The sequence below is a fragment of the Bubalus kerabau genome, chromosome 9 (assembly GCF_029407905.1).
Source record: "Bubalus kerabau isolate K-KA32 ecotype Philippines breed swamp buffalo chromosome 9, PCC_UOA_SB_1v2, whole genome shotgun sequence".
Classification (NCBI taxonomy): Eukaryota; Metazoa; Chordata; class Mammalia; order Artiodactyla; family Bovidae; genus Bubalus; species Bubalus kerabau.
Window position 1 is genome coordinate 24,445,137 of NC_073632.1, and position 72,089 is coordinate 24,517,225.

Genomic DNA, 72,089 nt, shown 5'->3' on the forward strand with positions numbered 1-72,089 from the left:
ACATAAACAATCAATGAGGTCATGTCTTCCCAAGGTCTTGATATAATATATGATATAATATAATAAGATGCATTCAACAGGTCATTGTTCGATGCACGATACTGGATGCTTGGGGCTGGTGCACTGGGACGACCCAGAGGGATGGAATGGGGAGGGAGGAGGGAGGAGGGTTCAGGATGGGGAACATATGTATACCTGTGGTGGATTCATTTTGATATTTGGCAAAACTAATACAATTATGTAAAGTTTAAAAATAAAAAAAATGATAAGAAAAAAACAAAAAAAAAAACAGGTCATTGAAATAGAATAGAGAGCAGAAAAAATAATTCTTGTACTGTAACAAGTTAAAATTCACTAAACTTTTATCACAAATCAGTAAAGAAATAACTAGACAAATAGTAACTTATTACAAAAATATAATCAAATATTTACTCCTGTAACTTACCAAAATAAATTTCAAATCTTTTGACATAAATGTGTAAAGATTTATTTAGAATTTTTTTAAATGTATGTAAACATGCATCAGCTTTCAGGATAGGGAAAGGAAACATCAGCACGATTGCCATGGAGTAAATTGCTAATTAATTTATAAATTCAGTGCAATTCAATTCAATTGACTGGAAGAAGTTGTTTTTGTTTGTCTTTTGAGAACTTGACAAAATGATCCTATATATATCTATATATGTATGGAAAAATAAAGGTCTTTGAAGATCTACAGCAATTTTGAAAATGAAGATCTAAAGTCTGGGGAAAGATACTTTCCCTTCTAGACATTATAAAGCAAAAATGATTAAAGCAGTGTTGCATTAACAAATAGGCTCGTAAATGGACCTGATAAACAAGATAGACAAAATTAGAAAAGTATAGGATTGCATCAAAAATAATTATAGAAAATAATTGACTATATAGTTAATGGTGTCAAAAAATTTAACTTGCAATCCAAAGAAAAATAACATTGAATTTCTACATCTCACAGTACATAGAAATAAACTTTAAATGCATTACAGTTCTAAATTGAACATAATAGTATAAAAAAATGTGAGAAAATATCTTTGTGAACTTTGGGTAGAGGAGGATTTCTTAAGAATCTCAAAGCATAAGATATAATGGGATAGACAGGTGAACTTTGCTTAATCAGTTTGAAGTTGTCTGTTCCATGAATATTTCACACAACATGAGCAAAGATGTAACATGAGAAAAGATATTTGCAATGTCAAAAAAGAGAAAATCATATAAAATCTGTTATATAGGAGTTTCTGTAAACCAGAAAGAAAATTAAGAAGTTCAGTGGAAAAATCAAACTAAGAATAAAAATAGAGAATTCATGGAATAGACCTCTCCCATTCAGAATACAAAACTAGGAAAGAAAAATGCTTAAATTCACTAATAAGTAGAAGATATATTCAATACAAATCAAATGACAATAAAACACTGCTTAATACCAAACTGTGAAAAAAGATGTTGGTGAGGATGTGAGGGGAACAGAGAAGACATATAGTATTTGTGAGAGTGTAACTGGGTGGCAATTCTCAAGGCAACTGAAAGTATAGAGAATAAATTTTGTACCTGTTCTTACAGTTTTTCCCTCCTTGGAACATTGTTGCTTTCAAATAGGGATAAAATCCAGGGGAAATTTGCTTCCAGCCTCTAGCCCCTGGTGGGATTCCTACTAGCTAGGATTCCTGAGTTTCGTCCAGGATACCCAGGTTCAGTTCCTGGGCAGGGAACTAAGATCTCTCTTCAGGATGGCTTACTGCTGTCTGTCTGAGATAGAAGCAGCCAATAAGAGATTATTTTAAAGCCAATTACTACAGTGGGCAACTGAAGCTTAACCCCACTGACAGACTCTGAAAAACTGCAGAACACACACCTCAAAATAATCTCAGTCAAGGGTGAGGGAGCAAAAACGTTTAACCACCCACGTCCAGTGCTGCCCAGGGGATGCTAATTTCCAGGCACTCTGGCCTGCAATGCACTTTAGCAGCATGAATTCCTGTAGCACAAGGGCAAGCCCCACTAGTGAGAATGCAAGTGCTGCTGCTGCTGCTGCTGTGTCGCTTCAGTCGTGTCCGACTCTGTGCGACCCCATAGACGGCGGCCACCAGGCCTCCCGTCCCTAGGATTCTCCAGGCAAGAACACTGGAGTGGGTATAGCAACACAAAAAAAGTAACACCCTGTGAGGGGATGGGTAGAACATCAAGAGAATCTGCTACAGTGATCATTGAATGTGATTTAATACTACACTGTCATTATATTTACACACAACAACTGATTTCAAAGTCAGCTGAATGAAAGAAAAATATTGAATTTTTAAATCAAAACAGACATATAAATTAAAATATAGTGTATTTTCTGACTACACAAACACCAAAAAATTATTAAGGAAGAAAAAAAATGTGTCTTATACAAGTTGATGACAACGTATCATAAGCTGAGGGGTATAATCAACATATTTCTCAAGTTATGAAAAAGTAAAATCATCTGTTTATAAAAATATCAGTGACAAAATGGGAAAATACCACAAATGTAGTAGAGATTTTATATATTTTATTTATCTAAAAAATAGGAACATTAAAACGGGAATAACTCAACAGAAAATTGAGTCAAAGACATGAAATGTAACATATGAAATTATGAATAGACTTACCAAAGAGAGCCAGCATGAAAACTTTGATTACTCAAATTAGTAATATTTTAAAAGTCAATACTCACTATTTCCAGGAATATGATCATGCTTTGATAAAAATCGTAGCAATATTTTTTATCTGTCTCATAAGGAAAAACAAACATATAAAAATAAACAAATGGGACCTAATTAAACATAAAAGCTTTTGCAGATAAAAAAAAAAAACATTAATAAAATGAAAAGACAACTTAATAAAAGGGGGGAAATATTTGCAAATGATATGACAAATAAGGATTGAATATTCCAAATATATAAACACATTCTACAACCCAATATTAAAAATAAAAAGACCTGAATTGACATTTTTCAAAAAAGTCATACAGATGACCAGCAGGTACATGAAAAGATGCATAATATCACTATTCAGTTCAGTTCAGTTCAGTCGCTCAGTCATGTCCGACTCTTTGCGACCCCATGAATTGCAGTTCGCCAGGCCTCCCTGTTCATCACCAACTCCGGAGTTCACCCAAACTCATGTCCATTGAGTTGATAATGCCATCCAGCCATCTCATCCTCTGTCATCCACTTTTCCTCCTGCTCCCAATCCCTCCCAGCATCAGAGTCTTTTCTAATGAAGAGTCAACTCTTCGCATGAGGTTGCCAAAGTACTGGAGTTTCAGCTTTAGCCTCAGTCCTTCCAAAGAATACCCAGGACTGATGTCCTTTAGAATGGACTGATTGGATCTCCTTGCAGTCCAAGGGACTTTCAAAAGTCTTCTCCAACACCACAGTTCAAAGGCATCAATTCTTCAGCACTCAGCTTTCTTCACAGTCCAACTCTCACATCCATACATGACTACTGGAAAAACCATAGCCTTGACTAGACGTACCCTTTTTGGCAAAGTAATGTCTCTGCTTTTGAATATGCTATCTAGGTTGGTCATAACTTTTCTTCCAAGGAGTAAGCATTTTTAAATTTCATGGCTGCAATCACCATCTGCAGTGATTTTGGAGCCCAAAAAGATAAAGTCTGACACTGTTTCCACTGCCCCATCTATTTCCCATGAAGTGATGGGACCAGATGCCATGATCTTAGTTTTCTGAATGTTGAGCTTTAAGCCAACTTTTTCACTCTCCTCTTTCACTTTCATCAAGAGGCTTTTGAGTTCCTCTTCACTTTCTGCCATAAGGGTGGTGTCATCTGCATATCTGAGGTTATTGATATCACTATTAAAGAAACACAAATCAAAACCATAATGAGATATCACCTAATACCTATCAGTATAGCTGAAAATAGAAATATAGAAAACAAAATTTGGCAATGATGTGGAGAAAAGAGAAGTATTGTACAATGTGATGGGAATGAAAGTTAATGCAGCAAGGAGGGGAAACAATGTGGAGGTTTCCTCAAAAAACTAAAACTAGAACTACCATATGTTTCAGTAATTCCACTCTGAGATAAAGGAAATAAAGAAACATTAATTCCAACATATACATGTTCCCCAAGGACGAGCAAATTAAATTTAAATGACCATTATGTCTACCACTGTGGGCAAGATCCCTTAGAATAAATGGGGCAGCCCTCATAATAAACAACAGTCTGAAATGCAGTACTTGGCTGCAATCTCAAAAAATGACAGAATGATCTCTGTTCATTTCCAAGGCAACCATTCAATATCACAGTTATTCAAGTCTTTGCCCCAACTACTAATACCAAAGAAGCTGAAGTTAAATGGTTCTATGAAGACTTACAAAACATTCTAGAGCTAACATCAAAAAATAAATGTCCTTCTCATCATAGGGGACTGGAGTAAAAAATGAAGCAGAGCAAAGGCTAACAGCATTTTGCCAAGAGAATGCACTGGTCATAGCAAACACCCACTTCCAACAACACAAGACATGACAGTACACAAGGACATCACCAGATGGTCAATAGTGAAATCAAATTAATTATATTCTTTGCAGCCAAAGATGGAGAAGCTCTATACAGTCAGCAAAAACAAGAGTGGGAGGTGACTGTGGCTCAGATTATGAACTACTTATTGCCAAATTCAGACTGAAATTGAAGAAAGTAGGGAAAACCACTAGACCATCCAAGTATGACCTAAATCAAATCCCTTATGATTATACAGTGGAAGTGACAAATAGATTCAAAGGATTAGATCTGATAGGCAAAGTGCCTGAAGAACTATGGATGGAGGTTTGTGACACTGCACAGGAGCTGGTAATCAAAACCATCCCCAAGAAAAAGAAATGCAAAAATGCAAAATGGTTGTCAGAAGAGGCCTTACCAATAGTTGAGAAAAGAAGAGAGGGGAAAGGTAAAGGAGAAAAGGAAAGATATACCCATATGAGACCAGAGTTCCAAAGAATAGCAAGGAGAGATTTAAAAAACCTTCCTCAGTGATCAATGCAAAGAAATAGAGGAAAACAATAGAATGGGAAAGACTAGAGATCTTTTCAAGAAAATTAGAGATAACAAGAGAACATTTCATGCAAAGATGGGCACAATAAAGGATGGAAACAGTATGTACCTAAGATAAGCAAAAGGTATTAAGAAGAGGTGGCAAGAATATACAGAAAACTATACAAGAAAAGATCTTAATGATCCTGATAACCATGATAGTGTGATCACTCACCTACAGCTAGTCATCCTGGAGTGTGAAGTCAAGTGGCCCTTTGTTCATCACTATGAACAAAGCTAATGAAGGTGATGGAATTCTAGTTGAGCTATTTAAAATCCTAAAAGATGATGCTTTTAAAGTGTTGTACACAATATGCCAGCATATTTGGAAAACACAGTGGTGGCCACAGGACTGGCAAGAGTCTGTTTTCATTCCAATCCCAAAGAAAGGCAATGCCAAAGAATGTTCAAACTACCACACAATTGCACTCATTTCACATGCTAGCAAAGTAATGCTGAAAATTCTCCAAGCTAGGCTTCAACATTAAGTGAATCAAGAACTTTTAAATGTTCCTGTCAGATTTAGAAAAATCCAACAGCAGAAAAACCAGAGATCAAAATACCAATATCTGTCGGATAATAGAAAAGGCAAGAAAATTCCAGATAATCAGCTACCTCTTGTTCATTGACTATGCTAAAACCTTTGACTGTGTGGGTCACAACAAACTGTGGAAAATTCTCCAAGAGATGGGAATATGAGAGTACTTTCCCTGCTTCTTGAAAAACCTGTATGCAGGTCAAGAAGCAACAGTTAGAACCGGACATGGAACAACAGACAGTTCCAAATTGGGAAAGGAGTACATCAAGGCTGTATATTGTCACCCTGCTTATTTAACTTATATGCAGAATACATCATGAGAAACTCTGGGCTGGAGGACGCACAGGCTGGAATCAAGATTGCCAGGAGAAATAACAATAACCTCAGATATGCAGATGACTCTACCCTCATGGCAGAGAATGAAGAGGAACTAAAGAGTCTCTTGATGAAGGTGAAAGAGGATAGTGAAAAAGCTGGCTTAAAGTTCAACATTCAGAAAACTATGATCATGGCATCCTGTCCCATCATTTCATGGCAAATAGATGGGAAAGCAGTGGAAACAGTGACAACTTTATTTTCTTGGGCTCGAAAACCACTACAGACAGTGACTGCAGCCATGAAATTAGAAGACGATCACTCCTTGGGAGAAAAGCTATGGCACATCTAGCCAGCATATTAAAAAGCAGAGGCATTACTTTGCAGACAAAGATTTGTATAGTCAAAGCTGTGGTTTTTCCAGTAGTCATGCATGGATGTGAATGCTGGACCATAAAGAAGCCTGAGTTGGGAAGAATTGATGCTTTTGAACTGCAGTGTTGGAGAAGACTCTTTGAGAGTTCCTTGGACTGCAAGGAGATCAAACCAGTCAATCATAAAGGAAATCAATCCTGAATATTCACTGGACATCCTGATGCTGCAGCTGAAGCTCCAGTACTTTGGCCACCTGTTGCAAAGAGCTGACTCATTAAAAAAGACCATGATACTGGGAAAGATTGAAGGCAGAAGGAGAAGGGAATGACAGAGGATGAGATGGTTGGATGCATCACTGACTCAATGGACATGAGTTTGAGCAATCTCTGGGAAATGGTGAAGGACAGGGAGGCATGGCATGCAGCAGTCCATGGAGTTGCAAAGAGTTGGACATGACTGAACGACTGAACAACAGCAAATGATCATATCAGCACTATTTACAACAGCCATGATATGGAAGCAACCCAAGTGTCCATCAGCGACTGAATGAGTTAAGAACGTGGTTTTATATATACAATGGAATATCACTCGGTCATAAAATAGAATTAAATTCTGCCATTTGCAACAATGTGAGTCAACCTGGACAGTATTATACTTAACAAAATTAGTCAGAGAAATACAAACACTCCAAGTTATCACTTTTACATGGAATCTAAAGAAATAACACAAATGACTGTATAACAAAATAGAAAGAAACTCATAAGCATAGAGAAGAAACTAGAGGTTACCAGTGGGAAGAAGGAAGCAGGATTGGTATTAAAAGATAGAAACTACTATCTATAAAATAGATAAGCAGCAAGAATATATTGCATAGCACAAAGAAATATAGCCATTATCTTGTAAAAACTTTAAATTCAATATGGACTCACTCTACTGTAATCCTGAAACTAATATTGCACTTCAATAAAAAAAAGAATACTACTCACTATTTCCAAGAATATGATCACAAAGGTCCTTCCACAAATTCTGAAAATAATAATTTGATATTACATTTCTGGAAAATAACTAAAAAATATTTATCAGGAGTCTTAAAAATTCACTGATCATTTAACTCCATATTTTAATTTTAGGAATTTAATACAAGGATAAAAATCAAGGCAAGGCAATTTTGTAAGATATTATCACTGTTATTTTTAATAGAGGAAAAGGAACATGAGAATTTAATTGAATACAAAGCCATGAGAAGATGGTGGAAAATATTTTTGTGTGTATAGATGTAGCCAGTTCTACAGAATCTATGGTGTAAGAGCAGAGTTGGTCAAAGACCTGGTCTTACCCAACCCCCGTCTGCCATCTTGTATGGAAATAATTTTGGCAATGGTTCACTGAACAGCTGTTTTATAGATTTTCTACTAAATGTCAAATTCTACCTTAGTTGTGGTGATTAAAAAAAATGATCAAGAGGAATATCATTCTTGTTTGCAGGAAACTTAACTCTCTTTGTCTGTGAGAGGAGAAAGGTTATGCAACAACTGGATAAAAATGTAAACATCATATTGTATGTTTATTGTTCCCATGAGGAAAATAACAGCTGATATGATAAAAAAAGAGCATGAGGCTAAGGGTAGGACACTGTTTAGACCCAAGAGTGCCCCCTCATCCCTTCCCTGAAATATCTGTGAGAGGAGAACCTGATGACAAGCGATTGTTCTTTACATTTTTTCAAAGCAGCTGTGGTCAAATTAATATTTATGCTTCCAGCATAAAATAATTTTCATAGTATACCTTCAAAACATTCTATTTAATATTTATATGCAGTGTGAATCTTATAAAGCATCTTTAGAAAGTCATTTGGGAACAACTGTTTTGTTTTCTAAAACATTTCACTGAGTTTGAGGTCTAAGTAAATGAGTAAAATCTTTAATTCTGTCAGTTATTAGTTTTCTGACCTTTTGCAAACGGTAAAAATCTTTGCCTTCTTTTTTTTTTAATTTAAGAAATGAGGATAGAATATGATATGTATCTTTGATAAGCCTAGTAATTCTCATCTAAAGATGAGCATGTACTAATCTTAGAAATCTGAGAAACAATTATGTTACATAGCGAAGGGGAACTAAGAGTACAGAATGGAATTAAGGTCGTTAATAAACAGACTTTAAAATGGGGAGGTCATCCAGATATGAACAGTGTTCACAGGGTCCCTAGTAAGTGGAAGAGGGAGATGGAGGAGAGAAGGAGACGTGACAATGGAAGTAAGGCTGGAGTTATGCAATGGGAAGACTCAACCTGCTATTGTTGGTTTTGAAAATAGCAGCATGCGTGACCCAAGGACTGATAGCAGGTTCTAGAGCCTGAAAAAGGTAAGAAGACAGTCCTTCTTAGAGCTTCCGGAAAGAGACCAGCCTTTCAACACCTTGATTTTAGCTCGTTGAAACCTTCATCAGTCTTCTGGCCTTCTGAAATGTAATATAATCTATTTATGTTATTTTGAGCCATTACATTTATGGTAATCTGCTAAAGCAGACATAGAAAACTATACACTATTTTATACCACATGATTTTTGTGAGGGGCAAATTAGATAACTTATTGTAATATATTGGAAATTACTTTGGAAATAATGTTGAATATGTAATAATTATACTAAAGCAAAGATAAGTTGGAAATATGTATCATACAGCATTTAAGAATAGTGGAGGAATGAAATATGCCATAATCCCCATTTATCTATGTTATTTCCTAAGCTGGACTCCATGAAACTTTCAATCTATAATACTGCAATAGCCAACACTGTATGTAAACCCACTTCTGCCTTCAATAGCCATCATGTCTAAGGAGAGCAATCCATTCTACCAATGGAAATTTGGTTTAAGCAATAAGAAGTAAGGTCAAATCAATAATAATAAAAAAAATACCACACAGTTTAGTAATAGAGTAAGAAAGTGATTTGTTAATTAGCCTTTGGATATAGTTCCTGTCAGCATAGGGTAAATAGTACTTCTACAGCCACGAGGCTACAGATAAAGCCAACATTGTTGCTGGGATAAGAGAGAGATGGGAAGAACCTGAGAACTCAGCTTATTGCTAAGCAAAAGAATGAATCAACCAACTTCAGGTAATGTCATATAGCAAATGTCTTTACTATTAAAGTCAGGTTCACTAAAGCATCTACCAAGGCCAGCTGGTTTTTGTGTCTGTTCACAAAGTTACTTTTCACAGATTTCCTTTGACATTAAATCTTATATTCATCAACCATAGCTGGCATCACACTTAGCCAATGTTTACTGGATTTACTATACTTGTAGGTATGAGGCAAGTGTGGCATATGATTTTGAGAAACTGAACAGGATGGCTCTTAATGTCTGCTGGCAGACTTAATTTTGTTTATTGGATGCTTTCATTGGTGGACTGGGCAGTATTAAAATGCTGTATCAACTAAGAAGCTTTTCAAGACAAATTTGAGAAAGGATGCATATGGACATAACAGTAAAACATTTATTGTAGTGTTTCAAAGAACATTCTGGAGGGATAGAAAATATGCCCTCCTTTTTTATGTATCACATGGATTGGCAATCCTGTGCATTTTTTAAAGTGTTAGTCTCTCTGTTGTGCCCAACTCTTTGTGATGCCATGGATTGTAAGCCTACAAGGTTCCTTTGTCCATGGGATTCTCCAGGCAAGAATACTGAAATGGGTAGCCATTCCCTCCTCCAGGGGATCTCCCAACCAGGGGTTGAACCTGGGTCTTCTATACTGCAGGCGGACGCTTTACCATATGAACCACCAGAAATCCAATTATATCACTATGCTTTTTATGTCCAAAGCAAATTCAGTATGGCTCTTTCCCATTTAGATCCACATATCATAACCAACAACCATGCCAATGCTAGCCACTGGAGACAGCTAAGTGAAATCAGGTCCAAAGGAAACAGGAAAAAATAAAACACTTAGCAAGAAATTAAATGCATGATGAGTAAAAAATAATGTGAATTTCAAACTAAAAAATAAAATTTCTTTCAAAAGAAATCTGATATAGTCTTTGACCTTAACTAAAGATACAAATCTAGAGGCAGTAAAAGAAGGATGATGTAAAAGCTTGGAGTTCTGTCCTTGTTCAGCTATGAGACATTGGACAATGTTTTCATCACCTCTGGGTCTTGATTTCTTTATGTAAATGAAATATAATATGTTCTTTTGGCAACCCACTCCAGTGTTCTTGCCTGGAGAATCCCAGGGACGGGGGAGCCTGGTGAGCTGCTGTCTATGGGGTCACACAGAGTCGGACATGACTGAAGTGACTTAGCATAGCATAGCATACTCAAGACCTCTTTGTCTGTGTCTCTCTGTGGTCAAACTCCAAGCAGGTGAACTTCAATGGCTGACTGCAGAGCATCTGTGTGTGTGAGCTCCAGACCTGGCAACCACACCAGCAGGATGTGTGGCTGGCCAAGCTGTGATCAAGGCTCTGCTCGACAGGCATTGATTTGAGCAGAGAGGTCTGGTTTGGGTACTTTAGTTTGGATTTCTCATATTCCACGTCTGTGATTCACAATATTCCACTAGATGCAGAGGAATGTGACACTTCATTCTCTAGAGTAAGTCAAATTCAACACAATAAGAAGCATTATTTCCAAATATGTCTCTCCTTCATCCCTAGAGCTATAAAGCCAACCAGCACTCAGAGAAATTGGTTAGTTTTCTTCCCATTTACCTTTATAAAAAGTTTCATCAGAGGGACAGCTTCCTCACATTAACAATTACCTTTAAGAGGAGATTCACAATTGTGGAAATAAATATTATTAAGCTATTACTATTATTAAGCCTTAAGAAAAAGAAGATCCTGTCATTTGCAACAACATGGATAAATCCGGAAGACAATATGCTAAGTCAAATAAACCAGACACAGAAAGAAAAAAAAAAAACAAAAACTGTACAACTTCATATACATGTAGAATCAAAAAAAGCTGACTACATATAAGAAGAGAGTAGGTGGCTGTCAGGGGAAGGGAGAAGATGTAGGTCAAAGGGTACAAAGTAGGAATAATTATCTAGGGTAAGAGTAGGGATCTAATGTAGAGTATGATGCCGATACTTAATACTACTTTACCAAATCTTGGTAACTTGCTAAGAGAGATTTCAGGTTCACTCATCCCATAAAAATGGTGACTATATAACAAGATGTGTTAATTTGTTTGACTGTAGAAATCATTCAGGATTTCCCTGATGACATTCAGTTCAGTTCAATTTAGTCACTCAGTCGTGTCCAACTCTTTGCGACCCCACAGATTGTAGCACGCCAGGCCTCCCTACCCATCACCAACTCCCGGAGTTTACCCAAACTCATGTCCATTGAGTCGGTGATGCCATCCAACCATCTCATCCTCTGTCATCCCCTTCTCCTTCTGCCTTCAATCTTTCCCAGCATCAAGGTCTTTTCATGAGTCAGTTCTTCACATCAGGTGACCAAACTATTGGAGTTTCAACTTCAACATCAGTCCTTCCAATAAACACTCAGGACTGATTTCTTTTAGGATGGAATGGTTGGATATCTTTGCAGTCCAAGGGACTCTCAAGAGTCTTCTCCAACACCACAGCTGAAAAGCATCAGTTCTTTGGCACTCAGCTTTCTTTATAGTCCAACTCTTATATCCATACATGACTACTGGAAAAACCATAGCCTTGACTAAACAGACCTTTAAAAAGTAAAGTAATGTCTTTACTTTGGCAAAGTAATGTCTCTGCTTTTTAATATGATGGCACTAGTGATAAAGAATCTACCAATAGAGGAGATGTGGATTTGATCCCTGAGTTGGGAAGATCTTCTGGAGAAGGAAATGGCAACCGACTCCAGTTTTCGTGCCTGAAGAATCCCATGGACAGAGGAGCCTGGTGGGCTACATTCCATGAGGTCACAAAAGAGTTGGGCACAAATACTAAACAACAGTAATCATTCAACTGTGCCTATGTATATCAAATCATCATGTTTTATAGCTTAAGCATATATAATTTTTTATTTAAGTGATAAATGCTTAAATTTTTTAAAAAATTATTATTTTATTTATTTTTTTTACTTTACAATATTGTATTGGTTTTGCCATACATCAACATGCATCCACCACGGGTGTACACGTGTTCCCCATCCTGAACCCCCCTCCCACCTCCCTCCCCATACCATCCCTCTGGGTCATCCCAGTGCACCAGCCCCAAGCTTCTTGTATCCTGCATCGAACCTGGACTGGCGATTTGTTTCTTATATGATATTATACATGTTTTAATGCCATTCTCCTAAATCATCCCCCTCCTCCCTCTCCCACAAAGTCCAAAAGACCGTTCTATACATCTGTGTCTCTTTTGCTGTTTCGCATACAGGGTTGTCGTTACCATCTTTCTAAATTCCATATATATGCATTAGTATGCTGTATTGGTGTCTTTCTTTCTGGCTTACTTCACTCTGTATAATAGGCTCCAGTTTCATCCACCTTGTTAGAACTGATTCAAATGTATTCTTTTTAATGGCTGAGTAATACTCCATTGTGTATATGTACCACTGCTTTCTTATCCATTCATCTGCTGATGGACATCTAGGTTGCTTCCATGTCCTGGTTATTACAAACAGTGCTGCGATGAACATTGGGGCACATGTGTCTCTTTCAATTCTGGTTTCCTCGGTGTGTATGCCCAGCAGTGGGATTGCTGGGTCATATGGCAGTTCTATTTCCAGTTTTTTAAGGAATCTCCACACTGTTCTCCATAGTGGCTGTACTAGTTTGCATTCCCACCAACAGTGTAAGAGGGTTCCTTTTTCTCCACACCCTCTCCAGCATTTATTGCTTATAGACTTTTGGATCACAGCCATTCTGACTGGCGTGAAATGGTACCTCATTGTGGTTTTGATTTGCATTTCTCTGATAATGAGTGATGTTGAGCATCTTTTCATGTGTTTGTTAGCCATCTGTATGTCCTCTTTGGAGAAATGTCTATTTAGTTCTTTGGCCCATTTTTTGATTGGGTCATTTATTTTTCTGGAGTTGAGCTGCAGGAGTTGCTTGTATAGTTTTGAGATTAGTTGTTTGTCAGTTGCTTCATTTGCTATTATTTTCTCCCATTCTGAAGGCTGTCTTTTCACCTTGCTTATAGTTTCCTTTGTTGTGCAGAAGCTTTTAATTTGAATTAGATCCCATTTGTTTACTTTTGCTTTTATTTCCAATATTCTGGGAGGTGGGTCTTAGAGGATCCTGCTGTGATGTATGCGGAGAGTGTTTGCCTATGTTCTCCTCTAAAAGTTTTATAAGTTCTGGTCTTATGTTTAGATCTTTAATCCATTTGGAGTTTATTTTTGTGTATGGTGTTAGAAAGTGTTCTAGTTTCATTCTTTGACAAGTGGTTGTTTTACAAGCACCACTTGTTAAAGTGATTGTCTTTAATCCATTGTATATTCTTGCCTCTTTGTCAAAGATAAGGTGTCCATAGGTGTGTGGGTTTATCTCTGGGCTTTCTATTTTGTTCCGTTGATCTATATTTCTGTCTCTGTGCCAGTACCATACTGTCTTGATGACTGTGGCTTTGCAGTACAGCCTGAAGTCAGGCAGGTTGATTCCTCCAGTTCCATTCTTCTTTCTCAAGATAGCTTTGGCTATTCGAGGTTTTTTGTATTTCCATACAAATTGTGAAATTATTTGTTCTAGCTCTGTGAAAAATACCGTTGGTAGCTTGATAGGGATTTCATTGAATCTATAGATTGCTTTGGGTAGTATACTCATTTTCACTGTATTGATTCTTCTGATCCATGAACAAGAACACATAGGAAGAGTCAGGACATTGGAACATCCAGGACCAGTGACGCTTCACACCACTTCCTGTATGTCAAGGTTAGATCCTAACATATGCCCTGAAGCTGCCCTGATGTAAACAGAAGAGAAGAAGGACTGTGTCACAACCTCGTGACTGTTCTAAGTCCTGCTTTCTCAGCTGCATTCAAATGGTTTTATATGTTTAAGTTATGGCTGAATGCTTTCCAAGAATTCAAGATGGCTCTTTTTGGTTATTCTCCTTTTCAGTTTATATTAAAGTCGGATGATATAACTTCTTGAGCTCAGACTGCCTGAGAATAAATACTGCTCCACCACTTATTAGATAAGGAACTTCAGGTAAATGGATTCACCTCTCAATTTTCCTATCTGTAAAAATATAAAAATAAAGTTAGGTGATTTCCTGAATTCTTACAAGGATATAGTCCACATAGAGTGCTAGGCTTAAGCCCTGGCACATGTAAATATCTCTCAATAAATGTTAACTTGTACTATGATATGTCTAGGTGGAATGTACATGATAACATTTCAGTATGAGAATAAAGCATTTTCATGTATGTGCATGAAAGACAAAATATGTGACATCACCATGAGGGAAAGAACCAGAATCATGGAATTTCAGCAGCATAAAACCTTAGTTTTCAAGTTGGTGAGTATTTTAAGTAGGAGAGACTAAAGTGGTATTTTACACCAGATTTTGCATAATTTTAGGGTGAAAAAATGTAATGTCCATGCATCCAATTTGAGGTCTGCTATCTAAAGTGTTTTATAAGGACTTCACTGGTGGTCCAGTGGTTAAGATGCCACATTTCCAGTGCAAGGGTCCCCACTTCCCATCTATGGTTGGGTAACTCAGATCTGGCATGCTGGGTGGTCAAGAAATAAATAACATTAAAAAAAATAAAGATTAAAAGAAAGTACTTTATAAATAATCTGTCTCAAAAAGACTACAATATTAGACACAAGAATTACAGCTTTCAGGAAACTCTTAGTGACTTAGACTAGACTTGTGCTTCAAAAGGGAGGATGCCATAGTTTATTATAATTTGCTTCTTCTGACTTTTTCTCTTTATCTTCATCAACATTACATAGTTTCTTACAGCTGCATCTGTATAGATTTTGGCTGACTTACACTGCCATAGTCCATCTCTAATACTGTTTTTCTCTAAGAGCTATTCCACTTGTGAAATCAACAATACTTGATACCTCATATCAGCAGCATTAGGGCTTCCCCAGTGGCTCAGTGGTAAAGAATCCAGCTGCAGTACAGGAGACCCAGGTTCAATCCCTGGGTGGGGAAGAAACCCTGAAGGAGGGCACGGCAACCCACTCCAGTATTCTTGCCTGAAGAATCTTGTGGACAGAGGAGCATGGGGGGGGCTACAGTCCATGCGGTCGCAAAGTGTCGGACATGACTGAAGTGACTGAGCACGCATGCATGAATCAGCAGCATAAAGAAGGCGAAAGCCAAAGAATGGATGCTTTCTAATTCTAGTGCTGGCAAAGACTCTTAGAGAAGCCCCTTGGAATGCAAGGAGATCAAACCAGTCAACCCTAAAGGAAATCAACTCTGAATATTCATTGGAAAAACTGTTGCTGAAGTTGAAGCTTTGATACTTTGCCCACCTGATGAGAAGAGCCCATTTAGTGGAAAAGATCCGGATGCTGGGAAAGACTGAAGGCAGGAGGAGAAAGGGACGGGTGGCAGAGGATCAGATGGTTAGATAGCATCACTGACTTAATGGACATGAATTGAGTAAACTCCAGGAGACAGTGGAGGACAGAGGAGCCTGGCTTGCTGCAGCCCAAAGGATTGCAATGAGTCGTATGCAACAACAATCAGCAGCATATCTTGATTAAATTTCTGTTAATTAATACCATTGCCATAAAACTTTTATGAGTTCTGGCACCTGGCACCTCTAGGGTAATGCTAGAGGTTGGGTACCCAGGAAGAGTGGTGTAGTCCCTGCACTGGAGAACTCACTCACATCTAATGAAAAAGAAGCATTAAACAAGTAGCATCAATGTCACAGAAGTGCTAAAGAGAATGGAGAGTATGTAGCTTGGACACTCTGAGTGGAGGAGAAAGTTGTAAAGGATACCACAAAGGCAGTCACCAAGGGCCACCAAAAAAAGAAAGTTTGGAACAGATCACATGGGAAAAGAAGATATTTTCACCAGATACTGGACTCAATGTTTACTTCCCTTTCCATGGTCCTGAGTTAGGCAAAGGGGTTTAGCTCCCAAGAGATTCTGCTCCAGGAACATTAGGGAGGCCTCTCCTAGTCAAAACAGTTCCTGACTCAGTTCAGACTCAGGTCACAAATTCTTTAGAGTGAAATCTCACAGACTATTTCCTTAGAGATTTTTGAACTAACTCTCCTAATAGGCAAATATGTTTATGCAAGGACATTTGCTACCCCTGCTTGAGCTTCTGTGTGTTAACTCTGGAGTCACACTGTCCAGTTTTCCACTGCCTGGTTTAAGGACTTTGAGCAAGTCATTTAACTAGTCTCTGTCTCAGTCTGTAAAATGCATCTGTAAAATGCTAAAAAGAATGGGTGTCACTTGGGACTCGGTGAGGATCAAAGTTAGTACTCTTAAGGCAGAGTCTCTGCCTGCAGTAACTTCCCACTGGTTGTTTTAATAGTCGTCCTTATAATTTCATGTCATTGATTATATTCTTTGATGAGAGGAAAACAGAGAAAGAGGAAAGCAAACTTGTTTTGCAGTGTTGCTTGCTGCCAGTCTAGGAAGAGCCTTTTTTCCCCCATAAAAGATACTGATAAAAGACAACAATTATGACAGTCATTTTAAAATTTGTATTGTTCTATTATATATTTAAGCAAAATGGGAAATGTTCTATTACCTACTAATTCATCATGAGTCTGGGGACAAATGACTTGGAGCATCTCTGGCAAATGAACACTAACACATGACAATTTCTTTGAGTCACTGGATAAGAATGTCTATAAATTATAATTACTACATTTCTAGATTTGTTTGTCTTTGTTTTACCTCAGCATATTTATTCCATTGGCTGATCAGCTGATGTCAAAATAACGAACCTGGGTCACCTGCATTGCAGGAGGGTATTTGCCACTCTGCCACCTGGGAAGCCCAAAGTAACTTCACTTGTGGTCTGAGCTCTTTGTGGACCAGAGAACTCACAGAGAGGAGCCCTCCCTCCATCTCTGGATCTCCAGTCCTACACTGCCCTAGTCATATGGATTTAGTAAAGTCTCTGGGCTTTTCATGGAGAATCTCTCAGTATTTCAACCTAATGGTAGCCCTTTCTTTCAAGCTAAGCTATTCTCAGACATAAGTGTTAACTGACAAATATCTTTTTTTGAATAGGTCAGCCTGAGGCTGCCAAGACCTCTAGAGCTACTGTATCCTGGAAAGGCATGACATTTTGTGGTTCACTACAGCCAAATAGAATTCTCAGCAGTAGAGACCACAAACTTAGTTCTTGACACAAAAATTAGCACTTTACACTCTCTGAGCTGATTGCCAAGCACTTGAGCAATTTTGTAAAATAATTTAGAAAGAGATGTGCTGGCTAATATAATGAAAATAACCTTAGTCATCACTTTCTTTGTATTTCTAGAAACACATAATTAAAGCTGTAACTATGTTATGTATAATGTGTGTGTATTATTAAAACCAAACTGATTTAAACAAACAACAGAAATTGTCTTTCAAGGTCAATATTTTCCCTTTCCTTTGCAATTCTACACTAATTCCATTGCTTAAAGTAGTTTTGAAGCTTCTATTTATGAAATATTTTATATCTGTTTTCTAGCTACATTTATAAAAATTTTATTTAAAATACATGGCTAAATACTCACTTATGTTTTCTTCATTTAACTATTCATTTATTCTATCACTTAAAAAGTCTTGATATAGGCTTTTACATACCAGGCCCAAATTTACACTGAAATTAGAGAAACCAAGATGTAGATATTCCTATTCTTATAGACTGCTGGGCTACTAAAAGTACTGAAAGGGCCTATCTTTAAAACAAATCCCACTCAGAAGACAATGTGCCACTACTGAGTATACTCAGAAAAATTTATCTCTGGAACTGATGCTGATTTCATAAATTCCAAAAATCCAAGGAGAAGCCTATTTAGGAATATCTAAACATTGTACAGGAGTCAGGGATCAAGACCATCCCCATGGAAAAGAAATGCAAAAAAGCAAAACGGCTGTCTGGGGAGGCCTTACAAATAGCTGTGAAAAGAAGAGAAGCGAAAAGCAAAGGAGAAAAGGAAAGATATAAACATCTGAATGCAGAGTTCCAAAGAATAGCAAGAAAAGATAAGAAAGCCTTCCTCAGCGATCAATGCAAAGAAATAGAGGAAAACAACAGAATGGGAAAGACTAGAGATCTCTTCAAGAAAATCAGAGATACCAAAGGAATATTTCATGCAAAGATGGACTCGATAAAGGACAGATATTGTATGGACCTAACACAAGCAGAAGATATTAAGAAGAGGTGGCAAGAATACACAGAAAAACTGTACAAAAAAGATCTTCACCACCCAGATAATCATGATGGTGTGATCACTGACCTAGAGCCAGACATCCTGGAATGTGAAGTAAAGTGGGCCTTAGAAAGCATCACTACGAACAAAGCTAGTGGAGGTGATGGAATTCCAGTTGAGCTATTCCAAATCCTGAAAGATGATGCTGTGAAAGTGCTGCACTCAATATGTCAGCATATTTGGAAAACTCAGCAGTGGCCACAAGACTGGAAAAGGTCAGTTTTCTTTCCAATCCTAAAGAAAGGCAATGCCAAAGAATGCTCAAACTACTGCACAATTGCACTCATCTCACATGCTAGTAAAGTAATGCTCAAAATTCTCCAAGCCAGGCTTCAGCAATATGTGAATCGTGAACTTCCTGATGTTCAAGCTGGTTTTAGAAAAGGCAGAGGAACCAGAGATCAAATTGCCAACATCAGCTGTATCATGGAAAAAGCAAGAGAGTTCCAGAAAAGCATCTATTTCTGCTTTATTGACTATGCCAAAGCCTTTGACTGTGTGGATCACAATAAACTGTGGAAAATACTGAAAGAGATGGGAATATCAGACCACCTAACTTGCCAATTGAGAAACCTCTATGCAGGTCAGGAATCAACAGTTAGAACTGGACATGGAACAACAGACTGGTTCCAAATAGGAAAATGAGTATGCCAAGGCTGTATATTGTCACCCTGCTTATTTAACTTATATGCAGAGTACATCATGAGAAATGCTGGACTGGAAGAAACACAAGCTGGAATCAAGATTGCTGGGAGAAATATCAATAACCTCAGATATGCAGATGACACCACCCTTATGGCAGAAAGTGAAGAGGAACTAAAAAGCTTCATGATGAAAGTGAAAGTGGAAAGTGAAAATGTTGGCTTAAAGCTCAACATTCAGAAAATGAAGATCATGGTATCCGGTCCCACCACTTCATGGGAAATAGATGGGGAAACAGTAGAAATAGTGCCAGACTTTATTTTTCTGGGCTCCAAAATCACTGCAGATGGTGACTTCAGCCATGAAATTAAAAGACACTTATCCTTGGAAGGAAAGTTATGACCAACCTAGATAGAATATTCAAAAGCAGAGACATTACTTTGCCAACAAAGGTCCGTCTAGTCAAGGCTATGGTTTTTCCTATGGTCATGTATGGATGTGACAGTTGGACTGTGAAGAAGGCTGAGCGCCAAAGAATTGATGCTTTTGAACTGTGGTGTTGGAGAAGACTCTTGAGAGTCCCTTGGACTGCAAGGAGATCCAACCAGTCCATTCTGAAGGACATCAGCCCTAGGATTTCTTTGGAAGGAATGATGCTAAAGCTGAAACTCCAATACTTTGGCCACCTCATGCAAAGAGTTGAATCATTGGAAAAGACTCTGATGCTGGGAGGGATTGGGTGCAGGAGGAGAAGGGGATGACAGAGGATGAGATGGCTGGATGGCATCACCAACTCGATGAACATGAGTCTCAGTGAACTCCGGGAGTTGGTGATGGACAGGGAGGCCTGGGGTGCTGCGATTCATGGGGTCACAAAGAGTTGGACATGACTGAGCGACTGATCTGATCTGATCTGATCTGAAACATTATACTCTCTCAGGATGACAATTGGGAAGTTAGTAAGTAAAGTTCGGAACTTTGCTCAAAACAACTATGATTTCTTTATTAGCAGTACTTCACCTTTACACATGCATCACACATATAGCACTTAAACCCAGGGATCTTTACACAACCTCTGAGATATAGAGCAAATCATCACATTTTCTTCATTTATTTGGTAACAAAAGATAATGACTTAACCCCAAAGGATGAAACAAGTCAATGGTGAAACCAAAAATACAGCCTAAATATAGACCTGCAAAATACGTCTGGATCTTAGGGCAGAATCCCATATACCTGTGCACAAAATTATACTTGCATTCATCAAGGATTTAGAGACCACAAGTTAACAGTTATTCCTCTTATAAAGATGTCAGACTATTTGGATAAATCAAAAATATCCTCATGAATTTCTTATATGATGTCATATATAGGTAATCTTCAGTCATCTTTAACATCTCAAAAAACAGAAACAGACTAGTGTTTACTGAAAAATTACTGTTGCTTATGACATGTAGTTAAGGGCCAACAATGGTAGGTTAGAGTAATTGCTAACCTTCAGGAAAGGATTCAAATTACACATTCTAGATAAGAGTATATACTTAGAACATTCACTGAATGACAGTTTCTCATGTTTGAATGTGCTAGTGAATCCTGGAACACAGAGAATGAAAAGGTGGCTCTCATTAAGATACAGATTCTTATTCTGTGAGTGATCCGTTGACTCTAAGCTCTCTACCCTCTCTTTAGGATTCTGTTTACCATATTGTTCTATAGACCAATATATTGGCCTATAATATAGAAACTAAAATAATTAAATGTATTCCAAAGTAAGTCCAGTATATTCAGAAACAGCTGCTCAGCTAATAGAAATAAGACTTCATATGTATCAGGATCATTGGAACCCAGAAGCGCTTAGTATTGGCTTCTGATTCAGCCTGTTAAACTGAAAAAATTCAAGCATGAGCCAGGAATACTTTGTATTAGCCATAAAGACTGTAAGTTCATAAGAGACATGAGTATGAATGATTCCATGACAAAATGTACTCATAACACATTCAGTAGATTTATTGCTTGTACCTTGCTGTACCAGGCCAGCAGGCCAGCCAAATCCTCTCAAAACCCCCAAGAGCAGTCATAGAAATATAAAGAAATCCACAACTCCAGGATAAAAGAATAGGCTTAGTTTCTCAAAAGAACTAAACAGGATTATCATCCCAGTGAGGTGGTTATCAGATCAGATCAGTCACTCAGTCGTGTCCGACTCTTTGCGACCCCATGAATCGCAGCACGCCAGGCCTCCCTGTCCATCACCAACTCCCGGAGTTCACTGAGACTCATGTCCATCGAGTTGGTGATGCCATCCAGCCATCTCATCCTCTGTCGTCCCCTTCTCCTCCTGCCCCCAATCCCTCCCAGCATCACAGTCTTTTCCAATGAATCAACTCTTTGCATGAGGTGGCCAAAGTACTGGAGTTTCAGCTTCAGCATCATTCCTTCCAAAGAAATCCCAGGGCTGATCTCCTTCACAATGGACTAGTTGGATCTCCTTGCAGTCCAAGGGACTCTCAAGAGTCTTCTCCAACACCACAGTTCAATTCAAAAGCATCAATTCTTCAGTGCTCAGCTTTCTTTACAGTCCAACTGTCACATTCATACATGACCACTGGAAAAACCATACTCACAGAAAACTAGTCAATCTAATCACACTAGGACCACAGCCTTGTCTAACTCAGTGAAACTAAGCCATGCCCGTGGGACCACCCAAGATGGGAGGGTCATGGTAGACAGGTCTGACAGAATGTGGTCCACTGGAGAAGGGAATGGCAAACCACTTCAGTACTCTTGCCTTGAGAACTCCATGAACAGTATGAAAAGGCAAAATGATAGGATACTGAAAGAGGAACTCCCCAGGTCAGTAGGGGCCCAATATGCTACTGGAGATCAGTGGAGAAATAACTCCAGAAAGCATGAAGGGATGGAGCCAAAGCAAAAACAATACCCAGTTATGGATGTGATTGGTGATAGAAGCAAGGTCCGATGCTGTAAAGAACAATATTGCATAGGAACCTGGAATGTCAGGTCCATGAATCAAGGCAAATTGGAAGTGGTCAAACAAGCGATGGCAAGAGTAAACATTGACATTCTAGGAATCAACAAACTAAAATGGACTAGAATGGGTGAATTTAACTCAGATGACCATTATACCTACTACTATATCTAAGGGCAGGTATCCCTTAGAAGAAATGGAATAGCCATCATGGTCAACAAAAGAGTCTGAAATGCAGTACTTGGATGCAATCTCAAAAACAACAGAATGATCTCTGTTCATTTCCAAGGCAAACCATTCAATATCACAGTAATCCAAGTCTATGCCCTAACCAGTAACCCTGAAGAAGCTGAAGTTGAACAGTACTATGAAGATCTACAAGACCTTTTAGAACTAATACCCAAAAAAGAGGTATAATGAAAATTATAGGGGACTGGAATGCAAAAGTAGGAAGTCAAGAAATACCTGGGGTGACAGGCAAATTTGGCCTTGGAATACAGAATGAAGCAGGGCAAAGGCTAATAGAGTTTTGCCAAGAAAATGCACTGGTCATAGCAAACACCCTCTTCCAACAACACAAGAGAAGACTCTACACATGGACATAACCAGATGGTCAACACCTAAATCAGATTGACTATATTCTTTGCAGCCAAAGATGGAGAAACTCTATACAGTCAACAAAAACCAGACCAGGAGCTGACTGTGGCTCAGACCATGAACTCTTTATTGCCAAATTCACTCAGTAGAAATCTGCAAAATATAACGTCAAGAAAGCCAATTAAAATGTTTCCCTAGAGAACCAGATGACTTGTTTTGGAGTTTGTATATCTTAGGTTGGATCAGAATTCACTTAATACACCTTGTCAGTCTGTGAGGATGTCCTCTGCACTGCTTACGAAACACTGGGCCTGGTACCTGGAAAATAGTAAAGATTCACTATCTAAGCTTTGAAAAGTCATTGTGAATCATCCTAATTCAAGGAATGAGTGTATGGTAACTGTATGTTGGTGATCTTAGGGAGGAAAGTACCTTCTTATAGAGTACTTTGGTATAAGTACTCTTGTACCAAAAGTCCACTGAATCTGTTGGTGATGGTGACCAGGTTGGAAAGAGTGCCAATGTGAAAATAAATACTCTATTAGAAAAGATGGCAGAAAGGCTAGAAATGAGTAAACATGCAATAAGCTAGAGGAAGAAGGCATTTCACATTGGAATTTTTGAAAGAATTGCACTGGCAGCCCAAATAGTTGTTCGGGTTCCCAAACCATTTTGAAATATGGGATTGCCTACTTCATAAAATGATCCATTTCATTGCTGAACATTGTTAATTCTTACAAAGATTTTCCTTATAGTAGTCAAAATATGTCTCTTGGTACTCTTTAGTACTAGCTCTGCTTGTTAGCATAGCTGAAAGCCAGCAAGTCTTTTACATAACAGGCATCAATATTTGAAGACAGTTCTCTGAAACTTTCTCTCCTCTCACTGACTCACTGACTGCTGGAACTCTCTACCAAAGAACATAGTGTCTGAATCTTTCTCTTCCTTGGGATTTATATTTCACTTTGTCTGTCTGTTTTCCAAAGTCTAGTGCTATCCCCAGACTGGATAGAATATTGAACCTCTTTCAATATTCTTAGCTGAACATGAGATTGATATCTTTTTCCCAAGACATATATCTATAATAATAGAACTTCCTTGTGTTCATCCCAATTTAGTCCATCATTCAAAAACGTGTGTTTTGAAAGTAAGGATGGAAGAATGTTTTAATTTACTATTGTTATGTAAGTCTGGAAACCTTTAGGTGAACTGGATTAATTTGGTGAAAATTAGAAGTTTACTTGCTACTCAGATTCTTAATTTACAGAGAATAATTTACATGCAATCCAGGTCTTCAGTATATTTCTTCAAAATAGATAAATGGGAGACTAATATTGAATACAGATTCCTCTGAAATTTCAAAAATGAGAATTTTAGTAAAAAGCTTTGGGAAAAGAATTGTTAAGAAGATTTTCACTAGTTAGTCTTAGGAGTAGAAAACAGCAAGAATCTTTTTGAATCATTAAAATCTCTCTGAGTAACAACATAAGGAAGTAGTATAAAAATGTCCAAAGATATTGAGCACAAAATTACAATTTGTCTTAAAATTTTATCAAGGTTATAATACCCCAAAGAATTAAGACTTTCTTGAGTTACTACAAATAATAGTGAAAGTGATCTATAAGACTTTGCTTATTTACTACGTATTTCAAACATCCCATGATTGTGGAATATTAGGCTTTTATTTAGCTGTATTCAGGTCCTTCTTCTTTGACCTGCATGGAGTGGGAGATCCATCGAAAGTTCTTACACCTACCAATCAATTTCCCCAAGGTCTTTTTTGTGAGTTATATCAGTGGTTACTGTCATTCTTTAGGTGTTATAATTTGATTATGAATCCATTTAAACTCAAAAGTCACAGCTTTTTCCTTTGCACAGTGAGGAAACTCAATTAATCTGTGACACCAGTGAATATGTATTGCTTCCTTTATATTTATTCTTTTGAGTCAGGGCATCTTTCTCATTACAGAGATTTGGAATGACAATGCATTATAATAATCGAATTTGTACAGCTGTCACGTTTTCAAGTGCTTAGGAGTTAGAATTCAAGCACAAACAGGGTTATACCAGAAAAGAATATTAGTGGTTAAAACCTGGCAAATGAAAATGAATAATTTTTCAAACTCAGATGAAGCATTAACGTTGCAAACAGCATTACAAGGATTTTTAGCATACATCAGTGATAAACCTGAAGGGACTAAGGCCATACACCATCCTAAACAAAGGTAACCCTCCCCATTCTCAAAGATTTTAGAGAATTGGAACTATGACAGTCCATAGGGTCGCAAAGAGTTGGATGCAACTGAAGCAACTTAGTATGCACAAAACTATGAGCTGTTATATTCTGATATTCCTGCATTGAACATAAAACCCGAAGCAAAGTCATGGAGGCTTAAGGATCCTTTGGGATGCTAGAAAACAGATTTTTCCATTAGGCCAACTCTTAAAATAAAAGCCACAAACTAGGGTCCCCTGTTCAAACTAGTGGTCCCCTTGCTCACATGAGTGTGTCTTTTGATGAGTTGCATTGGGATTCCAAAAAATTAATTACTTGCAAACAATAAAACGTTGTAGTATTTTGCTTATAAATATCAGGATTCTTTAAAAAACAAAAAACTCTCAAACCTTAGAATATGATTTCACATACAACTATGTCCTGGAGCAGAGTAGGAGCTAAGTACTTTAGAGATGAAGCATTCAGTTGGCCATCCAATATTCTTTATTTCTTTGTCTTACTTCCCTTTCACTGTTAGGTAGGGTGAGAAGGGAAATAGCAGAGTCAGTTATAGACTACAATGACTGTATCTACAATGGGAAGATATTGGTCCAAAGTTTAGGGACAACAGTTTTAGACGACAGAACTTTTGCATACACTGAATTTGGAGCTATAGAAAACCTGTGTGTGTGACCTAGAGCAATATACTTCCAATATGATTCATCTTGCTGCAAATGTTTCTCATTTATCTGTATCTCTCCAGTTCTACTTGGGAGAATAGAGTGAGCCAGCTTACAGAATCTCCTATAGGAGGAGGAAGAATCCCAGTGACTTTGTAAAGCCAGCAGAGCACCCCAAGTGTGGCTGAAGGCTGTGGCCATAGCACAGGGATTTTGAATTATTGTGAAATGGGAGCTCAGATTGTAAAGGAGTGGTCACAGGGTAAGACAAATGGGAAATGATGTAGCAGGTGTATTGTAGCAAGCTCAAAGACCAAGACAGAAGAGAATGAAGGAATTATGAGTTGAGCTGTTCAAGAATTTGGCTGCAAAAGAAAAGCATGCTTTGGTGGCAATTCAGGAGATGCTTGGGTTAGGTTCCAGATGCCCATCTTAATGCTGAGGGAATCTGCCAGTTGAACAGCTGCACTAACAGACTGAAGCTAGACCATTCTCTCGGGTAGGCAGGAGGAAGGGTAGACAGTACAGGGAATAAACCGTCTATCTCTCATTCACAGTTGCACTTTCAATCCAATATTGAATCAATACAAAAATCAATACAAAAAAGGTCAACATGTTAAAAAGCAATTATAACTTTTTTTTGGAATGGTAAAAAAAATCCTAGCTTGTTTGTTTTTTCAAAAGAGAATAAAAGAGCACATTTTATTTGGGGAATCATTTTACTTCTGAGATTTGAAAAGATGAAAATTACCTTATGGACATGTTTTACATTTAAGTGAAATATTTTGCCTATTTGGTTGAATTATAGTAAAGGAGGAAAACAGAATGAAATCTGAAAAAAATCTTTGCTATAGCTGATAATATCAGTTATTTAAATAATTATATATTATGAATGAAGCACAAGGCATGAATTATGTTATTCCTTTCCTGCAGCAAATTTGCATGGTAGATGTTGTAGTTCTGTTTTGCAGCTAAGCTTAGAGAAAGCATTCACCTACCTTGTGAGTGGTGAAGTCACGTAATCGAAGATGGTCTGATAATACCACACTATATACATACAGAAGGAGGATGATAAGAAAGGTAGAGCTGAGACATTGATTTGTTTCAAAAGTTATTTTTATCTTTCATGGTTTTGTTAATAATAATACTGCATAGGCATGTGCTTGAATATTTTGTAAGAAAAGTGAATATATATCTATCTTCACAGGTAATTCCATGCTTTAGTTATTTGTTAAATAGTAAGTACAAATGATCCTTTTGTAAAAATATCCTAATGAGTAGCCTATAGTGGTATTGTTTTAATAATTTTGAAATTAGAATCTATAAGAAATGAGACTTTTTCTAAACTTATATCATGTATTTTTTTTTCTTGCCTAACTAAGCCATCTAAGACCTCCAATAAAATTATGCATAGAAGTAGTTGAAGTATGCATCTTTGCTCCATTTCTGATTTCAGAACTATTTTTTAGCATTTTGTTATTGTGGTGATCCAAGGACGAAAGAGCAGATAGCACCAAGGAGGATCTTGGAATACAAAAACTGAAAAAGCAGACCTTTATCATCCTTCTCTCCCCCATGCTGTAATTATTAATGAATTTCAGGTCCTCCTGAGTAGTATAACCTGTCTCCCCTCATATCCCACACAGGTAGAAGTTATTTGCCTTACTCTTCCCTCATCCGGTATATGTGCCTCATCTAATCAGCAAATGACCCACAAGAAGTGGTACACCACTTCTTGTACCCTGGGTATAAAAGTGGACTAAGAACCCCTGTTCAACGTCAGTTCTCCCTGGAGCTCACCCGCTATTCTAACAGCATCTCTCATTCTCAGTTCAGTCACTCAGTCATATCTGATTCTTTGAGACCCCATGGACTGCAGCACACCAGGCCTCCGTGTCCATCACCAATTCTAGGAGTTTACTTAAACTCATCTCCATTGAGTCGGTGATGCCATCCAACCATCTCATCCTCTGTTGTCCACTTCTCCTGCCTTAAATCTTTCCCAGCATCAGGGTCTTTTCAAATGAGTCAGTTCCTCGCAACAGGTGGCCAAAGTATTGGAGTTTCAGCTTCACCATCAGTCCTTTCAATGAATATTCAGGACTGATCTCCTTTAGGATGGACTGGTTGGATCTCCTTGCAGTCCAAGGAACTCCCAAGAGTCTTCTCCAACACCACAGTTTAAAAGCATCAATTCTTCTGTGCTCAGCTTTCTTTATAGTCCAACTCTCACATTCATACATGACTACTGGAAAAACCATAGCCTTGACTAGACAGACCTTTGTTGGCTGCATGGCACTGGAGCAGCTGTGAGGAGATACCCCACGTCCCCCAATCTGCTGCTGCTGCTAAGTCGCTTCAGTCGTGCCCATCTCTGTGCGACCCCATAGACAGCAGCCCACCAGGCTCCTCTGTCCCTGGGATTCTCCCAATCTAATAAACTTTATTTCCCTCTCATTCTGTCTCATGTCTGGAAATTCTTTTCCAACCCGCACCTGGACCATGACAATTATTAAATGTGATGTTTCCATAGGTCTTTGTAGACACCTTTAATTAGAGTAATGTTGTTCACCTTTCATAAAATAGTGCTATAGATATTTCATAAACTATTTGCTATGTTCCTCAAATACTTTTACTGAATTTAATTAATAGATTAGAAACTTTTATTGACACTAATCTAATAAAATTAGTTTATGGATTACTGTTTTACTCAGCTAATATATTACTAAACTTTCACTAATAAAACTAGCTAAGTTAATGATAATAAATTATATATTTTATATATTGATGCATTCAGTTGACTAAAATTTTGTTTAGGGGATTTACATCTATACCCATAAGCAATATGGTCCTGTGGTTTTCCTTTAGAAACTTGTTTGTTGAGTTTTAATATCAAAATTATATAAGTCTGTATTAATGAGGGTCCTATAGAGAAGATTCCCTCGTGGTTCAGAGGATAAAGTGTCTACCTGCAATGCAGGAGACCTGGGTTCAATCCCTGGGTTGGGAAGGTCCCCTGGAGAAGGAAATGGCAACCCACTTCAGTATTCTTGCCTGGAGAATCCTGTGGACAGAGGAGCCTGGCAGGCTACAGTCCATGGGTTTGCAGTCAGATATGACTGAGCGACTTCACACACACACATATAGAGAAGTAGAACCAATAGAAGCTGTGTGTGTGTGTGTGTGTGTGTGTGTGTGTATAGAGAGAGAGAGTTGGCCTAAAAGTTATTCAGATTTTTCCATTAAAATGTTATGGAAAAAATATATATGGTCTTCCATGATAACTTAGTGGTAAAGATTCTGTCTGCAATGCATGAGATGCAGTTTTGATTCTTGGTTTGGGAAGATCCTCTGGAGAAGAAAATGGAAACCTACTTCAGTATTCGTGCCTGGAAAATCCCATGAACAGAGGAGCCTGAAGGGCTATAGTCCACGGGGTCACAAAAGAGTTGTGACTAAAGGACAACAACAAATGTGTGTGTGTGTGTATACGTGTGTGTATATATGTATAAAAAGAGAGATTTATTATAACAAATTGGTTCACATGATCATGGAGGCCAAGAATTGTCGCAATTTGCCTCCACAAGTTGGAGACTTAAGAATGTCAGTGATGTTTTTCAAAGTCTAGAGAGCTGAAGAGCCTAATGTAGATTCCAGTTCAAATCTGAGATCCTGGGAATCAGGACACTGAAGGCAGAAGATCATGTCCCAGTTCACACAGTCAAGCAGAGCTTTAATTCAACTTTCTTGAACTTCTTTATTTTATCCAGACCCTCCGTGGATTGGCTGGTGCCCATTCATATGGAAAGTGGTCCTTTGCTTTAGTCAGTTCACCAATTCAAATGCTAATCTCATCCAGAAACATCCTCACAGACACACACAGATATAATGTTTAAACAGATATCTATCTGACCATCCTGTGACTCAACCAAGCTGACACATAAAATAACCATCACAAAATTGAAAAACAAACAAACAAAAAAAATGAGTTAATGAATATTCTCTCCTTTTAAAATAGTTTTGTGAAAGTAGAATCTTGGGGTAAATCATTTGCCAGGATGGACTGTTCTAATATTTGGTGAATATCACCAGTAGCACCTCTCTTTGCAGCATATGTTTTACTAATTCAACTTATTCAATTATTATAAGACAATGGTTTGTCATTTAACAGCAGTTTTACTAGTTGTATATGTTAGTTGTAACTAGTTTGTTTTTCTTTTTTCTTTTTTTAAATTTTATTTTATTTTTAAACTTTACAATATTGTATTGGTTCTGCCATACACCGAAATGAATCCGCCACAGGCATACATGTGTTCCCCATCCTGAACCCTCCTCCCTCCTCCCTCCCTATACCATCCCCCTGGGTCGTTCCAGTGCACCAGCCCCAAGCATCCAGTATCGTGCATTGAACCTGGACTGGCGACTCGTTTCATATATGATATTATACATATTTCAATGCCATTCTCCCAAATCATCCCACCCTCTCCCTCTCCCACAGAGTCCAAAAGACTGTTCTATACATCAGTGTCTCTTTTGCTGTCTCGTATACAGGGTTATTGTTACCATCTTTCAGTTTTTCTAACTACACAAAAATATTGACACAAAGACACACAGTCCCTTATTACATGTTTAATGTTTGCAGCATCTGTATTCATGTCTCATTTTTAATGTATTCTAGTTCAAGTCTTTTTTTTAAAGTTTCTCTTGGTATGTAAGAAGATGGATCACTCATTAATATTTGTAAAGAATCACTATAATCTTTTCAATTCTCACTGTTGTACATTTGTTTTATATTTAATATATCCAGTTGAAAATCCAATTGTTCTTGGAGCATTTTTTTAAAAGATTTCTACTGCCTAATGAACTGCCTTAGAATCTTTGTTAAATATGTAGTGGAAAACTAACACTTTAACAATATTGAAGCGTCCAGTCCATGAAACCTGCACATCTCCTTTTATTATGACTTTTTAAATTTTTTTTAAAAATCAATGTTTTATAATTTTCAACATAGAGATGTCTCATGTTGATTATATTCAACATAGAGATCTCTCAATCTTTTGTTAGATTGTATTAGTATATTTCACTTAATGCAGTGTTATTTTAAATATCTTTTAAAATGTCTAGATTGTAATTGCTTATTGCTAGGATGCTTGTATAATTGATTTTTATTAGCTTTTATTTATTAAGCTTCTTACTTATAACAGATTTTGGGGGATTTTCTACTTAGACAGCCATCTCATGTCCTCTGCAAAAAAAATACACAATAATTTTTATTCATTTCTAATGTCTACCCTTTATTTGTCTTTCTTACTTTGGTGTGCTAAAAGTCCTGGTGTGATGTTGAATAGGAGTAGTGAGAGAGGTCACCCTTGTCTTATTCTTGATTTGAGGGAAAAAATTTCATTTTATTAATATTATATTTTATTCCTGTAGGGTTTTTATAGACATCTTGTATCAGATTAAACATCTTGTATCCCCTGACTTCTTTCCCAGGCCTCACCTGTAAAGTCTTTTGTAGGGGAGACAGAAGAAGATATAGGAGAAGCTTCTTATTCTCTTGCAAGACTGCTATTCCCCTCTCTCACATATGAATCACAAGTGCACTTCTTAGGGATTTTTTTCTTTTTTTTTTAATCTCTCTCTGAGTGTTCTGTAAAGTTCAGGTAGACAAAGTCTGCAGAAGAAAACAGACTCCCCAACACCTTTGCTTGCCTAAGAGTTTTACTTTGTCCCCTCAACCTTAATGAACTATTTCAGTTTATTTATCCATATGGTTGTGCGGTTGCATCTACTCCAGGTGAGTGCATATATTCAAATCTTTCCTATCCCTGATGTCACTGTCACTTCTGCATTTTGATTGGTTTGGTTACTTTATGACCTCAGCTATCCAACAATTTTTAATAAAGTCATGATTTTGAAGTTAGTCTGATTCTCTTTAAATTGTAAGCATGAAAACAACGCTCCTTCCAGCTTTCTACATCCATGGACAGAAGAAAGATTACAACACAAATTTATAATCTAGTATTTTTGACTCTTCTCAGAAGGAAAGAACGTTCAGTTACTGGGCCCAGTATAGCCCACTGACCCTATTGGTTTGTATATGATCTCATGGTGTGGTGCAGCATCTTCACAACAAGAAAATCTCTCCTTTTGCTAATTTTGATCACTTTGTTGCTGTTGTTGTTTAGTCACTAAGTTGTGTCCAACTCTTTGCAACCCCATGGAGGGTAGCCCAGCAGGCTCCTTTGTCCATGGGATTTCCCAGGTAAGAATACTGGAGTGGGTTGCCATTTCCTTCTCTAGGGGATCTTCCCAACCCAGGGATTGAACTTGTGTCTCCTTCATTGGCAGGCAGATTCTTTACCACTGCACTTCTCGGGAAGCACAAACTTAACATATCACTCTGATGGGTCCCCATAGAAAAAGGATGGGAATTGAGATTAGAGAGGTAATCCAGGAAAGAAGAAAATGTCAACCTGCATTTATGGATATCATGTAATCAAAAAGAAAATTACATGAACTTATTTACAAAACAGAAGTAGAGGTGTGGATGTGGAAAACAAACTTATGGTTACCAGGGGCTTAGGCTTATGGTTACCAAGGGGTGAGGCAGGGGGGAGGGATAAATTGAGAGACAGAGATTGACATACATACACTGCTGCTGCTGCTGCCTAGTCACTTCAGTCTTGTCCGACTCTGTGAGATGCTATGGATGGCAGCCTGCCAATTCTCCAGGCAAGAGTACTGGAGTGGGTTGCTATGCCCTCCTACAGGGGATCTTCCCAACCCAGGGATTGAACCCAGGTTTCCTGCACTGCAGGCAGATTCTTTACCACTGAGCCACTAGGAAAGCCCGTACACACTATTGTATATAAAATAGATAACTAATAGGAGCCTACTGTATGGCATAGGAAATGCCACTCAATGCTCTATAATGGCCTATTTAAGAAAATAATAAAAGTGGGTATGTGTAAGTGTATAACTAATTCACTTTCCTGTATGCCTGAAACCAACACAACATTGTAAATCAACTATACTCCAATACAGTTTTTTAAAAAAGCAAATTGCAGTCATTTCTAAACTGTTGATTCATTCTTAAAGTATGATTCCTAGAACAGCAGCAGAGATATCACTGAGAACTTGTTAAAAATGCACTTCAGACCTGCTGAATCAGGGACTATGATCATGGGACCAGGTATTCTGAAGTTTAACATGTCTTTCAGCTGATTCTGATGAATACACAATAATTTGAGAACCACTAGCCTAAATGATACCCTACAATCCATAATATATTTGACTATTTAACAAAATAACACAGCTCATGAGGAAAGCATATTAATCAAATTAAGAGCATGTTCTCAACAGCTTTGCAATCATGTAGAAACCTTAATCAGTTTGTGCTCATAGGCTCAAGAAACCCACACGTAGATATCAACCAAATCTGAGCATAAGGAATGAAGTCAGTTCCATTTCATGGGGCTCTATTTTACCTCTCTGTGTAGAGTTTAGAACTTTTTTGGGTAAACAACAACATCGTACTCTATAGCACAGAGAACTACATTCATCATCCTATGATAAATCATAATGGAAAAGAATATGAAAAGCTATATATATATATTATATATAATATATATATGTATAACTAAGTCACTTTGTTATATAGCAGAAATTAACATAGCATGGTAAATCAACTATGTCAATAAAAATTTTAAAAAGAAGTAGTTTTAGCAAGCAAAACAAAAAAACACTTTCTCTTGCTCTGACATCTTAAACCTATCTGTCCTTTATTAACATAGGACGTTCCTTTGTGAGTTCCTGACTTCCTTCCTGTTCTGACCTGATATTCACTCCTGTCAACAAGGTCTGTAGGTTCTGGCCTTTGGATTCTGGCAGAACATCAAAACTGTTGATGCTCAATAGCTTAGCAAGGGAGTTTTCACAGTTTGTAAAAAGCAGCAAGATTACTTCTTCAAATGAAAACTTGTAGGAATTTCTACCTATGAAACTAATATATGCGGAGCCTTTTCAAACATTTCAATCTTTGAAACTGATGGATTTAGAGCCACTTTTAGAGAATGCAGCAGCAGAGTGGCCACAGAGGGGTACCACTGAGTATTTTTTCTGTTCGTTGTGTTTCTCTCAGATGTGCCCTGCAGAAGTTTGGACTGTATGAAAGCTACTGATGACATGATCACTCTGAACTGGAAGAGCTTGGAAAACAGAAAATCAAAATACTTGGATCAAGCCCATTATTTTCAGTCATTAAGATGTATTTTCCTTTGAAACTCATCAGTTAAATGACATTTTAAACATTAGATTAAGTGTGTTTTAAAAGGGGTGCTTAATTTATTGGGTCACAATCAATGAATACATAACCATTTTGAAGAGATCCTCCAGGTGTTCTCTTTTCTACAGGGATGAAGGTAGGGAAGCTCTGGTTCACCTGTTTCATGAGAACTTTTGCAATCATGATATCTACATACTCATATCAGATGTTCTTCATGCTTATGATCTCCATGTACTACATGAAAGAGAACTACTAGTGAATTCCTGGGGTGCATCAACCTAAGGGAAATGAACAACAGTTTTAAATTTTCACTTGTATAATTTTCCAAAGTATCATTTGGGAAAGATAATGATAGCAGAACAAGCCTTAAAAGCTAACAAAAAAACAATGAATATGGCTAGGAAAATATGATGATATTAATCATAATAAATCTATAGTCCTTTGTTTAAATATTCAGTGGGAAAAGTGCACACAGTCTTCTTTCAAGCATTTTGATGAAAGCTATTGTTTTCTTTAGTGAAGCTAAAGAGTATTTATTATAGAGAAGCTTCCTTTTGCTTTCAGTCTCCAAAAGCACTGAGTAGAAAATATGCATTTAAAAGTCATAACAAAGGGTGAATTATCAAAACGACAGACTGGCTAGCTACTGAAATTTAACTGTACTTTCAGGTATTTTAAAATAAATTCTTAATCAGTTTACTTTGATTCACAAAAGTACTCATGTCTATCTACCTCTCCCACATTGTCTGGGGGAAAATAACAGAGAAAACCTTACTAACTGTCTTTCTTCCATTGATGTAAACAAAAGCGCATTTAATAGTTTTGCCTACCTAAATAATTATATCCATAGATCACATTCTGCTTAAAATTATCAAAAAATTAAATCACTAGATGAAACTTCCCTTAGTATTGTTTGAGTCGCCATGTCCAAACATAATGGCTCAGATAGGTATTCAGAAATCTCTATTTTAGGAGAGAGTTTATATAATGCAAAACATTTATCATCTTACTTGACTCGTGTATAACAACAGAGGGATATATTTTCTAAATGCTTAAATAATAATGAAAGAGAACTTCTTATAGCATCTCTGCCAGGCGCATGACATCTTTGTCTTAGAGTAAGGAAACAGAAGTAAAATACAAAGAAAGATCAAAGACTTTGTAAGATTCAAAAAGAAATACTTTTCCAGGCCTCCACTCAAGTGCGTCATCTGCATTCACTGAAAAAATATTGGGTTGGCCAAAAGTTCTGTTCGGGTTTTTCTGTAACACCTTATGGAAAATGTAGGAATATGAACACACTTGGTAAGGACACTGAATCAAGAATTCTTATTGCCCTTTGGAAACTGATGAATTAACTTTTTCAATCTCAGAATGGGGTTTGTTTTCTCCAGAAAACTCTACATTTATGGCATTTTCCAATTTAAGTCATGCCAGTGTCTAACCTGATAGATACGCGAAGAAAGGCATCAAAGAGTGACTTGTTGAAATCCAGGGAAGCCCTATGTCAGCAAGGAGAGTTAAAATGCTAAAGCTGACTTCTCACCAGCTATTTTACACGTGGTGGTGTATATATGTCAATGCTACTTTCTCCTTTCGTCCCGTCCTCTCCTTACCTCACTGTATCCACAAGTCCATTCTCTGTATCTGTGTCTCCATTGCTTCCCTGCGGATAGATTCATGAATACCTTATGGCTGATTTGCAGTCCACAGCAGAAACCATCCCAACAATGTAAAGCAATTCTCTTCCACTTAAAAAATAAATTAAAAAAAAGAAGCTACATATTATTCCATCTATGAAAAAAGCATGCAATGAACATTTCAATGAAAATAAACTTATTTCTTCTCTTTCAAGAAAGAAGAGTGGGGTCAAAAGTGCTATCAATGGATACTTTTGTAATTAGCATTTCACTTAAAATTTGCTCCACACATTTTCTTGTGAACAGGACTGATGTGGTCAATCAAAATACAACAAAATATTTTTTTTGTCAGAAAATGAACATGAGACAAAAGCAAATATGGAAAGTCTGCACTGACTGTTTTTTTAGTACATCTTTCAACCCCTGATTTTACATGGAATCTTGATTTTATTTTCATACTCAATTTCTTCTCCCATCAACTTTACTCATTCCTTGTCATTTTTATTTCATTCACGTGAACAACTCTCAGATTTACATCTATGTGGAGAATATGAGGAGTACACAAAACCTTGAGCAGTAAACCCAAGCCTGGATCAGCTAAATAAGTCCTGAGGCAACAGGGATACTTCTGATTGAAGACAAGAAACAGCAACATGACAGGAAAAGGATGCATAAATTGAGAGATCTTCAGTTCATGTGTGATTAGATTTACATTTATCACATAGTATTGCAAAAATCTATAAATTGATTTTCCATGGGGGGAAAAAAAACAGGTCCCACATACCATAGGTATATGGACATCCATCATCTTATTTGTCTAGTAACAATGAAAGTAAAAGTGAAAGTCACTCAGTTGTGTCTGACTCTCTGTGACCCCGTGGACTATACAGTCCATGGAATTCTCCAGGCCAGAATACTGGAGTGGGTAGCCTATCCCTTCTCCAGAGGATTTTTCTGAGCCAGGAATCAAACCGGGGTCTCCTGCATTGCAGGCACATTCTCTACCAACTGAGCTATGAGGGTAGCCCAAACTATTATAACAATAGAGAACATTGATTGAATTCTTGCTTTATGCCATCTACCAAATGGGAACAGCTATCCAAATCATAAAGGTGGCAGAATGAGAAGTGAAAAGTTGAGTACCTGAAGAAGAAAATCTGTTTTAAGAACCAGGATCGTGATCAAGCCTAGGCAGGAAACCTTTCTATAATTAACAAAAGATGCCCAAGAGAGGACCGGTGGATTATTAAGATGATGCAGGCTTTTATGGGTGGTGTTACAAGACACTGACACGTGGCTCAAAAACTGTCAATACTAGCATATGATTAAAAGTAAGAGGAAAGCTGAGAGGAGAATAAAAATCAGCAGTTATAAGAACTCTATAGGTATTTCCTTAAATACTGACTTTAAAATATAAGGAAATAATATTATGCTCCTCATTCTACAGATGAGAGCCTCAAGCTAACTATGTGATGGCCAGAACTGGAATTCAAATTTGGCTGGGCTTCTCTCCAAAGCTAGTGTTTGACTTTTCGAATGATCTGCCTCTGGACGCCAACCAGAGCAGAGATGCTGCTTCAGCCAGTCCTGGATAATGTCCTCAGCCCAGTCCTGGCACAGATGGACTGTGGTAAATATTCAAAACTACACTGTAGTCACACATGTCACATTAGAATGGCAGAAGATCATGTTTCTAGTTGCTACAGGCCAGGTGGTTCAGTTGTAAAGAATCCGCCTGCAAATGCAGGAGACACAGGAGATGCAGGTTCGATCCCTGGGTCAGGAAGTTTCCCTGAAGGAGGAACTGGCTATCCACTCCAGTATTCTTGCCTGGAAAGTCCCGTGGATAGAGAAGCCTGGTGGGCTACAGTCATGGGATCGCAGAGTTGGACATGACTTAGTGACTGAGCACATGTGCATGCACTGACTGACTTGTTGGATTTATCCAAAAGATACAACTGCAGGGAGAAAATTCTGGAACCAGGTTTTCTGAATTGATGAAAAGTTAAGTAAAAAAGTTCAAGCTAATAGTCATCAAAATGCAAACTCCTAATTGGAGATGACATTAATTAGGATTCAAGTTAGAGAGAAGTCTACTGTGAATAGTATCATTCCAGGCTGCTCAGGCTACAAACCTTGCAATTATCCTTATCCATTCCTTTTCTCTAAAACCCTTTATTCAACCTCTGAGGAAATCATTTTGGCTTTATCTTCAAAATACATCCACTCTATAGGTAACCTTTTTGCCTTATTGGTGATTTCTTTTGCTTTACAAAAGGTTTTTAGTTTGCTTAAGTCCCATTTGTTTATTTTTGCTTTTATTTCCCTTGTTTGAGGAGACAGATGCAAAAAAAAAAAAAAAAAAAATGCTGCTGAGACTGGTGCCTAAGAGCTTACTGACTATTTTTTCCTTCTAAGACTTTGTGGTTTGTGGTCTTACATTTAAGCTTTAATACATTTTTAATTTATTTTTATATCTGGTGTGAAAAAAATGTTCTAGTTTCATTATTTTATGTGTGGTAGTCCAGTTTTTACAACACCACTTATTGAAGAGACTGTCTTTTCCCCATTTATATATCCTTGCCTCTTTGTTGTGGATTAATTGACCATATGTGTGTGAGTTTATTTCTCATCTCTCTATTCTGTTCCATTGTTCTATGTGATTGCTTTTGTGCCAGTAAATACCTTAAAAAATGAAAACATTAATTTGAAAAGATATGTACATCCCAATGTTTGTAGCAGCATTATTTTAAATAGCCAAGATATGGAAGCATCTAAGGGCCCCATCCATAAATTAAAGGCTAAAGATATAATATATATATACCATCTATATCTATATCTATATGGAATAATGCATGCTAAGTAGCTTCAGTCGTGTCCAACTCTCTGTGACCCCATGGATTGTAGCCCTCCAGCCTCCTCTGTCCATGGGATTCTCCAGTCAAGAATACTGGAGTAGTTTGCCATGCCCTTCTCCAGGGGATGTTCCCAACCCAGGGATCAAACCCACATCTCCTGTGGCTCCTGCATTGTAAGTAGATTCTTTACCACTAAGCTACTAAGGGAAGCCCCACAATGGAATATTACTCAGCCATAAGAAGAATGAAATCTTGGTACTTGTGACAACATGGATAGATCTGGAGGGTATTATTCTTAGTGAAATAAGTCAGACAGAGAAAGACAAATACTGTGTATCTTCGCTTATATATGGAATCTAAAAAACAAAACAAGTAAAATACAAACAGGCTCATAGACACAGAGAACAAACTAGTGGTTTCCAGAAGAGAGAGTGTGGGGAAAGAGACCAAATAAGTAAAGGGGGTTAAAAGGTACAAACTACCAGTTATAAAGTAAATAAGTCACAAGAATATAATGCATAGCACAAGTATACTCAATATTTTATAATAACTTTATATGGTGAAGTATGTGCATGTGTGTGTATTAGTTGCTTAGTAGTGTCCAACTCTTTGCAACCCCATAGCCTGTAGCCCACCAGGCCCCTCCATCCATGGAATTTTTCAGGCAAGACTACTGTAGCAGGTTGCAATTTCCTTCTCCAAAATATATGTGTATATATACATATATGTATACATATATATCTTCAAATCTGACCATTTCTCACCATCTTAACAGCTCCTGTTTTAAGCCACATGACTTCTTACCTGGATGAATGCGGTAACCTGTTAACTGATCGCCCAGCTTCCATTTTGCATGCTACTTTCTATTCTTCACACAATGTCCAATTGATTCTTCTAAATCTCAGTTGCTCCTCAGTTCAAAACTATTGGCATTTCATCTCACTCAGAATAAGTCAAATCCTTATAATGGCTCATAGGGTCTGACATGATCTCCACTCTCACCTCCTTTACTCTCCATTCTCATTTCTAGTTACTCTCTTTTTTGCTCCCTCTTTTCCAGCCACACTGGTCTTTGCCATTCCTAATACCTGAGCCATTCTCCACTTTAGGGACTTGGGAAGAGGTGTTTCTTTTGCCTGAAATTCTCCCCATAGATAGCACATGGTTACCTCCTTTACCTTATTCTTAATTTTTTTTAATTAATATTTTTCTTAATATTCTTTACCTTATTCTTAATATTCAAATGTCACCTTTTTCAGTAAGATCTACCATAATTACCCTATATACAGTCGCAACATCCCTTCATTACAAAGCTACTTGGGTGCTTTTGAATTATTATCTTGAGTCTCTGTAATAATGTTTTCCATAGTGATCCAAGATAAATCATATACTTCAGGAATTTTAAAGAGGGATTTTAACCAGATCAACTTAACTATACTTCTTGACTATGCTTTTTGGCACTAACAGGTAAACATCCTCTTTGAAAAATGACACCCAGTGTAGAACTCTTCTTTATACTGCCATTGGGAAGCCAGTGATCCCATTTCTTATGGAATCCCATCATTCACCAAATTTATTTTTTTCCAGAGCATTCTTGTGAATAAATGCAAAATAAGATTGTCATAACTGAATATATTAATTCATCAGTATAATAGCAGTTGATAACTTAGCTTTCAAAATAGCCTCTCAGAAACAGAGAAAAATATATTTTAATTCTTAGAAATTCTATAGGCGCTAAAAATACATCACTGCTTTATGATTTTTTTCAATCATCTTGATTGAGAGAAGATATATATATGTATAGTAAAGAGGCCAAAATATTTTATGATAATGGAAATGAAATAAACCCATTTTGGTTGTTTATAGGAGTTCTGGAAGCTTGTAAGGCAATGCTAGGGTAAAAAGATAAAGTATTTACAAAAATGAAGAAGATCAAGTAGCTTTTATTTGACTGAACTATATTTTCATTTTGTATAACAAGAGATGAGTCTTTATTGATGGGTGCTTTCTCAACAGACCTCAGCACTGTAAGATGGTTTCACTGATTTTAGTTTTGTGATTATGTGAATAGCTCTTTAAATATTGGTTTCCTTCCTCATTGACTTAAATTTAGATTTCCCTAGATTTGAAGCTAAAAGGGAAAAAAAAAAATCTTGTGCACTAAATATGTTTATCCAGTCCTTGAAGCTTCAGCAATGCTTTTATAGTAAAGTGTAGCACAGCAGACTACACACAACCAGAAAAGTACTTTGTTGAATGATCCATAAGTGGTCACTTCTATCCTAGAGAAATCAGAATGATCAACTATACACTCATGAATGCACTAGTACATTTCAATCAAGTCAGTGAACTTGGTATTGATCACTCTCAGCCTCCCATCCCTCATCACAGCTTTTGTCTCCAAACAGGGGGCTTGGCTGAGGGTCTCAGGGATGAGGCTCTTCCCAGGCATCCCATCTCCCTTAGAAATCCACCCAGATGGCCCCATCAGGGCTTTTCTCTGGATACATCTTTCTCTTTTAACCTAGTTCTTATCCTTAGTTTCACCCCAATGACTTGATTTCAGATAGTCCTGTACTTGAGTGCCTTCACCTAAAACAGACTGCAGTTACTCCTTACATGAGACCTTCTGACTAAAAAATACTCCCATCTATTGTCAAGAATTTTTTTGGCAACTCAGGATCTCTTCCAGGTGGCACTAGTGCTAAAGAACCAACCTGCCAATACAGGAGACTTAAGAGATGGGGGTCCCATCCCTGGGTCTGGATGATCCCCTGAAGAAGGGCATGGCAACCCACTCCAGTATTCTTGCCTGCGGAATCCCATGAACAGATGAGCTAGGTGGGCTAGATTTCAAAGGGTCTCAAATAGTCAGATACGATTGAAGTGACTTATTACTCATGCACCAGAAGGAATTTTTCAGAGGCCCAGGGTCTCAGCTTTCCTCAACTGGAAGGTGAGATTACCTGGATCTCTTAGACCACTCTTTTTAAGATTCCCCAAATGTGGGCGTCAGAGCAAAGGAAAAAGGATTTCTTGTCAGAATTGTCTCACTTTATTTGTGACATTAACTGATTCTATTTCACTTTAGAATTTTAGAATCAGTCTCTTTAGTGGTGATTTGGCAGAAACTTTCAATTCTTACTCATCAGTGATCCTTAACTTACTCTTGCTATTTTTAAGTCACAGACTCCCTGTACATTGTTTTTGTTGTTGTTTGGTGGCTAAATCATGCCCAACTCTTTGCAGCCCCATGAACTGTAGCCCATCAGGCTCCTCTGTTCGTGGGATTTCCCAGGCAAGAATACCATTGTGGGTTACCATTTCCTTCTCCAGCAGATCTTCCCTAGCCATGGATCAAACCCATGTCTCCAGCACTGGCAGACAGATTCTTCACTGCTGAGCCATCAGGGAAGCTGAGCATTGTTTAACAAAGTATTTTTCAAGTAGTATCAATAGACTTTTATTCAATGTTATATTAGTATAGTTTCCACAGATAAATATGCTTGAGAAATGTTGGATTTAACCAAATTAATACATTTACTTCAGATTATAGAGTTTTGTTTGTTTTGCTAATGTTTCAAAAATTTACACACAATGATGTTTATAGAGCAATTACCAAAGTTATTTGAACTAATAAGTATTTTTCAATTCATATAAGAAATAAATTGAAAATACTCTTAGAAGATTTACTCATGCAAATATCCATCCTCATGTTGTTTTCAAGTTTATTTTTCTGGAAATCCCTCCTAAAATGATCTGATTTAAAAAAACGAAATCAGAGTTTTGTGCAAAGTTACTTTACAAAGCCAGCAATGGTATGGTAATTGATAGCTCATCGGTAAAGAATTATCCTACCAATGCAGGAGATGCAAGTTTGATCTCTGGGTCGACAAGATCTCTAGGAGGAGGAAATGTAATCCACTCCAGTATTCTTGCCTGGGAAATCCCATGGACAAAGGAGACTGGTGGGCTATAGTTCATGGGGTCTTAAAGAGATGGACATGACAGAAACTAAACAACAGCAGTACAACGGAATATTACTCAACCATAGAATATGATGATATTCTGTCATTTGAAGCAAGATGGGTGGACCTAAAATTAGTATGCTTAGTAAACTATGTCAGACAGAGAAGCCAATACTCTACAATATCACTTATATGCGGAATCTAAAAAAAAGGGGAAAAAAAAGGAAAATATATATAGCAGAAAAGGAACAGATTCACAGAGCGGGGGAAAAAAGAAGTAGTCGTCACTAGTTGAGGGGTGGAGGAAAGGCAAAATTGGAATATATAAATAAGAGATACAAACTATTAAGTATAAAATAGATAAGCAGCAAGGATATATTATACAGCATGAGAAATTATAGCTAGTTTTATGTAGCAATTTTTAATGGAGTATAATCTGCAAAAATACTGAATCATTGGGCTGCTGCTGCTGCTGCTGCTAAGTCACTTCAGTCGTGTCCAACTCTGTGTGACCCCACGGATGGCAGCCCACCAGGCTCCCCTGTCCCTGGGATTCTCCAGGCAAGAACACTGGAATGGGTTGCCATTTCCTTCTTCAATGCATGCAAGTGAAAAGTGAAAGTGAAGATGCTCAGTCATGAAATTGATATAATATCATAAATCAACTATACTTCAATAAAAAACTTTTGAAAGAATATATGTGCATATAAAGTTAAGCACAAAATACTGCTGTAACTCCATCATTTATAACCCATCTTTATTTTTTAGATTCAGGTACAAAATTCTCAAAAAAGCTTTTAATAACTTAACTTTTTGAGTTCATAAAAAATTCCAAAATCATTTTGCTGAACACTGTATTCACAAAGAACTTCTGTAGTTTTGTTTCCCCTATCAACAAAGCAGCTGAGGATCTAGAATTTTGTAACATTGATGCATGTTAGAATAGTGATACATTTGTATATTTTCCTAGTGTAGAATCACAGACAACTATATCAAAGTGTTGACAGTGAGTATTTGAAACGTTTTGTCTAATGAGAATAAGGGAAGAATCAGGAATACAGAGAAGTGAGACACGTGGAGAGAGAGTGTGTTGCCATTGCTCAAATCTCCATGAAAAAGAAACAAATGACTTAATTAAAGATTCAGTTCTGTCCACACTGTATTCTACTGCCGCCTCCAAAGTCCACCTGAAACTTGAATGCTAACACAGGATTCTCATGAAAATGCCTGCATCTGGTAGACAGTAGAGTTAGAAAGAACCATGGTTACTTATTTAACAAGTTATTATTTGATAATTTTAGTCGTTGCAAATGAATAATACTTCTCAAATCTCAAAGAATCAGGAAAGCAATAGTGAGAATAGAATCCAGTCTAACTTCCTATGCACTATCCTTTTTTAGCAACTACTAAAGACTGACATTTTTATCTCCATTTATATTTCTAAATTAAATATGGCATGCAAACACATACAAGATGGATTTGATGGTACATTCTGAGAACTAGAGAGAGCTATGATATTGATGACTATTAGCTTGTCTTCTTCTTCTTCTCCACTTCAGTTCAGTTCAGTAGCTCAGTCATGTCCGACTCTTTGCATGCCCATGAACTGCAGCACGCCAGGCCTCCCTGTCCATCACCAACTCCTGGAGTTTACCCAAACTCATGTCCATTGAGTCAGTGATGCCATCCAGCCATCTCATCCTCTGTCATCCCCTTCTCCTCTTGCCCTCAATCTTTCCCAGCATCAGGGTCTTTTCCAATGAGTCAGCTCTTCGCATTAGGTGGCCAAAGTATTGGAGTTTCAGCTTCAACATCAGTCGTTCAAATGAACACCCAGGACTGATCTCCTTTAAGATGGACTGGTTGGATCTCCTTGCAGTCCAAGGGACTCTCAAGAGTCTTCTCCAACACCACAGTTCAAAAGCATCAATTATTCTGCGCTCAGCTTTCTTTGTAGTCCAACTCCTCACATCCATAAATGACTACTGGAAAAACCATAGCCTTGACTAGACAGACCTTTGTTGACCATCCCCAAGAAAAAGAAATGCAAAAAAAGAAAATTGCTATCTGAGGAGGTTTACAAATAGCTGTGAGAAGAAGAGAAGCCAAAAGCAAAGGAGAAAAGGAAAGATCTACCTAATTGAATGCAGAGTTCCAAAGACTAGCAAGGGGAGATAAGAAAGCCTTCCTCAGCAATCAATGCAAAGAAATAGAGGAAAACGATAGAATGAAAAAGATTAGAGATCGCTTCAAGAAAATTAGAGATACCAAGGAAACATTTTATGCAAAGAAGTGCTCAGTAAAGGACAGAAATGGTATGGACCTAACAGAAGCAGAAGATATTAAAAACAGGTGGCAAGAATCCACAGAAGAAGTGTAAAAAAAAGATCTTCACGACCCAGATAATCACGATGGTGTGATCACTCACTTAGAGCCAGACATCCTGGAATGTGAAGTCAACTGGGCCTTAGAAAGCATCACTATGAACAAAGTTAGTGGAGGTGATGGAATTCCAGTTGAGCTATTTAAAATCCTGAAAGATGATGCTGTGAAAGTGCTGCACTCAACATGCCAGGAAATTTGGAAAACTCAGCAGTGGCCACAGGACTAGAAAAGGGCAGTTTTCATTCCAATTCCAAAGAAAGGCAATGCCAAAGAATGCTCAAACTACCACACAATTGCACTCATCTCACACACTAGTAAAGTAATGCTCAAAATTCTCCAAGCCAGGCTTTAGCTGTACGTGAACCCAGAACTTCCAGATGTTCAAGCTGATTTTAGAAAAGGCAGAGGAACCAGAGATCAAATTGCCAACATCCGTTGGGTAATCATAAAAGCAAGAGAGTTCCAGAAAAACATCCATTTCTGCTTTATTGACTATGCCAAATCCTTTGACTATGTGGATCACAATAAACTGTGGAAAATTCTGAAAGAGATCGGAATACCAGACCACCTGACCTGCCTCCTGAGAAACCTGTATGCAGGTCAGGAAGCAAGAGTTAGAACTGGACATGGAACAACAGACTGGTTCCAAATAGGAAAAGGAGTACATCAAGGCTGTATATTCTCACCCTGCTTATTTAACTTTTATGCAGAGTACATCATGAGAAACGCTGGGCTGAATGAAGCAAGAGCTGGAATCAAGATTGCTGGGAGAAATATCAGTAATCTCAGATATGCATATGACACCAACCTTATGGAAAAAGTGAAGAAGAACTAAAGGGCCTCTTGATGAAAATAAAAGAGGAGAGTGAAAACATTGGCTTAAAGCTCAACATTCAGAAAACTAAGATCATGGCATCCCATCCCATCACTTCATGGGAAATAGTTGGGGAAACAGTGGAAACAGTGGCTGACTTTATTTTTGGGGGCTTCAAAATCACTGCAAGATGGTGATTGCAGCCATGAAATTAAAAGACGCTTCCTCCTTGGAAGGAAAGTTATGACCAACCTTGACAGCATATTAAAAAGCAGAGATATTACTTTGTCATCATTACTTTGTCTAGTCAAGGCTATGGTTTAATAATTTAATTATTAAATAATTCAATTATTTCACTTTAAAGTCTACAGTGACAATTTACAGTGAGCTAGGAAATACAAAAAGTTATCAAAGTGTCTTTAAACATAGTCAATGGATAGAACATTGACATAGTCAAACAATCTCTATTTAAGTCTCAGAAATGTCCTTTGTGATTAAGATTTTGTGTTGTCATTTAAAATTACATACAGATGTGCTGAATATTCACTTTGTTTGAATATACCTACTTATCCCACTTTATCCTACTCTACCCTACTGTATGGTCCAGATATATGAATGCCATTAATTAGGCTTCTAGTCACAAAAATGCTATTTGATTCTGGCTAATTAAAACCATAAACATGAATACGGAAGTTAGAAAAGAAAAAAATAAGTTTGGGAAAACACGAGGACTCGGGACTTCCCTTTTGGTCCAGTGGTTAAGAACACATCTTGAAATGCAGAGGATGCAGGTTCAATTCCTGGTCAGGGAACTAAGAGTCCACATGCCTTGGAGCAACTAAGCCCAGGTGCAACACTAACCTGCTCTCTCCAGAGCTTGCACCACAACTAAAGAGCTGGTGTACTGCAGCAAATCATCCCACGAGATGTAACAAAGAGCCCACATGCTGCGAATTAGACCCAATGCATGCAAATAAATAGATAAATAGATACATAAATAAATAAATATCAAAAGAAAAGAAAATATCAAGATCCTTGCTTACAGGTTTGATTGGAAGTGACTACATTTTGATAGCTTACAGTGCATGGTATCAGATTTGTGATCTCCAAAGAAGAGAATTTAGCCCCAGAGATGAGGCTTCAGTCTCTCAGAGCTTCCCTGTGGCAAAGGCTTTATTAAAGTGGAAAGAGATAGAGAAAGCTTCTGACAGACATCAGAAAGGGGCAGAGTATGCCCCCACGTGCTACTTTTATCAAGGCCTTGTATACTTTTTCAATCGGTTACTATCAATAGAAAGGTCTTACCAGATCCACTCTCACAACATACATCTTAACATAACAGGATTAGTCAGAAAGTTCTTGTTAAGAAGGAGAAACATGTCCTTGAGCAAGATACACTGTTGTTATATTATCATTAGCACAGAGCTTAAGAAAAAACATACCCTTGGACAAGATAAGTTGTTTTGTTGTGTCATCATTAACTCTGGGTTTAAAGAAAATTAGTCTTAAAGACTGTTGTCATAACAACTCAGAGTTTAAGAAAAAACATCTTATGCGACTAAGGCAAAGCAATGTAGAAAAAAAATGTTTGTTCTTTTTTCCTCCTTGAGGGCCCTGGACTCCTTATCAACCTACCTAAGAATTAGTTCTCTCAATTTCTCTGCAAAGTCTGGAAACCAAACTTTGATTGCTCACATATTTTTAAAATTAATTTACTTTTCAATTTATTTATTTTTCATCAAAGGATAATTGCTTTACAATATTGTTTTGGTTTCTGCCATACATCACATGAATCAGCCATAGGTTTACATAGGTTCCCTCTCTCTTGAACCTCCCTCCCAACTCCCACACCATCCCACCTCTCTAGGTTTTATAAACAGTAAATGCTGGAGAGGGTGTGGTGAAAAGGGAACCCTCTTGCACCATTGGCAGGAATGTAAATTGATACAGCCACTATGGAGGGAAGTATGGAGATTCCTTTAAAAAACTAGAAATAAAACTACCATATGACACAAAAATCCCACTACTGGGTATTTACCTTGAGAAAACCAAAATTGAAAAAGACATAATGGACCCCAACGTTCATTGTAGTACTATTTACAATAGCAAGGAAATGGAAGCAACCTAGATGTCCATCAACAGATGAATGGATAAAGAAACTGATTCATATATACAATGGAATATTGCTCAGCCATAAAAAGAAAACATTTGAGTCAGTTCTAATGAGGCAGATGAACCTAAAGCTATACGGACTGAAGTAAGTCAGAAAGAGAAAAACAAGTATTGTATATTAATGCATATATATGGAATCTAGAAAAATGGTACTGATGAACCTATTTGCAGGGCAGCAATGGAGATGCAGGCATACAGACTCGTGGACACAGTGGGGAATGAGAGAATGGGACGAATGGAGAGAGTAGCATGGAAACATATACACTACCATATGTAAAATTGATAGCCAGGGAGAATTTGCTGTATGACTCAGGGAGCTCAAACCAGTGCTCACATATTTGAGAAGCACATGAGTAACTTCCTTGCCAGGAGTAGAAAAAGGAAGTGTTAAAGCAGAGTATAAAGTGCCATAGTGTTTATTCAGATTATCATATGTAGTGTTATGGTATAATGTACACATGAAGGGCATGGCATTGGTAGAGCAATTTTCTGTGGTACATGTTCACTATGGTGATAGCAGAGATTAGAACAGATTGTGACAATGGATGGCAACTTCTGATGACCCTAAAAAGAATACAGGTGGAAAACAATAAGCTGATCACCATAATATCCGTGTTCCCAGAACCAGGTGGGAAAATAAAACTTTATGTAAGCTTTGAAGTAGTCCTTTGGGTCCTATAACCTATGGATAAATATGACTGAGGACCAAGCCCAAGATCTAATTTTAAGTGTATAATTTTAGCACCAACTATAACAATGGCAAGACCAACACTCTTACGGTACGATAATGACACTAATGAGGAAGAAATTAAAGCCTAAAGTGATAAAGCATCATGTGAATATACCCCGAAAAGTTTGAGAATGTTGAAATCCAAAATTATTCTTTACTGTGAAAGCATCTCTTCTCTGCTTTCCCTACTCATGAGAGCCAGACTTCATTTGGTTTAATGCTTTTCAAAAATTTCTCAGTTGTTCCATAAAAGGATATTATTCTTTTACAGTACTTGATTTCTTCTAGGCCTATAATGAGAGGTAAGAGAGTTCATCATAGACCAGATGGAGAAGTACAAGGCTTGGACCAGAAACAGTTAGCTTATGAATTGCAAGACTTATAGAAATAGATACTGACTTTCCTTTATTGCTCTCAACACTTCTGGTAATGTAAGTGGTGAAGGGTTGATTCTGAATTCATGCTGGATCTAGTTTTGTGATTTTAACCTTGCTGCTTTTGTTATTGTAGGCATGCATAATGGCCTGTCTCAGGGAGATAACCTGAGCCCAACCACCTGTGAAGACTATAAGTGAAACCAACACACATACCTCTGCCTTAGGCTTGCCATCCTGGGAAACATTTGTAACGACCGAATAGTCTTTTTATTTTGTTTCCTCACCTCTCCCCCGTATCTGGTCCATAAAAGAACCTGGCATCCAGGCCCCCCAACAAGATGGTTAGTTTGAAGTGTTAGCCTGCCATCTTCTGGGTCAGCAGGCTCCCTGAATAAAATCCCTTCTTTGTCTCAAGCCTTTGTCTCCCAGATTCATTTTCCTATTATGTGGCAAGCAGAGCAAGCTTGGACCCAGTAACAGTTATACTACCACTCACTGACTTACAAAATCCCTTTGCTAGTTCCATAGTGGGGAAAATATACCAAAAAAACATTGCTTTTGACTAGAGAACTCATTTTCTCACACACACAAAAAATTCATATAGGGATCACACCCATGAAATAAAAATTTACATGTGTACATCTGAAAGCAGCACCAGATAGAGTGGTGAAGTGACCCAGTGAATGTTTATTAAAGATCCAGCTGGAAGATCACACTGTGTGTAATAGGGGTTCTCTGCTTATAGACCATGATATATGTCTTATATTAGCAGGGAGTATGTGGTACTGCCTTCCCCATAGACAGTAGTAGATTCCACTTAAGTGATTTTTTTTTTTTTTTACTTGGAGTTTAGTTGGTATGAAGGGCCTAATGTATAAAGAAGGAATTATTTCTACCAGGGAGCATAGACATTGTTTCATTAGTTTGGATGTTAACACAGCCTGTTGGCAGCTTGTGGTCTTCATGTCATTGTACCAAAAGGCAGAGAAAGAGATTAATGGTCATGAGAATTTATTTACATTTCTAAGAAAAAATAGGTTGCATTTATACAGTGGGTACAAAAGAACTGTGTCTGGAGCAGAGATTCCTCCTAGTACTATCTTGCCCTATTGTCTTTTTCAGTGGAAAACTACAATGACCAAAAGAGTCAAGAGCAGGAAAGACTTAGAACATATAGAAATAAAATATTGGGTTATTCCAACTTGTCCAATGATGGTATAAGCAAGCAAAGTGTAAAGAGGACATGAAATGGTTATAGAAAAATTAAGCATTGCTTGTTAAAGAAGGCCTTTTGACCAATAGCAAATGTGGCATCTATAGTGGTTATATATATATATATATGGAGAAGGCAATGGCAACCCACTCTAGTACTCTTGCCTGGAAAATCCCATGGATGGAGAAGCCTGGTAGGCTGCAGTCCATGGGGTCACTAAGAGTCGGACACGGCTGAGTGACTTCACTTTCACTTTTCACTTTCATCCATTGGAGAAGGAAACGGCAACCCACTCCAGTGTTCTTGCCTGGAGAATACCAGGGACGGCGGAGCCTGGTGGGCTGCCATCTCTGGGGTCGCACAGAGTCAGACACGACTGAAGTGACTCAGCAGCAGCAGCATATATACATAAAAGCAACAAAAGAAACAGACTTTGTTCTGCTCCTCCATAGCCTCTCCCACCCTCTGTGCCACACTCTGTGCTCTGAAATGCATACCTTTTCAGATGAAGTTGTAGATTATTTTGTTCTCTGGTTTCTGGTTGGATGGGCTGGTTTATGAGGCTGGTTTAAAAGATCATAGAGCTGGTGAATGAAGGATGTTTATATCTCCAATTTTTTTTCATGATAACTGATAGGGCCCACGTGGGGGCTCATTGTTAAGATGGCTCACTGCATTGACCTCACAAACAAAGAATAAACTCACAGGGACCCTCAAGACTGACCTAATTGCCCAGACAACTTCTGTGTTCTCACTGGCACCTACCTTCTCAAAGCTATGAGACCACCAGATTCCAGATCTCCAGCTACATGACCACAGGACTCAACTATAGGCTAAAAATTAACCATCCCTTCAGAGAAAGTTTCATTGATGGGGTATAAGAAAGACCACATCAGAAAGGGAGGGCACTAGTTCTCCTTAAAGGCCAGGCATTCTTTCATTTCCCTCTAATAAATTTCCCTTTGGCCTGACTGCCCAGCTCGCTCTCTTTTTCTCTGCACTTGTCTTACATTCTGGTGCTGAAACCCGGGAGGGAAGATCCACTGCAACTTGGTGGGCTCCTCTCCTGAACCCACCACTGGTGGTCCCCTCCTTTGAATCTTGCCAAGAAACTGAGATGAGCTCCGGACGGGACTCTCCACTTGTCTTGCTGGACTGACATCCATACGCTGGCCCACATTTCATCCATCAGTTACAAGGGTGAGTGAAATCCCATTCTCTCAGATCCTCTCTCTCTCACCTCATTTCCAAGTCTTAGTGATAGGCAGGAGGATCCCCACAGCCCTCAGGCCTTCAGCCTCATGCACCCTCTGACTTTGAAATAGGGGACACCCATTTCAAAGCAGACTGTTACTACTCTCTGAAAAAGTCCTGAGAACAGGGACGCCTTTTCCCTCGGACCTTTCTCCTCTCTTTCGTGCCTCTCTAACCTCCCTATTCAGCGGCAATGGGAAATTCTCAATCTCAACCCTCAAAATCTACTCCTCTAGGATACTTTCTCCGAAATCTAAAAGCCTTGGGCTTCCAAGGGGAGATAAGACCAAAAAGACTTATTTACTATTCTAACACTGTCTGGCCGCAATACAGACTTGAGAAGAGGCCCCAAAGGCCAGAAAACAGAACTCTCGATTATGATTCTCTACGGGACCTCAATAACTTTTGCCGCCGCAATGGCAAGTGGTTAGAAATCTCTTACGTTCAGGCTTTCTTTGCTCTTTGCTCTCGAACCTCCCTCTGTGAATCCTAGTCTACTTCTCAAATACTCTTAGCCAACTCTGGGCCACATCCTCCTCCTACAATGTCTCCTCTTCTTTGTTCAGACTTTTCTTCTTCCTTTGGCCCTTCTGACCACAGCCCACCCCTATCTTTCCCAATCCCATTGCAGCTGCTTCAGATCCAGTTCCACAACCTCCACCTTACGACCCCTTCTCCCTCCCTCCCTCCTTCTCAAGCACAAGCCACTGCTGCAGTTTCCAACCCACCTCTCCAGCCTGTGCTGGAGGTAAGCTTTTAGACCTCAGCCCCACCCTCTACCCCAATGATCCCAAGCCTTTACCCCAACCCCATCCCCACCCCAGATCCCCACTGTACCCTGTCCGGAACAACTTCCTAAAACAGGAAACCTCACCACAGGACCCCGATCCTTTCTCCGCTCCACCCTTCCCTTTAGGGGAAGTAGCTGGAGCAGAAGGCATTGTTCAGTTCATGTCCCGTTCTCCGTCACCCATCTATCTCAAATTGAAAAGCATCTGGCTCCTTCTCCTCAGACCCTGATAATTATTTAAAAGAATTCAAGTATCTCCTCCACTTTTCTCCTTGAAGAGAAGGAACAAGTATGGCAAGCCTCTCAGGCACATGCTGATGAAATGCACAGCACATGCTGACGACACTAAGCCCATAGGGGTCACAGCTATCGCCCAAGAAGATCCCAAATGGGATTATCAAGCACGGAGACCTGGACAAGCAGCCCATAATCACATGGTTGCTTGCTTCATTGTGGGCCTGCAAAAGACAGGGCATAAAGCTATCAAATTGATAAGCTCCAGGAAATAACTCAAAGACTAGATGAAAAACGAGCACAATTTCTATCCAGCTTAATGGAAGCCCTACAAAAATACACAAAATTAGACCCCACTTCAGCAGAGGGCAACATCGTCCTTCAGTTCAGTTTGGTCGCTCAGTCGTGTCTAACTCTTTGCGACCCCGTGGACTGCAGCACACCAGGCTTCCTTGTCCATCCCCAACTCCTGAAGATTGCTCAAACTCATGTCCATTGAGTCAGCGATGCCATCCAACTATCTCAAACTCTGTTGTGTCCTTCTCCTCCTGCCTTCAATCTTTCCCAGCATCAGTGTCTTTTCAAATGAGTCAGTTCTTCACATCGGGTGGCCAGAGTATTGGAGTTTCAGCTTCAACATCTGTCCTTCCAATGAATATTCAGGACTGATCTCCTTTAGGATGGACTGGTTGGATCTTCTTGCAGTCCAAGGGATTCTCAAGAGTCTTCTCCAACACCACAGTTCAAAAGCATTAATTCTTCAGCACTCAGCTTTCTTTATAGTCCAACTCTCACATCCATACCTAACTACTGGAAAAACCATACCTTTGACTAGAAGGACCTTTGTTGGCAAAGCAATGTTTCTGCTTTTTAAGATGCTGTCTAGGTTGGTCATAGCTTTTCTTCCAAGGAGCAAGCATCTTTTAATTTCATGGCTGAAGTCATCATCTACAAAGATCTTGGAGCCCAAAAAGATAAAGTCTGTCACTGTTTCCCCATCTATTTGCCATGAAGTGATGGGACCAGATGCCATGATCTTAGTTTTCTGAATGTTGAGTTTCAAGCCAACTTTTTCACTCTCCTCTTTCACTTTTGTCAAGAGACCCTTTAGTTCCTCTTCACTTTCTACCATAAGGGTGGTATCATCTGTGTATCTGAGGTTATTGATATTTCTCCCGGCAATCTTGATTCCAGCTTGTGCTTCATCCAGCCTGGCATTTCACATGATATACTCTGCATATAAGTTAAATAATCAGGGTGACAATATACAACCTTGATGTAGTCCTTTCCCGATTTGAAATCAGTCTGTTGTTCCATGTCCAATTCTAACTGTTGCTTCTTGACCTGCATACAGATTTCTCAAGAGGCAGGTCAGGTGGTCTGGTATTCCTATCTCTTGAAGAATTTTCCACAATTTGTTGTGATCCACACAGTCTAAGGCTTTGGTGTAGTCAATAAAGCAGAAGTAGATCCACACAAGCAAAGGCTTTGGTAGTCAATGCTGCTGCTACTCCTGCTGCCAAGTTGCTTCAGTTGTGTCTGACTCTGTGTGACCCCATAGATGGCAGCCCATCAGGCTTCCCTATCCCTGGGATTCTCCAGGCAAGAATACTGGAGTGGGTTGCCATTTCCTTCTCCAATCACATTAGTTTCAGGCATGATTTTTTTCCATTCAGAATTCACTGCAAAACCATATATTATATCTACATATATTATATCTACTATGGTAGTCAATAGTAGTCAATAAAGCAGAAGTAAATTTTTTTTTTTTGAATTCTCTTGCTTTTTCGATTATCCAACAGATGTTGGCAACTTGATCTCTGGTTCCTATGTCTTTTCTAAATCCAGCTTGAACATCTGGAAGTTCACGGTTCATGTACTGTTGAAGCCTGGCTTGGAGAATTTCAAGCATTTGTTTGCTAGCTTGTGAGACGAGTGCAATTGTGCAGTATTTTGAACATTCTTTGGCATTGGGAGTTAACACCCATTTTATCTCCCAATCATCCCCAGATATCCGAAAGAAACTAAAAAAGGCAGAAGAAGGCTCTCAAGCCCCTTGACGAGACCTTTTAAATTTAGCCTTTAAGATTTTCAATAACCAGGAAAAACAGGCAAAGCTAGAGAAGGCCCTATGAGATTAGGCCTAATACCACCTTTTAGCCACTGCCCTACATGGCTCCAAACTTCCATCAACAAACAAAGATAGGAAGCCACCCACCTGGACCCTGCTTCAAATGCAGCAAAGAAGGCCACTGGGCCCGCTCATGCCTACAGCCAAGGCCTCCTCCAGGTCCATGTCCCAGCTGTGGCATAAAGGGATATTTGATCCCGCTAGGGATCTAGAAACCCTTTCCTGGTCCTGAGCAGGAGTCCTCTGATCCAGCTCTGCTCAGCCTCCTCCGACTCACCACTGAAGACTGAAGATGCCCAGAGCCTCAGGGCCTCAGGTCCTGACTCTCATCACCTCTGTGGAGCCCAGGGTAACTCACAGTGGCAGGAAAGCCTATCCCCTTTCTCACTGACACAGGGGCCACTTATTCTGCTACGTCCGCCTACTTCAGAAAAACCAAGGTCTCTCAGGTCTCTGTTATGGGGGTTGATGGTTTAATATCTACCATGAATAACCATGAATAACCAAGCCTCTACCTTGCACACTTTAAGATACCCCATTTTCCCATTCTTTTCTCAAAATTTCAAAATGCCCCACTCCTATTCTTGGGAGAGACCTCTCAAAATTCAGTCTCTGTTACTATCCCAAGCCCACCTTCTGATCTAGCCTGGCTACTGCTCCTTAACCCCACCTTCTCTTCCCACACCCTATTGCCCTCCTCATCCATAAATCCCATAGTTTGCAATACAGACAATCCATTAGTTTCCTCTCACTATACTCCAATTCATATCTGATTCAAAGACCCCTCTAAATTCCCCATTCAACCACAATACCCTCTCTCCCTAAAACATCAACAAGGGTTAAAGCCTATGTCACTAAACTCCTAACATCAGGGCCCCTTGCACCCAACTCACTCTCCCTATAACACCCCTATCCTACCTGTCAAAAAACCAAATGGTTCCTATCATCTGGTACAGGACCTAAGACTTACCAATATGGCTATTATATAGTAATTTCAAATCCCCATACTCTTCTCTCTCTCATTCCCTCTTTCACTACCCATTTCACTGTTCTAAACCTCAAGGATGCATTCTTTACTTTTTACACCCAGACTCTCAAGATCTCTTTGCCTTTACCTGGACTGATCCAGACAATCATTGCTCCCAACAGCTGACATGGATAGTTTTCACACAAGGGTTTCATGATAACCCTCATTTCTTTGGCCAAGTTCTAGCATCAGACCTAACCACGACCTTACTCTGAGTACTGTCCTTCAACATGTGGATTATCTCCTCCTTTGTAATCCTTCACTTACACATTCTCAACAACACACTATACAACTCAATTTTCTAGCTGATTGAGGCTATCAAGTATATCCCACCAAGGTTCAGCTCTCTCTTCCTAGAATCACCCTCTCAGAGTCCTTTTAACACCAACAAATTTCTATTGTATTACCAGCGATAGAAAGTCCCTTATATCCACACTACCACTCCCTGTATCAAAAACAGAGATCCTAACCTTGGGGTTAGCTGAATATCTACGCTTCTGGATTCCTAATTTCACCTACTTGGCAGAACCCCGATATCACGCCACCTGAGGAGGTCTTTCAGAACCCCTAGAGCTGAAATCAAATATCCATTCAGCCTTTAATACCCTTAAGCAAGCAATTCTCTCAGCCCCAGCTCTAATACTTCCTGACCTTTCTTGCCTCTTTATACTCTATAGTTCTGAGACACAAAATTGCCCTAGGAGTTTTGGGACACAATCAGGGCCCCTCCTTCACCCCTGTCGCTTATCTATCAAAGCAATTAGACACCACAATTCAAGGATGGCCAGCCTGCCTGTGTACTCTGGCAGCAGCTGCACCCCTCGCTCAGGAAAGTGAAAAACTTACTTTTGGAGTAAGTAAGTAAGTTTTTGTCCACTGTCATTCGTCCACCTTTAGGTGGACTTGCTTTCTCACAAATCCATGACCCTTCTATCTTCTTCACACATCCAACTAATTCATGTTACCCTTCTCGAATCTCCCGAGTTCTCCTTTAAATGCTGTCCTACTCTCAGCACTGCCACCCTTATCCCTAATTCTTCTGAGTCCCCAATCCATACTTGCAAAGAGGCATTAGAAGACCTGATGCCCCATTTCTCCCACATTTCCTCAACCCCTTTAAGTAACCCTGACTTTATCTGGTATATTGTTGGCAGCTCCTCTATGACATCAGAAGGAAAAAAATAACTGGATATGCAATTGTCTCTGACACTAAAATGATTGAATCCCACTCTCTCCCCTTAGGAACCTCTTCCTAAAAGGCAGAACTTATTGCACTAACTAGAGCCCTTATCCTCACAGCTAATAAGAGAGCAAACATATACACTGATTCTAAGTATACTTTCCACATCATACACTCACATGCTGCCATCTGGAAGGAACAAGGGCTCCTATCTACTAAAGGGTCTCCCATAACTAAAGCCCCACTTATACTCCAACTTTTAAAAGCAGGTGACATGCCAACTGAAGTAGGCATCATTCATTGCTGAGGTCACCAGGTGTTCTCAGATCCCATTTAACAGGGCAACAACACTGCAGACAGAGAAGCAAAACAAGCCTCACTCTGATCATCGGCTCAACAACTTTTAGTAACCCCCAACATAAAGCCCCTTTACCTCCCCGAAGAAAAAACACAATTATTACAAGAGGGAGCATAATCTCCACAAGGAGATTAGTTACAAAAACAGGGCTGCTATGTCCTTCCCCAATCTTAGGCCACACAGATGCTTACAGACATTCATCAGGCCCTACATGTAGGCACTAAACCTCTTTATCATCTCTTAAGATCTTTTATCACCTATCCTAACCTTCTTTCACTCCTACAACAAATCCCTCACTTGCATTATCTGCTCCTCAGTCTCACCACAGGGAGCCCTACAGCCTATTCCCCTCATTCCCAACACATCAGACTCGAGGACATATCCTAGGAGAGGACTGGCAAATTGATTTCATTCACATGCCTCCAACACGAAAAATAAAAATCACACTCACTCTGGTAGACACTTTTTCAGGACTGAGGCTTTTCCTACGAGATCAGAAACTGCCTCAGAGGTAACACAGTTTCTCATACGAGAAATCATTCCTTGGCTTTGGCCTCCCACTCTCTCTCCAATCTGATAATGGGCCAGCTTTTATCTCCCAAATCACTCAACAAGTAGTCCAATCCCTTGGCATAACCTGGAAACTACATATAGATATATGTATATGTATACATATACATATAGATTCCATTCCTCAAGAAAAGTAGAAAAGACAAATTCTAGTCTCAAAACACACCTAACCACACTCTCTCTAGAACTACAAAGGCCATGGACTGAACTCCTTCCCCTGGCTTTGGCTCACATTAGTGCTATACCACTGGCCCCATCTTTCCTTAGTCCTTTTGAGCTCATATATGAACGCCCTTTACTCTTAGGTAAGTTCTTTACTGTGAGCCCCTTGCTGGGAGTTATATTGCCCCACTTAACCTTATTAGACACCTCATGAGAGAACATGCAGATTGCTGTCTCCCAAAGCCTCATCAAACAAATCCAGCTGACTGAACACTCATACCGGGGATTGAGTCCTGCTTAAGACCTTACACCATAAGGATCTCCAGCCTCGAAGGACTGGTCCATCTGAGGTCATTCTAACCACACCAATAGCTGCTAAACTAGCAGGTCATTCCTCTTGGTTTCATATCTCTGGATTAAAGAGGGCCTCAGGAGACTCTTCATTTCTGCCAAGAAACATTTTCCACTCAGATGCTCATTGCTACACCAGCACATTTCTGGGACCCACCAGGCTTTAACTGTATCGAATTCCTGAAGAAACACAACAGTCGAAAATGAATACTGATAAGTAAATCAAAAGAGATGTATTGGTTATTAATTGGACTGGGATTTCCCCTACTTATCCTATTCACAATAGGACTTTACTCTGTGTCTCCCTCTGAGTGGACTATCATTCAAAAGTTTTCCCTCTGTCTTACCTACTTCTTCATAGTTCTTATTTTTTGGAGCATGGCCCTCCTCTTACTGTGATCAGCCTAGATGAATTCATTATCCACTTTCCTTCACATAGTAACACAAGCCCTTACCTTTCCTGGAAACACCACTGCTACTGATCTCCCTTCACTCCTTGACTTTATAACCGATCTTTGACTCCATGGAGATTTCATAAAGTTCACACCAATCCAGATTTATTTCTACACCTGGATTCTTATTTTTATCATTTTCTCCCTTTAGACATGAGACTTCACATCATGATTTTACTCTTACTTTCTCTTCTTTTACAGTTCAAACTTCACATTAATACCCTGCTTATAACTCACCCTGCCCCAAACCTTGCCTACATATTCAGAACTCTAAATCTGATGCATCGTTTACACAATACCTCAAACCCAACCCTGGCCAGTGATTGCTGGATTTGTTTATCTATCTCCTCACCCAGAGGATCAGCACTCCCTATTTCCACACATCAACGGACTCACATAAACACATCTGTTTATCACACATAGAGAGGAGAATCTCTCTTTTCATTGTACATACATTGCTTATATTCGGTTGATCAAATTTGCAATCCTGATGAGATACTGACCTCCCTCCTTATTGATCTCACTTCTAATCATAAAGGACTATCACCACCTCTGGTGGTGGAGGGCCCACCACCTCTGACATTTGTCAACAACAGGCCTCTTTTGGTTTTTCCAGACAAAGCTCTATAAACAATTCTTACTCCCAACTAAGAGCTATACCGCCACACTTCTGTAATCACACTTCACATCTCTCCTTCCCTTCAGGCTGATCCATCTACCAAGCCTCTGGAACTGTGGGACATTCTTTTACTTTCTTATATGCAGATACTCCCTTCAGCATATGGTGTAAATACTCCTCCTGTAGGGGCTACACTGGTGAGTTCACTGTCAGTTTCAGAGACTACTAACAAGTTCCCAGAAAGACTTCTATTTGCTATCAGTTTTACTTCTATTTGCTATCAGTTTCAGCTGTTGTCTTCTTACTCCTGGGATATTTTTCTTATGTGGAACTACCACCTATTTATGTCTTCCCACTAACTGGACAGGAACATGCACCCTGGTATATCTGGCCCCAGATATTTCTATTGCTCCCAATAATCAGACCCTCCCTATCCCACTAACTCATAACCAACCCGGATGGGCAATTCAATTCATTCCTCTATTAATCAGTTTAGGAATAGCAGGTGGGATTGGGACAAGGATGGCAGGACTCACAACTTCTTTAAATTACTATCAAAGCCTTTCTAAAGACCTCACTGAGAGCCTAGGAGAAATAGCTACCAGCCTTATCATTAGCCAAAACCAGCTAGATTCCATGGTAGCCATTGTCCTCCAAAACAGAAGAGGATTAGACCTCCTCACAGCAGAAAAAGGAGGCCTATGCCTATTTTTGGATGAAGAAATGGCAACTCACTACAATACTCTTGCCTGGAAAATCCCATGGATGGAGGAGCCTGGAGGGCTACGGTCCATGGAGTCGCAAAGAGTTGGACATGACTGAGTGACTTCACTTTCACTTGCTGCTTCTATGCCAATAAATCAGGCATTGTAAAGGAAGTAGCAAGAAATCTGACAAACAGGGCTTCAGGAATATGTCAACACCTCAATTACCTCAGTAATTCATGGGAAAACTGGTTAAGCAATTGGATTTGGATTCCCTGGTCCTACATTTTCTAGGCCTTCTCCTTCTACTTACCCTTATTCTAACTTTTGGCCCACATCTAATGCATCTTTTTTCAAAATTTCTTCAGGACCACTTACAAGCGTTCAACAACCCAACTATCCATGAGCTACTTCCAACTCACTCAAATTATCAAAAACTTTGACCCCATACAAATCCCCTTGACCCACATTCCTGTCTTTTTTTATCTTACCCCCACGTCGCCCCTGTCCCATAGGAAGCAGTTACAAAAGACTGACCTTTGGCCCTTATCCTAAATCAAAAGACTAGGATGATAGGGCCCACACGGGGGCTCATTGTTAAGATGGCTCATTATGTTGACCTCACAAACAAAGAACAAAAGCTCAGGGACCCTCGAGACTGACCAAATTGCCCAGACAAGTTCTGTGTTCTCACTGGCACCTACCTACTCAAAGCTATGAGACCACCAGATTCCAGACCTCCAGCTACATGACCACAAGACTCAACTGTAGGCTAAAAATTAACCATCCCTTCAGAGAAGTTTACATTGGTGGGATGTAAGAAAGACCACATCAGAAACGGAGGACACTGGTTGTCCTTAAGGGACAGTCACCCTCTCGTTTCTCTCTAATAAATTTCCCATTTGCCTGACTGCCCAGCTCGCTCTCTTTTTCTCTGTACTAGCCTTACAATAACCTTGCAGTTGGTCATAGCATCACTTGTCTACCAAAGATCATAACTCCTGTCCCACAGCCCCATCCACAGCTACAGTCTCTCTCTCTCTGAATGCCTGTAACTGCTCCCCTTTCTTAACCACTGAATTACAATACCATCCTGCAGCCAGACTTATTCTGCAAAAGACAAGGGAAATAGATTTTCTTCTGACTAAGAGATATGAAGGAACTCTGTCTTAAGTATGGGATTGTTGTACACCTTAAAAGTGAGCCTACTAAGCAAATGGTGTTAGGCACAGACAACCAGAAGAAGAGAGACCCCCAGTCTAATTTTGGCTCCTCTTTTTATATGTTTTTTCTCCTCCCCCTGGGCCTGCCCTATGTAAATTGGGCTAGCTAGGAGTGCTGTTTGTTTTACCTGAGGACCTCACTCCAGTCCTCAGACCTTCCTTTGTTCTATTTTTACCGGCTTTTCCCTTCCTTATTTTTTAGCCACCACCATTCTGGACTCCTTTTTCCTGTTTTAACTACCTAACAGACCTTAACCTATCAAAACAAAGATAGAAACAAAGTAAGAAAGCTCTCAAGAGGCTTTGAAAAGATTTTTTTTTTTTTTCCTCATATGTTCCTTCAAACAGGACATTTCCCTTCACAAAACTCTCATACTCTCTGTAAATGCACAGAAATTTTTCTCAGATTCTGGGCCTTCACTCTTTACTCTTGTCTTTAGGATATTCAGATAATCAGAGTTTCTCTGACATTACTGTTTATATTTCACTAATCAGTTTTGCCCTGGCCTATTCTTCATATATATATATGAACATATAAATGGTTTTATATATATATATATATATATATATATATATATAATGGTTTTGCCCTTTCTGAGGTGAAAATTCCTTAGGGGCAGAGATGGTTGTTCTTTTGATATATCATATTCAACATGACACCAGGGAAGGACAGAGTGGGTGTTGCACAGTAAATGCTACTGTTAATAGGCATTGTGAACACTTTTGAATTATAACTTTTAAAATACAGAACTTTTCATTTTAAGCATCCAGCCTATTATAAAATTGTACTGCCCACATCTTTATGTATAAGGTAACTTTTCCCCATCCAAGTGAAGGTTAACAAAGACCTCTCTCAGTCACAAGTGCAAATCATCATGAGTTGTGACATCAGTTATGCTTTTATTCCTAGTTATCATAACCTGATAATAGAATATAAAAGTATATTTACAGTGACATACTAATGATTAACCTGGTGGAAAACAGGTTAAAATTGAATTTTAAGTTCCTCCCTATTTTGTTGTTGCTGTTTAGTTGCTAAGTTGTGTTTGAGTTTTTGCAGCCCCATGGAGTCTAACCCAACAGACTCCTCTGTCCGTGGGATTGCCCAGCCAAGAATACTGGAGTGGGTGTCATTTCCTCCTTCAGGGGATCTACCTGATCTGCGTCTCCTGCATTGGAATTTGAATTCTTTACCACTGAGCCACCAGGGAAACTCATCCCTAATTACGGACATGCTGAACTGCCTTTTTTCAAGGCAGAGACTTCCTAAATATTATTTAATGTATTCTCAGAATGTTTCCAAGGCACTGAAATATACTAAATGTTTATCCGTTGAGTTACTTAGGGTCAGGAGAGATCTTTAAAACTCTCCCTGGTGCAGCCCACTCCATTCTTAGTTGATCTCAATTTTATCCCAAGTTACAAAAATTAAAGGGAAGGGTTTAACTGTTTTTTTCTTCATGTGTATTTAGTCTCTGCTATACTAAGCTTCTTACAGTGAAAAGCAAAGAGGAACTCAAGAGCCTCTTGATGAAAGTAAAGGAGGAGATTGAAAAATCTGGCTTAAAAGTCAACATTCAAGAAACTAAGATCATGACATCTGGTCCCATCACTTCATGGCAAATAGATGGGGAAACCATGGAAACAGTGACAGACTTTATTTTCTTATACTCCAAAATCACTTCAGATGGTGACTACAGCCATGAAACTAAAAGTTTCCTCCTTGGAAGAAAAGCTATGACAAACCTAGGAAGCATATTAGAAAGCAGAGACATTACTTTGCCAACAAAGGTCTGTCTAGTCAAGGCTATGGTTTTTCCAGTAGTCATGTATGGATGTGAGAGTTGGACCGTAAAGAAGGCTGAGTGCTGAAGGATTGATGCTTTTGAAGTGTGGTGTTGGAGAAGACTCTTGAGAGTCCCTTGAGCTGCAAGGAGATAAAACCAGTCAATCCTAAAGGAAATCAGCCCTAAATATTCATTGGAGGGACTGATGCTGAATCTGAAGCTCCAATACTTTGGCCATGCAGTGCAAACAGCTGACTCATTAGGAAAAAAACCCTCAAGTTCAGAAAGATTGAAGGCGGGAGAAGGGGATGACAGAGCATGAGATGGTTGGATGGCACCACAGATTCAATGGACATGAGTTCTAGCAAGCTCTGAGAGATAGTGAAGGACAGCGAATCCTGGCATGCAGCTGTCCATGGGGTCACAAAGAGCCAGACATGATGGAGTGAATGAACAGCAACAATGCTAAGCTTCTAGAAAATGAGAATATTTCCCTCATTACTGAGTCTCCCTGCTAGCCTAAATTGTATGTTCAGCACAGTATCGTGGAATTCAACCAAAAATGAGTGTATGATCACACAGCAGTGTTTCAAATCAATTTTAGATGATCATTCATTCTAAGTCAACATAGAAAAGTCAATAATCATAAGATATTCAGAACTAGTACAATTTAAGTTATGAAAATAGATCACAGAGAAATGAAGCCGAGTCTTTAGGGGTAATCATTATGAATGTAGTTTCTAGAGCAGACAGAGATCCTTCATATCATAACCCATCATAAATCAACTGTTTGACCTTTTAGGGTAAAACAAACAAACAAACACACAAATTATCTTCTCACTTGAAAAATGTGAACAACAATAATGTATGCTGCATTGGGTTTTAAGAGTTAAGTGAGATGATATATGAAAAGCACTAAGTATACAATTGTGGGGCTTCCCAGGTGGCACTAGTGGTAAAGAACCTGTTTGCCAATGCAGGAGATGTAAGAGATGCAGGTTTTATCCCTGAGCCAGGAAGATCCCTGGAGGAGGGCATGACAACCCACTTCCGTATTCTTGCCTGGAGAATCCCATGGACGGAGGAGCCTGGCAGGCTACATTCGATAGAATCACAGAGTTAGACATGATTGACATGACTTAGCTTGCATGCATGCATACAGCTGAGATAAACAGTAAGTAGTGAAAAGTGAAAGTTGTCAGATTGGTGTGATACAGAATTTCTAGCTAGGTGAAATATTAGAAACTGAGAAACTGAGTTAGCATGGTAAATCTGGGGAATAGCTGTAGAAGGAGTAGCAGTACAATAAAAAATACTACCATAGAACAAATGGGCTAAATAAGTAAACTCGATAGGGTATATATTTTAACTTAACATAGTAAGAGCTAGGGATATATACTAAGTAGTAATAAATATTAAGGTATAAATTTGGAGATTAGTTAGACAATGTACTACTTGATGCACCTAAGAAATCAATAGGATATGTTAGGATGTTCCTGCAGTAAGCCCAGAGCAAACGATGAAACTCATGAAGTTTTGAAACTGCTAAAATGAGGAAACAATTTCATATTCAAAAACATTACTAATGAACATCCAGGATAGTTTAATGAACTTTTGCAAAGTTAGTCTGCTCAAGCACCAGATTGTACAGAGTCAGACACGACTGAAGTGACTTTACATGCATGCACATATACACACACACTCAAATACAGATACTATGAGCTTTAGGGATGTAGCCTTCATGACTGAAGAGGAAGATCTATTTAGGTAAAACATACTAGAGAACAGTCGATTAAGAGAATGTTAATCACTCAAGGGTATTTCCAGTAGTGCGGTGCAGATCTTTGTCTTAGGACATATGATATTTAATATTTTTATCTAGTTAGGTATTAAAACACAAGGAAGGTTTACAATGTTTGTGGAGTTACAAACATATAAACAAGATAATATATTTGTTGAAGTTTCAAAATTAATTCAATAGGCTATAGCATAAGCTTAAATGTATCTCTATCAATCTATCAACTATCTATAATAGTAGTAATACACATGGAGATTTCCATTTAGTTTCTAGAAATTTATTACATTAGTCCAATGTGGGAACATTGCATGTGAAGGAGACCTAGGAAACGTTTTAGTCATGAGTGATTTGTAGCTAACAGAAAGCTACTAAAGTTACTTAAGGAAAATATCAATAATTATATGTACTTGATGAAACCTTAGTTATTTCATGGAAACCAAAGACATCATTAAAACTAACAACCAGAAAGTTATTAGAAACCCAAATAGTCATCCTTCTCCATCTCTCATCTTTTCATCTTTCCATTGTCTCATTCATTCTTCTTTTCTTGCATGATTTTTCACTTTGATTCTTCATGTGCATGATAAGTCGCTTCAGTCTGACTCTTTGCAGCTCTATGGACCATAACCCACCAGGCGCCTCCATCCATGGGATTCTCCAGGCAAGAATACTGGGGTAGGTTGCCATGCCCTTCTCCAGAGGATCTTCTGAATCCAGGGACTGAACCCGTGTCTCTTATGTCTCCTGCATTGGCAGGCGGGTTCTTTACTGCTAATGCCACGTACCAAGAATACCCAGTTCAGTTCAGTCAGTCAAGTCCAACTCTTTGTGACCCCATGAACTGCAGCATGCCAGGCCTCCCTGTTCATCACCAACTCCGGGAGTTTACTCAAACTCATGTCCGTTGAGTCGGTGATGCCATCCAACAAGGAATACTGGCCTTCTGAATTTTACAGTTTGCATTTAATTCATTTTCTTAATCTAAGCAAACTGACTACAAATCTCATAGTCCCTATACCAAACTCCAGGTAGAAAAATAATAAGAATTGTACAAACCGGAAGCAAGTGTCTTCATTGGTTCAATTAACGGTAGCCAAGGCATCAGGCAAGATGGTAGAGTCATGACTGTTGGAGTATGCTGTTCCTACAGAAAAGGGGTCATTGAAAACTGGACAAATGTACCATTGTTTTCTAAATCAGGGAACCAATTGAGTATATAGTCAACATGAGACAACAAACGCAGTGAAATGTTGCCCCAGTGAAAGGGCAACACCTGTGGGCCTGACTTACTTTAGGAAAGCTTAGACAAACAAGCACATGCATTGACTCAAGGATTAAAAATTACTCAACAATTTTCTTTTTTTAATTAATTAATTTATTTATTTTAATTGGAGTCTAATTACTTTAAAATATTGTGCTGGTTTTCACCATACATCAACATGAATCAGCCATGGATGTACAGGTGTCCTCCCCATCCTGAACCCGCCTCCCACCTCCCTCCCCACCCCATCCCTCTGGGGTGTTCCAGAGCACCAGTTTTGAGTGCCCTGCTTCATGCATCGAACTTGCCCTGGTCATCTATTTTATATATGGTAATATACATGTTTCAATGTTATTCTTTCATAGTATCCCACCCTTGCCTTCTCCCACATAGTCCAAAAGTCTGTTCTTTACATCTGTGTCTCTTTTGCTGTCTTACATACAAAGTTGTTGTTACCATCTTTCTAAATTCCATATATATATGTTAATATACTGTATTGGTGTTTCTCTTTCTGACTTATTATACTCTGTATAATAGACTCCAGTTTCATCCACCTCATTAGTACTGACTCAAATGCACTCTATTTTATAGCTGGGTAATATTCCAGTGTGTATATGTACAACAACTTTCTTATCCATTCATCTGCCAATTGATATCTATGTAGCTTCCATGTTTTTATGTCCTAGCTATTGTAAACAGTGCTGCAATGAACATTGGGGTACATGTTTCTCTTTTAATTCTGGTTTCCTTGGGATGTACGGCCAGCAGTGGGATTCCTGAGCCTTATGGCAGTTCTATTTCCAGTTTTTTAAGAAACCTTGACACTGTTCTCCATATTGGTGATACTAGTTTGCTTTCCCACTAACAGTGTGGGAGGGTTCCCTTTTCTCCAAACCTTTTCCAGCATTTATTGTTTGTAGACATTTTGACGGCAGCTGTTCTGACTGGTGAGAGATGGTATCTCATTGTGGTTTTGCTTTGCATTTCTCTAATAATGAGTGATGTTGAGCATATTTTCATGTGTTTGTTAACCATCTATATGTCTTCTTTCAGCATTACTTTACTAGCGTGTGAGATGAGTGCAATTGTGTGGTAATTTGAGCATTCTTTGGCATTTCTTTTCTTTGGGATTGGAATGAAAACTGACCACTTCCAGTCCTGTGGCCACTGCTGAGTTTTCCATATTTGCTGGCATATTGAGTGCAGCACTTTCACAGCATCATCTTTCAGGATTTGGAATAGCTCAACTGGAATTCTATCACCTCCATTAGCTTTGTTCGTAGTGATGCTTTCTAAGGCCCACTTGACTTCACATTCCAGGATGTCTGGCTCTAGGTCAGTAAAGTAATGTACAAAATTCTCCAAGCCAGGCTTCAGCAATATGTGAACCGTGAACTTCCTGATGTTCAAGCTGGTTTCAGAAAAGGCAGAGGAACCAGAGATCAAATTGCCAACATCTGCTGGATCATCAAAAAAGCAAAAGAGTTCCAGAAAAGCATCTATTTCTGCTTTATTGACTACGACAAAGCCTTTGACTGTGTGGATCACAATAAACTGTGGAAAATTCTGAAAGAGATGGGAATACCAGACCACCTGATCTCCCTCTTGAGAAATTTGTATACAGGTCAGGAATCAACAGTTAGAACTGGACATGGAACAAGAGACTGGTTCCAAATAGGAAAAGGAGTTCGTCAAGGCTGTATATTGTCACCCGGTTTATTTAACTTATATGCAGAGTACATCATGAGAAATGCTGGACTGGAAGAAACACAAGCTGGAATCAAGATTTCCGGGAGAAATATTAATAACCTCAGATATGCAGATGACACCACCCTTATGGAAGAAAGTGAAGAGGAACTCAAAAGCCTCTTGATGAAAGTGAAAGAGGAGAGTGAAAGAGTTGGCTTAAAGCTCAACATTCAGAAAACAAAGATCATGGCATCCAGTCCCATCAGTTCATGGGAAATAGATAGGGAAACAGTGGAAACAGTGTTAGACTTCATCTTTCTGGGCTCCAAAATCACTACAGATGGTGACTGCAGCCATGAAATTAAAAGATGCTTACTCCTTGGAAGGAAAGTTATGACCAACCTAGATAGAATATTCAAAAGCAGAGACATTACTTTGCCAACAAAGGTCCGTCTAGTCAAGGCTATGGTTTTTCCTGTGGTCATGAATGGATGTGAGAGTTGGACTGTGAAGAAGGCTGAACGCCAAAGAATTGATGCTTTTGAACTGTGGTGTTGGAGAAGACTCTTGAGAGTCCCTTGGACTGCAAGGAGATCCAACCAGTCCATTCTGAAGGAGATCAGCCCTGGGATTTCTTTGGAAGGCATGATGCTAAAGCTGAAACTCCAGTACTCTGGCCACCTCATGCGAAGAGTTGACTCATTGGAAAAGACTCTGATGCTGGGAGGGATTGGGGGCAAGAGGAGAAGGGGACGACAGGGGATGAGATGGCTGGATGGCATCACTGACTCGATGGACTTGAGTCTGAGTGAACTCTGGGAGTTGGTGATGGACAGGGAGGCCTGGCGTGCTGCAATTCATGGGGTTGCAAAGAGTCGGACACGACTGAGCTACTGAGCTGATCTGATGTCTTCTTTGGAGAAATGTCTATTTAGTTCTTTGGCCCATTTTTTGATTGGGTTGTTTATTTTTCTGGTATTGAGCTGCAAGTGCTGCTTGTATATTTTGGAAATTAATTCTTGGTCAGTTCTTTCATTTGTTATTACTTTCTTCCATTCTGAAGGCTACCTTTTCACATTGCTTACAGTTTTTTCATTGTGCAAAAGCTTTTAAGTTTAATTAGGTCCCATTTGTTTATTTTTGCTTTTATTACCATTACTCTGGGAGGTGGGTCATAGAGGATCTTGCTGTGATTTATGTCAGAGCATTCTGCCTATGTTTTCCTCTAAGAGTTTTATAGTTTCCAGTCTTGCATTTAGTTCTTTAATCTATTTTGAGTTTATATTTGTGTTAGAAAGTGTTCTAGCTTCATTCTTTTACAACTGGCTGACCAGTTTTCCCAGCACCACTTGTTAAAGAGATTGTCTTTTCTCCATTGTACATTTTTGTATCCTTTGTCAAAGATAAAGTGTCCATAGGTGCATGGATTTATCTCTGGACTTTCTATTTTGTTCCATTTATCTATATTTCTGTCTTTGTGCCAGGACCATACGTCTGAAGTCAGGAAGATTGATTTCTCCTGTTCCATTCTTTTTTCTCAAGATTGCTTTGGCTATTCGAGGTTTTTTTGTGTTTCCATACAAATTGCAAAATTATTTGTTCTAGTTCTGTGAAAAATACCATTGGTAGCTTGATAAGGATTGCATTGAATCTATAGATTATTTTGAATATTATACTTATTTTCAGTATATTGATTCTTCCAATCCATGAACATGATATATTTCTCCATCTGTTTGTGTCATCTTTGATTTCTTTCATTAATGTTTTATAGTTTTCTATACATAGGTCTTTTGTTTCTTTGGACTTCCCTGGTGGCTCAGACGGTAAAGAGTCTGTCTACAATTCAGGAGACCTGGGTTCGATCCCTGGGTTGGGAAGATCCACTGGAGAAGGAAATGGCAATCCACTCCAGTACTATTGCCTGGAAAATCCCATGGACAGAGGAGCCTGGTAGGCTATAGTCCATAGGGTCGCAAAGAGTCGGACATGACTGAATGACTTCACTTTCACTTTTGTTTCTTTAAGTAAATTTATTCTGAAGTATTTTATTATTTTCGTTGCAATGTTGAATGGAATTATTTCCTTAGTTTCTGTTTTCTCATTGTTAATGTATAGGAGAGCAAGGGATTTCTGTGTATTAATTTTATATCCTGCAACTTTACTATATTTACTGATTAGCTCTAGTAATTTTCTGGTGGTGTCTTTAGGGTTTTCTATGTAGAGGATCAGGTCATCTGTAAACAGTAAGAGTTTTACTTTTTCTTTTCCAATCTGGATTCCTTTAATTTTTTTTTCTTCTCTGATTGCTCTGTCTAGGACTTCCAAAACTATTTTGAATAGTAGTGGTGAGACTGGGCACCGTTGTCTTGTTCCTGACTTTAGAGGAAATGCTTTCAATATTTTGCTATTGAGGATAATGTTTGCTGTGGGGTTATTGTATATGGCTTTTATTATGTTGTGGTATGTTCCCTCTGTGCTTGCCTTCTGGTGAGTTTTTGTCATAAATGGGTGTTGAAATTTGTCAAAGGCCTTCTCTGCATCTATTGAGATAAACATATGGTTTTTATCTTTTAATTTGTAAATATGGTGTATCACATTGACTGATTTGTGAATACTGACAAATCTTTGCATCCCTGGTTAAAGCCCACTTGGTCATTATGTATGATCTTTCTAATATGTTGTTGGATTACATTTGCTAGAATTTTGTTGAGGATTTTTGCATCGATGTTCGTCAGTGATACTGGCCTGTAGTTTTCTTTTTTTGTGGTATCTTTGTCTGGTTTTGGTTTAGGATGATGGTGGCCTCATAGAAGGAATTTGGTTGTTTACCTTCGTCTACAATTTTCTGGAAGAGTTTGAGTAGGATGGGTGTTATCTCTCCTCTAAATTTTTGGTAGAATTCACCTGTGAAGCCATCTGGTCCTGAACTTTTGTTTGTTGGAGGAGTTTTGATTACAGTTTCAATTTCCGTGCTTGTGATGAGTCTGTTAAGATTTTCTGTTTCTCCCTGGTTCAGTTTTGGAAGGTTATACTCTTCTAAGAATTTTCCATTTCTTCCAAGTTGTGCATTTTATTGACATATAATTTCTCATAGTAGTCTCTTGATCTTTTGTATTTCTGTGTTTTCTGTTGAGATTTCTCCATTTTCATTTCTAATTTTATTAATTTGATTCTTTTCCCTTTTTTCCTCAATGAGTCTGGCTAATGGCTTGTCTATTTTATTTATCGTCTCAGAGAAACAGCTTTTAGTTTTATTGATTTTTGCTATGGTCTCCTTTGTTTCTTTTTTATTTATTCCTGCTCTGATTTTTATGCTGTCTTTGCTTCTGCTAACATTAGGGTTCTTCTTTTTCTAGTTGATTTAGGTGTAAAGTTAGGTTGTTTATTTGATGTTTGTCTTGTTTCTTGAAGTGGGCTTGCATTTCTATGAACCTTCCCCTTAGCACTGCTTTTACTGAATCCCATAGGTTTTGGGTTGTCATGTTTTCATTCTCATTTGTTTCTCTGCATATTTTGATTTCCTTTTTGATTTCTTTCATGATATTTTGTTTATTCAGAAGCGTGTTGTTTAGCCTCCATATGTTTGCATTTTTAATAGTTTTTTCCCCCTGTAGTTGACATCTAATCTTACTGCATTGTGGTCAGAAAAGATGCTTGGAATGACTTCAATTCTTTTAAATTTACCAAGGCTACATTTAAGGCCCAGGATGTGATCTACCCTTGAGACTGTTCCCTGTGCACTTGAGATAAAGGTGAATTCCATTGTTTTGGGGTGAAATGCCCTATAGATATCGATTAAGTCTAACTGCCCCATTATATCATTTAAAGCTTGCATTTCCTTGCTAAATTTCTGGTTGATCTATCCATACATATGAGTGGGGTGTGAAAGTCCCCACTATTATTGTGCTACTGTTAATTTTCCCTTTCATACTTGTTATCTCTTGCCTTATGTATTGAGGTGCTCCTCTGTTGTGTGCATATATATTTATAATTGTTGTATCCTCTTCTTGGATTGATCCTTTGATCATTATGTAGTATCCATCTTTGTCCTTTATCTCAGTCTTTATTTCAAAGTCTATTTTATCTGATATGAGTATTGTTACTTCTGCTTTCTTTTGGTCTCCATTTCCATGAAATATTTCCAACCCTTCACTTTCAGTCTGTATGTGTCCCTAGGTTTGAGGTGGATCTCTTGTAAACAGCACATATAAGGGTCTTGTTTTTGCATCCATTCAGCCAGTCTTTGTCTTTTGGCTG

At 38.6% G+C, this 72,089-nt stretch overlaps 1 long non-coding RNA gene across 1 annotated transcript; it reads right to left on the reverse strand.

The window, feature by feature from the left end:
* Positions 1 to 23,025: 23,025 nt before the first annotated feature.
* Positions 23,026 to 55,984, reverse strand: LOC129659969 (uncharacterized). The gene is made up of 3 exons (XR_008718264.1): positions 55,767 to 55,984; positions 50,740 to 50,805; positions 23,026 to 23,221 (listed from the first exon to the last, which is right to left on the reverse strand). It is a non-coding gene; the product is annotated as an uncharacterized LOC129659969 (long non-coding RNA).
* Positions 55,985 to 72,089: the final 16,105 nt, after the last annotated feature.